Source organism: Juglans microcarpa x Juglans regia, chromosome 6S (genome assembly GCF_004785595.1).
Source record: "Juglans microcarpa x Juglans regia isolate MS1-56 chromosome 6S, Jm3101_v1.0, whole genome shotgun sequence".
Lineage (NCBI taxonomy): Eukaryota > Viridiplantae > Streptophyta > Magnoliopsida > Fagales > Juglandaceae > Juglans > Juglans microcarpa x Juglans regia.
The window spans coordinates 4,063,856-4,135,944 of NC_054605.1; the positions used below are offsets into that span (position 1 = coordinate 4,063,856).

Sequence of the window (72,089 nt, forward strand, 5' to 3'; positions counted from 1 at the left end):
TAGTCTAAAATCCTTCATTCTGGGGTGTGTGTATGATTCTCAAACATGTGTTCAATTTGAGAAAAGTTGGTGGAGGCTATTGGATGCATACCAACTTCATGATAATGCATGGCTGAGTGGGTTATATGCCAGTTTATTTGAACGATGTATTTTAGGCTGGGATGAGCACTACCCAACGGAGCGAAAGCATGAATGCTTTATTTGATGGGTTCATACATTCGGGTACCACACTTAAAGAATTTGTTGATCAATTCGACAATGCCCTTAGGAAAATAGTTGAGAATGAGCAATCTGCCAACTTTAACTCCTTCAATGCCATAATACATGTGTTTCAATTTGAAAAATAGAGAAGCAGTTCCAAAGTGTGTACATTGATGAGAAATTTAAGGAGGTGCAACGAGAAATAATGGGAATGACTTGCTATAACTACTAACTTATAAAAAATGAGGGTGCGATCTCAACCTATGAGGTATCTAACATTGTGCAGATTGAAAACTTCACCAAAGACGTAAAGGTTTGCGTTTATTTCAATATTGAGGAGGTCGAGCTGAAATGTACTTGTGCTTTTTTTTAGACTCGAGGCATTTTATGTAGGCATGCATTTTCTGTATTTAGAGCCCAATGTGGTGACACATCATTACCGTCTAAGTATATCTTAGACCGTTGGAGGAAGGACTTGACGCCAACTACACACTTATTAAGAGTAGTTATGATGATTTACATGCCAATCCGTATACACATAGGCATAATCATCTTATGAGTTTTTTTTCTTAGGTAGCAAAACTTATATCGAGAAATGAGGAACGTTACTCAAACATGGGGTCACTTACTCGATGTCAAAGATCAATGTACTGACTTAATGTATGAACCAAGGCCTTCAAAACAAATAGTTACCACTAATAGAAGTGCAGAAAAGGGTAAAAAAGTCATCAGTCCGAATGTTGTGAGAGGTAAAGGAAGGCTGCCGACACGGAGGAAAGTTTTCATTGTTGAAAAGTCTATAAAAAAGAAGAAAAAGAACACTAAGAAACAAAAGGTCTGAAGCTCTCTTTATAGTTTTTAATTTACTTTGTTACTAGTGTATAGATTTTGTTATATTGACACACTTTTAATTTCTACCGGCCCATCCAATTAAGTGGATCAAATGAAATACAAACAACCATTCCAACTCAAGTTAGCACAGTTTATACGGTATGATTTTCTATTATACTTTTCTTTGCTTCTATACTCTATACTAATAATATTTTTCCTTCAACTGTGCAGGAAGAATGGTCAACACCCACTGGTGCCTAGTGGAGTAGGTTCTATATTTTTTCCTTCAATTAGTAGAAAATGTTTCTTTTTCACAAGTTGGGCTGGATTTTGAGTTCATAAATTGAGTACAAAATTGCATGGATGACTACATGGATGAAACACCCATTGGTGCCTAGCGGAGATCGCCCTATATTCTTTCCATCACATGGATGGTTTTTGGTTGTCCCACTGGAATTTGTATTGAACAATAAAAAGCTTGTTATTTGATGTGTTTTTAGAACTGAAATTTGTATTGAACAATTATTTAAGCATGATGGGCTATGATGATATAGTTTTTGAAAGTTTGCTCTAACATGAGCATGTTGTTTTTTTTTTTTGCTTGCACGACTAGAGCAGCTTATGAACGTTGGTTTATTGGTGCTTTTGTTGGAGTTTAATATAACTTGAAACTTTAGGAAATAAACACTGCATGTATGCATGCTAAAAGCTTTGTGGCTTCAGAAAATAAAGGAAAAAATACCACAAAAAAATGAAAAGTTGAACTAGCAATAGAGTCATGAAAATATAATCACTTTCTACAAAAATGAAATGCAAAAGTACAATGATTATCTGAAATTGATGAGTCCTCAATCTGAAACTGATTAGTACAAAATACGCCTAATACAATACATTAATTAACACTTTTTACAGTGATGAGAATGATCATGAGTCCTCGGTCTATAACTGATTAGTACAAAATATGCCTAATACAATACATTAATTAGCACTTTCTACTTCTCTCTTCAAGACTTTATCATCCATTTTATCTAACTCTCTCTTCAAGACTTGCCTTTCAACTCAATAGGTAGCCCATGACAATCCCAGCTGAGTACAAAATTCACTTTGGAGTTTTGAAGGAGCTGCTTAAAGATAGAATAGAATGAGAAGAATGAACTGAAGTTTATTTTCTTAACATATATAGCTTCACAGGTTCATAAAAAATAAACGAAATTCACAAGCTTACTGTGTCAAATAATGGTTATTTTTCATTATTACTTAGAAGCTTGAAATGCTGTGATACTGGTATGAACAAACAAATAAAAAAAAAACATGAATTTGGATCATGTCAAATAAAGTTTAGCTTTGGCCCAATGGCAGCATATTCTTCCTTCATAAGAACACGGTGGAGTGTGAAATCAACTGCAAATTCCTTTGTGTTTATGCTAAAAACAATAAGTGGAAAGTACGACATATAAGGAGGGCAGAATGATAAGCTTCTCCCATGAAATTTTATATCCTCGAAAAGGATAAAGATCAACATCAAAAAGTTTTCATGCACTTTGCTACGCACCTCAATTATCAGGAACAAGATATATTAGCAACAATAATATATTATGCAGAAAACTAATCAAACATCAAATGGACCGTATATGGTCCCAATAAAACTAAAAATAGAAAAGACATTCATACTCACATTTAATAAACCAAACAAGACAAAATAAACTTGCAAGATACACGTCTCTTCTAAAGAATTCTATAAAATAAACCACATGATCGATTTGCAATATCAATTTCATCACGAACTTATTTATTTACACATCCCTACCAAATTCACATCTAGATAAAATTTAGCTTAAAGCTAATGTTTTCTCCTAATTTCTCCAAGGTCACTTGATTTTTTAGGAAAATGTTTGTCGAAATCACATGTATGTATACGTGTACACATACACACATAGAGATTAGGGAAAATTCTAGAATCAAATAGAGGAGTGAGAAATGAAAGGATTCAGCATACACACAAAAATGCATAAGGGGTTAAAGAATGGAATTATTAAAGTACCCAAATTAGGAGAGCTAGAGCTTTGATTTTGTGGGTGCAAAAATAGAGCAGATGTGGGTCTGATGCAAATGTTGCATCCATGGCTGAGAAGGATCTGATGGGTGAGAAATGTAGCTGATGTTCATGGGTAAGGATGGTTTTTTGAAAAAAATAACTTGTATGTTATATTCATAAATCAACAGAATTACAAAGTTTATCAATTTCCACAAGTTTCTTAATCTCTTGAGGATAGTCCTCAATCCACACTATCTCTTCATTTACATGTAAAGTACTTTTAGCAAGACTATGTGCAACACTATTGCATATTCTATTCACGTATCCAACCCCCAATGTCTTCTATTCTCCAAAACCACCTTCAATTCTTCTATCAGTTGGCCATGCCACTCCCATGAGCTTCAGCCTTGTTAACTGTTTGAATCACAGTTAAGGCATCTCTTTCCAACTGCACCATATCAAAATTTAATTCATTGCACAACTTCATAGCCCTTCAAAGAGCATAGATTTCTACCATAATAGGATCTGCAACATTTAGCTTAGGACAGCACAAAGTAACTAATACTTCACCACACCTATCCCTGATGATCACCCCAATCCCACCTCTGTTCTCATCAATCTTCAAAGCTGCATCCCAATTGACCTTGACTGTCTCCCCAACAAGTGGTTTCCAACGAGTAATCATATTGCCTCGAGTCCCAAACCTCTGGTCACTTCCCTGCTTGATCTGAGCTTGCTGGAAATCTAACAACATCTCTGTTGCTAGATTAAAAACTTCATTCGGACCCTCAAACTTGTTCTCAAAAACCACCCCATTCCTTCTTAGCCACACTCTTCTCAGAACCATAGCCATCACCTCCAATTGGTCTTGGCAAGCTTTGAGGTCCATTCTGCCAAGAGATCAAACATATCCTTCTCACAGCTGGACCACTTCTGCACTGGACTCCTCTCACAAGCCCACACATCACTAGCCCCACTGCAACTCCACAAAGCATGACAGACTGATTCCTCAGCCCTCTTGCAAACTGGGCATAAGGCTTCTCTTAGGACTTTCCTCCTCATCAAATTTCTTTTTGTTGGAAGGCAATTGGTAATGGCTTTCCAAACAAAAACTTTTGCAACCTCTAGAATATTCAACCTCCATAATTTCCTCCAAGCGTCCTCTACCTCTTCTGATGCCTCCCCTCTCCCTCTTCTTCTTTTTCTCATTTCAGCATGATAGGCAGATTTAACACTAAACAAACCATCCTTTAAATGAGTCCATATTTGCTTATTTAGGAGCCTAGCAATACTGACAGGTAATCTACAAATTACATTAGCTTCATCATCATTGAATACTTGCCTCACTAGCTCTTCATTCCACCCTTTATTCTCAATAATCATATCCTCCACTCTTGCCTTAGCATTTAGGATGTTCACAGGAGATTGAGTTTTAAAAGTTACCGCCTTAGGAATCTACCTATCTTCCCAAATTTTTATATTCTTGCCATCCCCTACTCTCCAAACCAAACCATCCTTTAGTAACTCCATAGAATCCCATAGGCTCCTCCAAACAACAGAAGGCTTAGACCCCAAAGAGGCTTGCAAGATCATAGAATTTCGAAAATATTTTTCCTTAAGAATTACTGCAGCCATAGATTGAGGATTTAACACCACCCTCCAACATTGCTTTTCAAGTAGAGCCCTCTTTAAAGCATCTAATTCTATGAAACCTAACCCTCTAACAGCTTTGACATTCCCATTTTTTCCCTACTCCTCTACTGGATTCTATTGTCCCTCTGCTTAAATTCGCCCTAGAACTTTGCTATTTGCGATGCTATCTCTTGACACAGCTTCAAAGGCAATTTAAAGACAGTAATGTAATACGTGGGAATAGTTTGGATGACTGTCTTTAGAAAAACTTCTTTACCTAAAGCTGACAAAAATTGATTTTTCCAGTTACTCAACTTTTTTCATACTCTATCTTTGATGTTATTGAGGGTAAGGATGGTTTGAAAACACAAGGTTGTGTTTTTTTTTTTCTTTTTTAACATAAGATTGTATTTTAAAAGAGGATAAATTAGATATTTGATATGTAAGGTGTGTCATTTCGTGTTGTAGGCTACGTTTGGGTAGTGAGAATACCTAAAAATTGTTGAGAATGTTTGTGAATAGTTATGAGTAGAGATTGGAGTGAGTTTGTGAGTCCCATTGAGAGTATTTTGAATTGTTTGGATGTGTGAAGTATGTTAAGTTGTTGACTTTTGGATAGATAGTTGAAAAATGTGTGGGTCTCATAAATATTATAGTGATTTTATAATATTAATAAATATTGTAGTGATTTTATTTTATTTTTATATATAATAATGATAAATATTATAATGATTTTATTTTTAATTTATATATAATAGTGATAAATATTATAATGATTTTATTTATATATATATAATAGTGATAAATATTATAGTAATTTTATTTTTTATTTATATATAATAGTGATAATATTATAGTGATTTTATTTTTTATTTATATATTATAGTGATTTTATTTTTTATTTATATATAATAGTAGTAAATATTATAGTGATTTTATTTTTTATTTATATTTAATAGTGATAAATATTATAGTGATTTTATTTTTTATTTATATATAATAGTGAAAAATATTATATATAATAGTGAAAAATATTATAATGATTTTATTTGTTATATTATATATTATAGTGATTTTATTTTTTATTTATATATAATAGTGATAAATATTATAGTAATTTTATTTTTTATTTATATTTAATAGTGATAAATATTATAGTGATTTTATTTTTTATTTATATATAATAGTGATAAATATTATAGTAATTTTTTAAAAGATTTTAATATAAAAATAATTTATTATATTTAATAACGTAAAATATTTTTAATAATATAAAAATACTTAAAAAGTGTCGAGGTATATTAAGTATAGCCTTATGTCGTGAGTTGTAGCATTTTTCTAAAAGTTAGTTCAAAGCCCTAGAAATCTAGAATCCGAAAATCGAAATCCGCATCAGGGCTGCCCGATCGTACCACCATGGGAAACACGGAGAAGCTCTTGAATCAGATAATGGAGCTTAAATTCACCGCCAAACTCTCCAACGCCAAGCTAAGAAGTGCGAGAAGGATGAGAAATCCGAGGAGCTTAAAATCAAGAAGGCCATGGAGAAGGGCAACATGGACGGCGCCAGAATCTACGCCGAGAACGCCATCCGCAAGCGCACCGAGCAGATGAACTACCTCCGCCTCGCCTCTCGCCTCGAAGCCGTGGTTGCTCGCCTTGACATCCAGGCCAAGATGACCACCATCAACAAGTCCATGGCCAACATCGTCAAATCCCTCGAGTCGACGCTCGCCACCGGCAATCTCCAGAAGATGTCCGAGACCATGGACCAGTTCGAGAAGCAGTTCGTCAACATGGAGGTCCAGGCCGAGTTCATGAAGAGCTCCATGGCCGGCTCTACCTCCCTCTCTACGCCGGAGGGAGAGGTCAACAGCCTTATGCAGCAGGTCGCCGATGATTACGGCCTTGAGGTCTCTGTGGCGCTGCCTCAGCCTGGAAACCGAGAAGGTCGACGAGGACGACCTCTCGAGGCGCCTCGCCGAGCTTAAGGCCAGAGGGTAATCGATCGAATTAACAATGAGGCTGCTTGTTGATGACTTCTTATTATGAGATTGTGATATGTGTATGATGCTTTGTACTTAATACATTATGTATATTTGACTGAATTCTGTCTTGGGATTATTGCTATTGTAGACTATGCGGTTATTTTTTTGGGTGTCGCTGCCTTTAATGTGGCTTTTGTGAATTTGGTTTTAAGTACGTAGGTGCATAGTCTGATTTCTTCACGTGGCCAATCAACGTGTTATTTGTTTAGATAGAGTGAATTGGGATCTGGGTTGTGTGTATATGTGTGTGTATTATGTCTTCTGAAGGCTATTGGTGTGGTGGAAGTTTGTATATCTGATTGAAGGGTAGTCTTTTCATTTTTGTTCAGCATCAATTATTAACTTCGACCCTTTTTTTTTTTCTACCATTGTGCCTCTAAAATTTATTAGTTAATATCTGAACACCTATAAAAAAATAAAAGTTAATATCTGAACTATGCGTGGGATTTGATATTTGCATTTAAATTTTATTCGGTTCTGATTTATATATTATGTTTCATGGTTTACTCTTTGAGATACCAAGCAGATGTGGATGTGGATAAGTCCTTTATGTTTTGGTTAGCTTTCAAGGATTTTAATTCATCATGGTTTCTTAACAGTCAGTTGCACATGCTGTTAGTGAATGCTGTGATTGTAATTGAAATGTTGTACTGCAACTAGAATAATGAGAGAAAACTTTTTTTGATAAGCAAAATAAAAGAGGGCATCAGAATAATGAGAGAAAACTGTGTCAAATTATGGATTTCCATTGGGTAAAGCCAGCCGCTGGATTAGGAAGATAACGGGTAATGCTAAAGTTGCAGGGCATGTGATGTGCAATACATTACATTGGTTTTTGGCGCTAATGGACATGAGAGTTGCTATAAATTACATGACTAAAGAGAGTAAAATAGCTTAAGTTTTCTGGAGGTAGAGGTGAAGAACTGAGTTCCATTGAATTATTGAATGATTTATCAGATATGGATGCATTCTCAGAAATTACTTGATGAGCTTGCTGTTGAGGTGTCTTGCTTGTAGAGCATACTCATGTGAAGCGCTCGAAAGAGTGCTGTCACATATCTAATGTATTTGAAGACCTGAAGGGGGAAGATGCATGTGCATGGAAGTGAGACGAAGTATGCAGCTTTTCTTAATAATTGTTATTTTTGTGCATTGAAGTTTCTGTAGCAAGGTAAGTGTCTTGCCTTCAGTTGCCTTCTACTATAAATTCAGCTAATCAGATCCGTTATGAAACTCTACATGGGTTTTACAAGATAGGATAATGTATGCAGTTTAAGAAATTTTAGTTTGTTTGCTTTGCAGGATTTGTTGGATTAAAGTACCTCTCATATAGTAACATAAGTGAGAGAGAGAGAGAGAGAGAGAGAGAGAGAGAGAGAGAGAGCTTGATCTTAAAAATGTAGTAGACAAACAAAATCGTGCACAGAGGTAAGAGAGTGTTGTGGTATTCGATGGCTTTTAAAAACAGACTGACATGGTAGTGCTATGCAGTCTGAAATGTGGCCTTAGGTGGCTTTGACATGGTAGTGCAGCCTGAAATGCAGTCTGTATAAGCTTGTAGTGGAATAGCTTGTGCGGCTAGCAGCTCATTTTCCCGAATTGCATACTGATTTGTTTCATGCTGTTGTACTCTTTTTTTTTTTTTTTCCTTCGATCAATTTTATGTTCAACTCTGTCGACCTTTCATTTGGACGAATTAAGATGATATCATTTTGTCCCTCTCATTTATAGTAATTTGATTTTTAGATTATGCTATTGATTTGTTATCTCTGTTTGTCCCTTCAATTTAACTTTTGTAATCAGTGTTGGCATTCTCTACTCTGAATTATGAGGATGCCATATTTTGTCATCCAGGATGATGTTGTGACACCCCATATGATAAGGATACGGGATATGTGGATCCCACATTGTATCATTAACTAGTCTTTTTGAAATATAGGTCATGTGGTTTGGGCTTTCTATTAGGATGCTACAACTTATATGGTGTAGCATGACCTATACTCTAAAATGACTAGTCAATGATACAATTGGAGTCTCATTGGAACGTTATAAAGAGCAAGAACTTCTCATTCCTCAGCAATGTGAGATCATATACACCACCTACCCTTATCCTTATCATATGGGGTGTCACAAATGTAGTCGTTGATAGGAGTCAGTTCCTTAGGCCATAGGTTGATGCTCTTGTCATACCTCACATGCTTGTATGCTAAGAGAGGAAATATTTGGGAAGCAATGAGCTTTAGCTCAAGTAAGAGAAGAAGAGTATAGGTTTTAGAACGTACAATAAAGAAAACTTCATTGAGTGAGCACTATGGAGAGCATTAGTTATGGAAAGTAACACAAATACATGGTTATGAGAGGTATTGCGCTAATCCTTTGCCCCAAGCACAGATGGGAACGGTAAAAGCTCTAATGGAGGAGATGAGTTATAACATAACCACAAAGTACTTTTTCCTTTCAAGTGGTTTGTAGTTTGCTACTACATGAGTGGTTTCAACTTTTCAAGTTGGGTCTTTTCATGAAGTTTTGAGTGAGCTCAATATTCTTTGTTCCAGTAAAATCTACTTAGGCTGCATTTTCCTTGAGAGCAGTTGATTAAAAGAGCAAGATCTAACATGCTTAAATATAAATTATAACGAAAAATTGCTCAAGAAGAGAGCTTCTGGAGAATCTTTCTCCTTTCCCTCTTTCAAATCTATATTTAGATTATCCTTCATCAAGACACAAGTTCCAAAGGCGTCTTCAGGTTGGTGAGCACTGATGTGTGGAATTACACAATCTGGTCTGGAAGGAAGGCAAAAGGAAAGCTTGAAGAGGTGTCCAGTTTTACCGTAAGTCCCTAATCCGCAACCCCCAAGATTCTTCAAAAGGCAACCTTGATTGGTAATGCGAGTTCGTCTTAAGTTCACAGAGATGGCCAACGGTAAGTATTAAGTGACAAAAACATAAGTTTTGCGTTAAAATATAGCCAATGCGAATAGACTACAACATAAACATAAATGACTTTTTGCAACGAAAATTATTTTTCTTTCCACTAATAGTCTTTTGGCAATGGTCAAACTTGTGTTTTTGCAAATAGTTACAATTGCAACGAAATCTTTTTCTTGGAAAATTATCATTGCAGTTAACATAGGATTACCAACGAAAGTACCTTCGTTGCAAAAGTAAAACAGCAAATACCAACGCTCTAGTGACCGTTGCAAATAAGAAAAAACTTAATCACCAACGATAATCCTTTCTTTGCAAAAAAAAAAAAAAAAAAAAAAAAAAAAAAAAAAAAAAAAAAAAAAAAAAAAACCATATGATTACCATCGAAAGTACCTTCCTTGCAAATAATCTCCTCATATTTATTGCCCAGAAAACCTTTTCGAGGGGACACTTTGTGTTTCTATTGGTGTTTTTTATCCACCCAAATTCAAGACCCATTAATGGGATGGTATTTCCTAATCTCTATTCAAGCAAACAAACGAAATTATTGTTAAAAAAAGCATTGTTGGTATTCTCACTCCTACAAGGATCAAAAGGGGACTCCGTGTTCTCATTCTTCGTATTCTCATTCCCAACCTCACAGATAGCAATTAGCTCAAAGACCAAGTATTGCCTCCAGTGAAGTCCTTCATCCATAAGGGTATAAATTACCTTGAATGTAAGCCAGTTTCAATTTTGGAGAGGCTACCCTAATTGCTTGTATGGACGTGTGGATGTATATTATCCATTTGAACTCGATTTCTCTCTTGAATGAAATTGATTCCTCTGTTGGAAATCTGTATTTTGTAAGATTTACATATTTTTTTAGAGTTATGATGAATGACCTACTTTTGATTGTTTACATTCATTCATGAATATGTAACGATGTACTCAATCCATGGTTGATGGAAACCAAGTTGGGCTTACTCTTAAAGATCATTTGGAAATTCCAGATGGGCCAATTACAAGATCAAGGGCCAAGAAAATTAAGGAAGCAATGCACGGATTGGTGCAATCCACTTGGGATTAAGCTAGCAAGAGCCCAACACTCAAGATGAGCTTGAAAGAAGGATAACCAGCTTTGATCCACTTGATTCAAGCTGTGGAAGACATGACTTAGAGATAGGGTCTATTGTTATTGAAGACTTCCAATTTGGTTAAATGATTTATTTTATTAGTTTAGAATAAGTGGGCTTGAAGATGCCTGGCCCACACGTCTTATTTTTAATGAACTAGGATTTTCAAGAAGGTCTTGTATTTTGGCCAATGGCTTATTTGGAAAGTTACTTTTTAGGAATTAGGGTTTCAAGAGGTACTGTAGCGTTACTGTAGCTGTACTGTAGCCGCGGGTACTATAGCGCGACATTGTTCATCAGGGCATTTTGGGTAAAAATGGGCTTTATTTTGGCTAGGGTTTTAATTAGGTTTAGTTTAAATACTCCTTGTAGCCTCATTTGAAGGTTAGACAATATTGAATTTTATTTGTGAGTTGAGTTTTCTCCTCTTGTTCTTGATTGAACTCTTGAACTTATCAAAGGTAAATCACAACCTTTGTAGCGTTTCTCCTTTGTAATCTAGGTTCTTGAGACGGGTTCTTCAACGGGTCTAGATTTTGATATAATATAGGTTCTTGAAACGAGTTTTCATCGGGTCTAGGTTTTCCATCCATTGACTTGAATTTGACTTTCTTGGGGAGTTTTCAAATTGATTGTGGGTTCATGGGATTTCATTCCCGCGGTTTCATATAAATGGTAGCCTACATATCAGAACTTCAATTTTATTGTGCATATTTATCTTATTTCTACATTCAACCCAAGGCTTGCTTAAGAATTTTAGACATGTGGGTAGATTGTTCAAGCAACCATTCATGCCTTCCAAGTGTTTGCTAGTTGGTATTATTTTCATTTATGTCACTTTTCAGTACCACATACCAATTTTGCCTTCTAAGTGTTTGTTAAATTGTGGAATGCAGAAGAAGACAATGACATGGATAGTCACTCACAAGAGTCATTGATCATAACTACACGATAGATATTTCATGGTGAGACTAATGATTTTGTCACGGTTACTCACAATAACAATGAGCAATCCTGTGAGGGTGGAGAATATGTTGGTGACATGGAACACATGTTACAACCTCACATATGACCCGGCATAAGGAGAATCTAGTGGATGATACTAGTGAAAGAATGGATTCAACCCATTTAATAATGTGAGCAAGCCTTACAACACTTGACCAGTTGTATTAGTACCTTATAATCTACCTCCCTAGTTATGTATGAAAGAACTGTACCTCATGTTGAAGTTGCTTATCCCTAGTCCAAAATCTCCTGGAAATGACATTGATGTGTATTTAAGACCCTTGGTTGATGAGTTAAGTGTGGTCACATATGATGCCTCACTTGACCAATCATTTCATTTACATTCAACTTTAACATGGACTATTAATGTAATGACCCGAAAAAAATTTGATAGATGAATTTTTTCAGAGTTTAGAAACATCGTGAAATCCCGAAAAGACTTCACAAATTGAGATCTCACTTAGGTCTTTGCTTGTTAGCTTAGTCAGATCCTGATCCACTATGGTGACAAAATAACCTTTCTTTTTAATTAAGGCACTTAGGAGTATAAGTTTGTGAAATGAATTGCACCATTAGACTCATAGGAATATTTAAAATTTTATGGTGTAATAAAAAGTTTCGAGTTTTTTGGTTGAATAGTATACTTGATTGCCTTTCTATTTAAGTAAGGTACATAGAAGTAGAATTTTACGAAATAGACACGTAAGATTATTTAAGATTTTATGATGTAATAAAACGTTGCAATTTTTTTGGGTAATTACCCCTTCGAAAGAGCGCCACGTGACAATTAGTTCAAACAACTGTCAAAAGGCCATATAGGATGTCCAAATATACTTAGGATCACTAGGAAACCTTTTAATTAGACCCATGGCACAATCCTAGCCATCCAATTGGAAACCCTAGGACACATGTGAAGGGGAGAACAAAGTGTGAAGAAATTGAGTGTGGTTCAAGCTTGTCATCATGCCTCTTCCACCAAACACCATTCCATCCAATTAAACACTATTTGGTCAACCAAAAGATGGTTTCAACCCTAATGAAACTCCAAACCATTGGAAGCCAACCAAAACCCTAAACGCCCTTGAGGAAACCGAAACCCCAAACTGGTTTCCAAATCCTAAACCACTCAGTTAGTAACTAAGTGTTTACTGACTTGGTTTAGTTACTTCCACATGAAATTAACCACTCAATTACACAATCTTACACCCCTAACTAGTCTCTTACATCTTGATAATTATATTTGATAAAGAAAAATTTCATTTAGACTTAACCCTAGCTGAAACCCTAACTAAACCCCAAACAAGATGCAATTCGGTTAGCCCACTTTGGTCCCACCAAAACCAACTCTTAGCCCAAGATTCTTGAGCAAACATTCCCCTCCTTACAAGGCCATATGATGGCTGTCCTCCCACCTCATGGCTAGCCCCAAATAGTGCCTTGATGGAAAGTCAAAAAGCCCAAAAAAGTCAATGCCGAGAATAATTTCTTCACTACAAGCCAATAAGGATTTGGCAAGCGGAACTGAAGCCTATTTAGTACATTTGGTACTTAAGGAGAAAGAGCCTAAGGAGGTACGAGGTATACCAGTAGTAAGGGAGTTCGCAGAAGTGTTCGGTGAATCTCCAAGACTACCACCTCCTAGGGAAGTTGACTTTTCAATCGAGTTGGAACCTAAGACAGTTTCGTTTAAGACTGCATAAATTGTTAACAAAGGGTTTCATATCACCTTGGGGAGCATTAGTGCTATTTGTTAACAAGAAGGATGTGACCCTTAGGATGTGTATCGATTATTGAGAATTGAATAAGGCATAAAGAATAGATACCCCTTCCCAAGGATAGAAAACATATTTAACCATTTGCAATTTGCAATTTGCTACGATATTCCCTAAGATTGATCCTAGGTTTGGTTATCACCAGTTGAGGATTAAGCAAGGCGACATACCAAAAATAGCGTTTCGGACAAGGTATGGCCATTTTGAGCTTACGGTGATGCCATTTGAGTTAGATAACGCCCCAGCAACATTCATAGATATTATGAACAGGGTGTTCCTATCATTCTTAGGTATGTTTGTGGTGGTATTCATATATGATATTCTAGTATATTCCAAGAATGCCAATGATCATGAGAAACACTTGAGAATGGTGCTAGGAAAGCTCAAGGAACAACAATTATTCGCTAAACTTGACAAATGTGAGTTTTAGCTAGGGGAAGCTAAATTTCTTGGTCACATGATAACCAAAGAAGGAACCACGGTAGACCCAAGCTAGATTGAAGCAGTGGTGGATTTGCAACGTCCTTCCACGGTACTTGAGGTCAGAAGTTTCTTAGGACTAGTTGGTTACTATAGGAGGTTCGTGAAAGGATTTTCTAAGTTATCGAGTTCTCTCGCAACATTGACTAGGAAGAACGCTAAGTTTGTTTGGATCGATAAGTGTGAGCAAAGTTTTGAGGAATTGAAAATAATGTTAACTACGGCCCCTATGTTAGCACTACTGGAGCCTCACAAGTCATTCAAGGTTTCTAGTAATGCATTGAAGTATGGACTAGGATGTTTCCTAATGCAAGAAGAAAGGGTAGTGGTATACGCATCTAGACAGTTGAAGGATCATTAGAAGAATTAGCCTACTCATGACATGGAGCTGGCAACGATTGTGTTTGCCTTGAAGATATGGCGACATTACCGGTTTGGTTAAGAGTACGAGGTGTATATAAACCACAAGAGTTTGAAGCACCTCTTCACACAGAAGAGTCTCAATATGAGATAGTGGAGATGGTTGGAGACCATAAGAGACTATCGGTGTGAAATCAAGTATCACCCGAAAAAAGCTAATTTAGTCGCCAACGCGCTAAGTTGAAAGTCAAGATCGAAGGGCGTGGAAGGGTTCCACGGATGCTGATTCGCTTCTGGGTGGAAATTTGTTTTTTACACCTTGTGCTAAGATGTGTCTGCTAGGCTTTCTACATAGTGTTGCTCGTCCTATTGAACTACCTGCACTCTGCAGACCACCGTTCTCTCATCTACCTTCTTTCCAAGGGAAGGCTCTCTTCTTTGTCTTCCATTTGATCTTGGAAAGTGGTTTGTCCCATTGTGCTGGCGCGGACACACTAGCCTCTAGAAGTCTTGTATCTACAAGCAAGCCACTAGGGTATGTATTCGTAGCTAAAACCCATATTGGAATCACTCCGCATACATCTCTTCCATGGCGATGAAATGTGGGGCAAACCTCCCTAGCTCCATGAACTTAGCAGCATATTGCTTGACCATCATGCTACCTTAGACCCAACTAGAAAATTCCTTTGACTTCTGCTGCCTTACAATAGTAAGGAAGTAACGGTCATCAAACTCCTTAAACATTTTCCCAGGTAATGGCTTCCATGGACCCCAGTTCCATGATCAACACTCACATCTCACCAACTGCTGCCTCCCCTTGAAAGTAGTAACTAGCATATATGATCCTCCGTGCATCCACATATTTCAAAGGTCCTTTCAATGTCCTTGATCCACTTTCCCTGCCTTCATCGGCCCTTCATTCCCGAAAAAACCCTCATAACGGTAGGTAAGAATCGCTTGTATGTAGAGCCCCTTTGTTCAACACGTGGATGGTTAACTTATTGTAATTATAGTTGTTGCTGGAAAAATTCCTATAGTCGTTGCATCTGTTTATCATATGGTTGATCACCCGGGACATGGCTTGGTTCCCATCGTTATGGGGAACTCTTGATCGCACCATATCGATCTCCTGCCAAATAAACTCATGACTATCACTCATACTTGACTCCAAACTTCCAAAATTCAAACTTACTCACTAGTAGATTGAGCCTATGATATTAAGGACTCAAGTCTAACATATTTATGATCATAACCTTAAGCGCTGGTACTGTATAAATGATTTATAGATTTATCCATAGTCGTAAAAGCTCTGATGCCAAGCTATGGCACCCCTGGCCCTAATTGTTGCTTGGCGAGGAACCGTGGTGCTCGAGATGCATGCCAAACAGGTTAGGGCTACTTCCCTCACATGAAGTTGGAACTCATGTTCTCGTATGCCAAGCACACATGTGTATCAAAGTCATAGTAGAAAACAATAAGGTATTATTAGTAAGAGACTAATGCAATTATGACTAGAGATCTGTAAATTACTCATCCATGCAAATGGCTTCATAACAAGCGTTGCCCAGGTTTGCACCAGACACTTTCGTGGCCAAGTATCCTCTAGCCTCCGCTAGCAGAAAGGCAACAACATTGACCTGAGAGCGTTACCATCTCGCCTGATCTTGTTGTCTCCCGACGATATCCCAGGAGACATTGCTCGATTTTTAAGTGCTCTTAATTAACCAGAGAAGCTCCACTAAGCCTCATTCTGATGTTATCCAAGATGCCTTTGAAAGATTTGAGCCTATCTTGACCCACCACAGATGGTAATCCTAAGTACTTTTCATAGGACATGGTTGTCTTCATACCAGCAATAGATAGGATGTATTCTTGAGTAGGTCTAGCTGTGTTCTTGCTAAAAATAATTGAGGTCTTCTCGAGGTTGAGCCTTCTCATAGGTTCTTAATAGGCTTATCAACCTACTCCACTCCACTGTTGTTGCCTTACAAAACAAGAGGCTATCATCTGCAAAGAAGAGATGAGAGACCCTTAACTGACCTCTTGCAACTGGAATCCAATGTAATAATCTATCTTCCTTAGCTTTGCATAGCAGATTGCTCAGAGCTTCCGCACACAATATGAAGAGGTAAGGTGACAATGGGTCACCTTGTCTTATGCCTTGAGTAGGGAGAAATTTTGTTTGAGGTTCACCATTCACAAGGAAGGCATAAGAAATAGTTTCAATGCACTTCATCACTAGTTCCACCCATTGATTGCAAAACCCCAATTTGTAAAGGACAGCTCTTAGAAAACTCCATTTCACTCTGTCATAGGCCTTGCTCATGTCTAATTTTAAAGCCCTGTAACCTTCTCTTCTTGCCAATTTACATTTCATAGTATGCAAAGCCTTAAAAGCCACAATTATATTATCAAATATTAGCCTATTGGGGACAAAAGCAGATTGAGAGGGTGAGATAATACAAGGGAGCACCTTCTTCAATCTATTAGCTATTACTTTAGAGATGAGTTTATAAAGTACATTATAGAGCCTGAATTTTGTCACTTTTGTAGGGGCTTTCTTCTTTGGGATGAGTGCAATGAATGTACTGTTAATGTCTCCCAGGCTGCCAATTGAGTTAAGAACATTCAACACAGCTTCACACACCTGGGGTCCCACGATTGGCCAGTGCTTTTGATAAAAGTTTGCAAGGAAACTGTCTAGTCTTGGTGAGCTTAGGCCATTCATGTGAAAGATAGCTTCTTCAACCTCTTGTTGGGAATAAGGTTTAGTTAGCATTTCATTATGTTTTACAGTCACTTGAGCCTCCAAGGATGCAATGCATTCTGTAGGTTTGTGGGGATTTCAGGAAGTGAACAATTCTGCAAAGTGAACTTGGAATAAATTACTAATTCCCTCTCTTGAGCTTATTTCTTGACCATGACTATCAACCAGTTTTTTAATGATGTTTGTTTTTCTCCTGTGTGATGCACACTGGTGAAAGTATTTCGTGTTTCTATCTCCCTCACTCAGCCATCTTTTCTTGGCCCTTTGCTTCCACTTGGTATTCTTAGCCTCAAGGATTCTGTCCAACCCTCTTTGCACCTGCTTTATCTCCTCAATTAATTGGCTTGTGTTCTTTTCCTGTAGTTTGGAGAGATGGGCCATTTACTTACTGATTTCTTGCTTTGAATTGCCAAAAGTCTGCTTGCTCCATTGTGACAGCTTTTGTTTACAGTCTTTAAGGCCCTCAGAAGTGAGTTGCATTTTCTTTCCAGCCAACTTGGGTATCCTCCAAGCTTCCTCCACCGTTTTAACACATTCATCCCTTAGAGACCAGCTAGCCTCAAATCTGAAAGGCTTTAGGTGTCTATTTGCAAGAGGTTGTTGTTGTTCCATAGTAATCCATATAGGATTGTGGTCTGAGTTAAGGGCAGGGAGAGTGAAAACTCTCGAGTCATTATATAGGTCTGACCAGGCAGTATTACAAAAGGCTCTATCAAGCCTTTCTTTAGTGAAGGCTCCCCCCTTGCGTACCATTGGACCAAGTAAATTTGCTTTTAGAGTAACCCATGTCACTGAGTCCACATCTGTTCACAGCTCCTCTAAAAGCCTCCATTTGATTATAAGGTCTCAGAGGCACTCCACATTTCTCCCCATAGCTCCATATCTCATTAAAATCACCTACACCCATCCTGTTGAGGCTGTTGGTGTCAAAGCTTGTAGCAGTTGAGAACCTTCTTGCCTCTTTGTTGTGTTTGGACTGCCATAGAACCCAGTTAGGTGCTAGGGGACACCCTCCTTCATTCCCTTAACTAACAGTGAGATACGGCATTGAGTATAGGACAATACTTCTGCCTTTACTCCTTTCCATAGGAATGCAAGGCCTCCACTAGAGAGCCCTTCGAGTTAACCACAAAACTATGCTCAAAGTTTAGTCTCCTTTTAACAGATTCCACCTTTAATCTTTTGCACTTTGTTTCCATTAAGAAAACAAAAGTTGGGGTCTTATTTTGCACCATGAGATGCAAATTATTCACTATCCGAGGGTTCCCAAACCCTCGTTAGTTCCAGCTTAAACAGCCCATTGCATAGGATGGGGCTATGCACCAGCCACCACCATATCATTTCTATTTGAAGAGTCATCAATCACCTCCTCATTTTTTGTTTTCTTAGTGACTTGTGTTGCTGCTTCATCAGTTGACTGAGCAACAACCCTCTTAGTGCCACTTAGACAGCATACACTACTTTCCCCTAGGCCTACTAACAGACTTTCAAAACTCTTATCCCTTGCTTTCCTCTTCCAACTAGCTTTCTTCTTAATTTTCTCCAGGGCTTGGACTTGGTCCGAGACAAAATGGGCCAAAGATGAGGCTTGGGCCCTCAGGTCACGGCTGCTCTTGAGGCCCAGGGTTAACTTTTGGTCCTTAGCTTTACAGGCTATGACTGGTGCATAACTAGGACAGTCTGACTTCTTCATGTCTTGCATAAGACAAGCCCCTACTACTTTAAAGGTCTCTTCAGACTTCTCCAAAATTGGCTCACTAACACTTTCCTCCATGACTGTCCCTCTTCATGGTGATGACAGACGCCTTCACCATATTTCTTTCTTGTATTTTCACTCTCCTTGACTGCTGGTGCTCGCATCCACACCCCATATTGCAACTTGCTACTGCCAAGAGAGCAGATAGAACATCCTTGTTGAGCATGCTTTATCACCTCACATTTAAAACAGAATTTATGCAAACACTCATACTTGACAGGAACCCAAGTCTTCATGCCTTCGAAGGTTAAAAACACACCTCTTTGGAGAACTTCTGAGATGTCCACTTCCACTCATATCCTCAAGAACTTCCCCAATCAATGCCCCCTGTCATCTGTCTAGATTGTTATTTACCCTTCCAATGCTTTCACCAATCTGGACTCCCACATCATGTGTCATGCTTGCAAAAGGCATGTTATCAGCCTGCACCCAGAACTCTTCTTTATGGAAAGGAACTTCATTGATGGATCTTGATGGACAACAAGGTGGACCAAGTCTTAAAGATATTTTGCAAGTTTCAGATAGGGCAATCACAAGATCGAGAGCTAAGAAGTGCAAGGAAGTAATGTAAGGATTGGTGCAATCCACTTGGGACGAGTCTAACAAGAACCGAATATTCAAGATGTGCTTGAGAGAAGGAGATCTAGTGATCATCGACGTGATACAAGCTATAGAAGAATGCAACATAAATTAGGGTCTATTATTATGTTTATGTGAATGAAGGCCTTGGACTTGTTTATTTTATTAAAGGGGCTTATTTTATTATTTATAGGAATTAGTCTAGAATAATTGGACTTGAGGATGCTTGGTCCACATATGTTTTATTTTGTTGAACTATGGTTTCAAGAAGTTACTTTAGTCGTAACACTATTCATTCAGGGGTATTTTCGGAAGAAAGAGCTTTATTTTGGCTAGAGTTTTAATTAGGTTTTGGTTTAAATACTCTTTATAGCCTCATTTTAATCAGTTTATGAAATTTGATGAATTTATTCATTGTGAATTGAGTTTATCTTCTCTTGTTTTTGAGTGAACTTTTGAACTTACCAAAGGCAAATCACAACCTTTGTGGCATTCCTCCTTATAATTGGTTCTTGAGACAGGTTCTTCAATGAGTCTAAATTTTCATATAATTTAGGTTCTTGAGACAGGTTCTTCAATGAGTCTAAATTTTCATATAATTTAGGTTCTTGAAACGAGTTCCTCATCGGGTCTAAATTTTCTATTGGCTTGATTTTGACTTTCTTGGGTGAGTTTTCAAATTGATTGTGGGTTCAAGGGATTCCATTCCTACGGGTTCATATTATTTGGTATTAAGAGCTCGGTTTCCAATCAGATCTGAATCTATCTTTTAATTATTGCATCTTTAAATTTAATTCTAGGGCTTCATTGTTCTAGGGTTGCAAAAAAAAAAAAAAAAAAGAACAAAAAAAGAAATAAAAGTTGGGCTACCAAAATTCTTAGGGTTTTTGGTTTGGTGGAAATTTGCATTACCTAGGGTTTCTTGCATCTCTAAGTTTGTCAATTGCTTAAAGTGTCGTTCCATTGATTCTCTTCTACTTCATTGTAAATCCTTGTGTTTGAATTCAATTGCTTGATTTTCACAATTGAATATTGTTGTTTGTGATTGAAATAGAGAAAAGAAGAAAAAAAAAAAAAGAAAGAAAGGAAAATAAAATAAAATAAAATAAAATTTGAAAAAAAAAATAGCATACTCAAAGGTTGCTACATAGTTACAACAAAGAGAAATAAAGAAATTTATTGATTGAGCCTTATCTTCGTAGAGGCTGAATACATCATTATAGTTAGTATCTTGTTTTATAATTACTCTTTCCTTTGTATAAATTTCTTGAATCTCGTGTCATTTTATTATTTTCTTGTTTCTTGAACCTAATTACTAGTTCGAATAAAACAAGATTGTATTGTCTTAATTTAGTTTAACTAGTTCTTAAAGAACTTGAGCAGGAAAACTCTTGAGGTAAAAGGTAAGAGAGTGTGAGACTATTATCGAGAAAAAGCCAATTAAGAGTGAAACACGAGTGGAGTGTCATTATTTGAGTATAAACACGTAAGGGAGTATGTGAGGTTTTTATCACAAACATTCTTTTTGTGCAGCACATTACGATGTCTCATAGTAGTGACTCTTCACCGAATGGGATGACAAATAACTCATTCTTTGTGCTGCAGGTCATGCAATAACAGTTTGAGCGGTTGAACTTGGTTTTGGGGGAAGTGAGGCATATGATGGATCATCAAGAAGCAGTGATTAGAAATCTCTGCAAAGTGGGAGAGATAGGAGGCGACGTGAGCCTAGTATTGAGAATGGGTATGAGAATTGAGAGTATGGTGAGGATGAGGAAGACCTAACATCTGAATTTGGATTGGGTAGACATAGAGGAGTTAGGCGTGAAAGAGGACTTAGGAAAAACCCATGGGGTCGAGATGGAGTAGATAGGAAACTTGAGAGCATCAAAATGAAACTACCATCATTCCAAGATAGAACTGACCCTGAAGTTTATTTAGAGTGAGAGAAAATAATAGAGTTGGTGTTTGATTGTCATAATTACTTTGAGGAGAAGAAGGTGAAGTTGGCAGTAATTGAGTTCACTGATTATACGATTATTTGGTGGTATTAATTAGTGACCAATAAGAAGAAGAATCTTGAGAGGCCTGTAGAAACATGGAGAGAGTTGAAAGCTATCATGAAGCGGGGATTTGTTCCTAGCCACTACTATAGAGACCTCTACCAAAAACTACAAAATCTTACACAGGGTTCTAGGAGTATAGAGAATTACCATAAGGAGATGGATTTGGCTATGATTCGGGCTAATGTAGTGGAGGATCAGGAGGCCACGATGGCTAGATTTTTAAGTGGGTTGAATAGGGAGATAGCCAATGTAGTTGAGTTGCAACATTATGTGGAGGTAGAGGACATGATGAACATGGCTATGAAGGTGGAGAGGCAACTAAAGAGAAAGGGTACATTAAGGTATACTTCGATTTCTAGCACTCCCTGGAAACTAAAGTGGGATAAAAATGATCAAGCTGTAACAAAGGGGAAGACCGAACCACCTAAGGGAAAAGATGAGGGAACTAGAACAAACCAAAGGTAGAATCACAACCTTCACGAAATAGAGTTATTAAATATTTTAAGTGTTTGGGTTCACGGCACATCGCATCTCAATGTCCAAATATGAGGGTGATGATTATGCGTGACAATGGAGAGGTGATGACTGAGAGTGGGGGTGATAGTGAGGAGATGCTCAGGTTGGTTGATACTAGTGATGATGATGGACAGGAGTACCCCGTGACAGAGGAATCTCTTGTTGCCAGACGTGCTCTCAATACACAAATCAAGGTGGATGATATGGAGCAGCAGAGAGAACATTTTCCATACTAGATGTAACATCAACAACAAGGTATGTAGTATAATCATTGATGGGGGCAGTTGTACTAATGTTGCTAGCACTTTTTTAATTGAGAAATTGAATTTACCTACCTTGAAATACTCTAGACCATACAAGTTGCAATGGTTGAATGATTGTGGGGATGTTAGGGTAAATAGGCAAGTGTTAGATTCTTTTTCAATTAAGAAATACATGGATAAAGTGCTTTTGTGATGTAGTGTCTATGTATGCTGGCCATATTTTGGTGGGAAGGCCGTGACAGTATGATAAGAAAGTGATTCATGATAGGTTCAAGAATAGGTATACTTTGGTAAAAGACAATAAGACCATTACTCTTATACCATTGACTCGAAGACAAGTGTATGAAGATCAAGTGAAATTGAAAAGAGAGAATGAGTTGAAAAACACTTGTGAGGCTGAGAGTTCAAAAAAAGAAGATGAAAAATAGAGTAAAAGAAAAAAAGAGAGTGAAAAGAAAAAAGAGTGTAAAAGAAAAAAAGAGGGTGAAAAGAGAAATGAGAGTGAAAAGAAAAGAGAGTGAAGAAAATGAGAGAAAAATAAAGAGAAAAGTGAGTTTTTATGCTAAGGCAAATTTTACTACCAACGAACTTGACAAACCATTGCTTAGTGTTGCTGTCTCTTTGTTACAGGGATATGAGGTCATGATTCCTAGTGGTGTGTTTAGTGGATTGCCACCTATTAGAGAGATAGAGCATTACATTGATTTTGTGCCGAGTGCGACAATTTCTACCCGACCTTTCTTTGACAAACATGAGTCATTGAAGTACATGAAAGGACAAGGTAAGTTGAATAGAATGCATGCCAGGTGGAGGAATTCATTGATACATATCCTCCTGTAATCAAATATACACAAAGTAAGGAAAATTTTGTGTTGATGCTTTAGCATGAATGTATGTCCTTGTCTTCATTTTAGATGCAAAATTATTAAGATTTGAATATGGTAAGAAATTGCATGCTAGTGATGATGACTTTGCTAGTGTGTATGGAGCTTGTGAGAAGGCATCATTCGGTAAGGGTTATAGACTAGATTTGTATTTGTTTAAAGAGAATAAACTTTGTGAGCCTACTAGTCTTATGCGTGAGATGCTAGTGCATGGATGTGGTTTGTTGGGTCATTATGGTGTAAAAAGGATTTTAAATGTGTTGTGTGACCATGGGTGGGAGTATTGCTTGCCATTCATTGAGTTTACATATAATTAGAGTGGTCATTTTGGTGCAAGGAAGACTTTAAATGTGTTTCATGAATGTTTGTGTGAGTATCATTTGCCATTCATTGACTTGTTGCATAAACGTTTGCAGGAGTATCACTTACCCTTATTAGAGTTTGCATATAATAGGACCATGTATACTACTATTTCTTATTCTTCTTTTGAAGTTGTTTATGGTTTTAATCCACTTACTCCTTTAGCTATGATGCTTTTGCTTGTTGATGACAGGAGTAACTTGGATGGACTTTTCCAAATTCTTGAAAAAATTAATGAAAATTCATACCAAGTGGATCTTCCAGGTAAGTATCATATTTTTGCTACTTTCAATGTTTCTGATATTTTTCCCTTTGATGCATGTGGAGATTCGAGGTCGAATCCTTTTAGGGAGAGGGGGAATGATAAACACCAAGGTGGACCAAGTCTTAAAGATCCTTTGCAAGTTTCAGAAGGGGCAATCACAAGATCGAGAGCTAAGAAGTGAAAAGAAGCAATGTAAGAATTGATGCAATCCACTTGGGACGAGTCTAGCAAGAACCGAATATTCAAGATGGGCTTGAAAGAAGGAGATCCAGTGATCATCCACGTGATACAAACTATGGAAGAGTGCAACATAAATTAGGGCCTATTATTATGTTTATATGATTGATGGCCTTGGACTTGTTTATTTCATTAAAGGGGCTTATTTTATTAATTATAGGAATTTTTTTTGAATAATTGGGCTTGAGGATGCTTGGCTCACATATTTTTTATTTTGTTGAACTAGGGTTTCAAGAAGTTACTGCAGCTGAGTTACTGTAGCTGCGGCACTATTCATTTAGGGATATTTTTGAAAGAAAGGGCTTTATTTTGGATAGAGTTCTAATTATGTTTTGGTTTAAATACTCTTTGTAGCCTCATTTTAATCGGTTTATGAAATTTGATGAATTTATTCATTATGAGTTGAGTTTATCTCCTCTTGTTCTTGAATGAACTTTTTGAACTTATCAAAGGCAAATCACAATCTTGTGGCATTCCTCTTTATAATTTAAGTTCTTGAGACAGGTTTTCCAATGGGTCTACATTTTCATATAATCTAGGTTCTTGAAACGAGTTCCTCAATGGGTCTAAATTTTCCATTGGCTTGATTTTGGCTTTTTTGGGTGAGTTTTCAAATTGATTGTAGGTTCAAGAGATTCCATTCCCACGGATTCATATCATATCTGTTACCTTCAAACACTTGAAGACACAACAACCATTTGTCAAAAGACCATAGTTTGCAATGTATAACATGCTAGAGATCCTTCTCTTGGTTAAACTCGATAAGATATTTGTTTGTTCCAACTTTTGAGAATTGAATCCAACTCTCACATATCCAAACTTTGGACATAGTAGTCTTGAAGGCTTCTCGATTAACTGGTCTTTCTGCTACGATCATGGCCAATAAATAGAACTTACCATGCTACATAGCTTTGGCAATGGAGTTGGTTGGCAAAATCACTACTCTTTTTTCCTTCTCAGTGAGACTAAGACCTTCCCACTATTTTGCTAAATCCTCCTCCATTGTAACATCGTCAAACCAGCTAAGCTAGTCTAAGGGACTCAACTCTTCCTAGAGAGAAAAAATCTCACCCAGTAGGAGAGGACATGAAAATCCGTTTGATAAACATGACATGTAGATACTTTCGGCCTGCATGCTTGTCTTTTTTGCATGACCCTACACTTAGTATCGTAAACTGGTTCTTTAAATTATAATAATATGCAAAGCTGATTCTTGGAAGCTTCTTTTTATGTAGCAGTTGTGATGATAATTAACTACATAGTATGTGCCATTCATCATGCCATGATGTCATGGTATATTATGATTTATCTTAGCCATATATGATATTTATACGTGAATCATGCATCTCATAATCAATGTTTATGTCATGGCAAGAATAATATAAGCCAAGAATAAGAATGATAAGATGTAAATGGGCATACAGATACATGATAACAATGCAATTATAGATGGATGTATAAGCCACACACCTGATAAGAGAATGAAAGTCAAATTTTCTAAATGATGAGCATAAGTATGAAAATTTCATGTTTTTAATAGTATTAAACATAAATCTTTTTTTAAGAAAACCTCATATTTCTTGAGTATACTTTTTGACCACTCAAGTCATCACCAGGCTTGGACAGAGGAATTTAATATTAATATTGATTCAGATTTAAGTTAGCCATTTATATTATTATTCTTCTAAATTGAAGTGCTGATTATGTTTTATTTTTAAGACTTGGTTTATATTTTTTCATAAAATAATGATATATTTTATTATTTTTTTTTAAGAAGAGGACGGTACCCTAATTTTATTAATTGTTCTCACTTATAGCGAAGGAATACCGTGGTAACATGCTGGACACTTGAGATTTACAAATATTCAATAAAACCATCTCATGCATCAAAACCAGTAAAATAAAAACCCCTATACAATAAACCATACAAATAAACCAAAAACCAATCTAAACATGCCTATTTTTTTTAAAACAGTTAAATTCTAATGCTTGGAAGACCAATCTCATCCAAGCGAATCATGGCTTTCATACGTGCAAGAAAATCTGCCAAACAATAGTTGATGCACAATGGTAAAATGAAGACCATTGAAAGCAAACATAAACTCATCCCAAAAATCCCATAGATACCAAGTCATGCACCTTTGATTTTTTAACCAACTAACCACAAATCTAGAATCACATTCGATCATAACATGTGAGAAACCCATCTCTTTGCAAACTCCAACCCCACTATTAAGGCTCATAGTTCTGCTTCATTGTTAGTACCATGCCCAAAATGAGTAGAAAAAGCATTTATAAAATTCCCTCCATGGTCTCGTAAAATACCCTCATCACCACAGTTACTGGATTACCACAATAGCTTCCATCCACATTTAGTTTGATCCATGCCCATATAGGTTTGTTCCAAAAAATGAGCCTCGGTCTTCTTTTTGGGTGATTAATAAAAAGCTCCTCGAGTGCTTTAAGAATGGCCTCATCATTGGAGGAAATAGACCATTTTTTAATCATAAGTTAAGAGAGTTTACACAGCCATACTTCCGCCGCCACCCACACTCCCATAGCTGATTCCTGCACCCCCACCATCCGAGCTTTGCATCTCCTTAGCTATAATCGCCAAGTGATGAGTGAAGGTAACATGCCAATTAAACTTCCACGATGACTTGATTTCTTTGTATAAGAAAACCACAACCTTACCGTCACCCACCATGTTGATCCCTCCAATCTAGGAACACCAATTGCAATTGAGGCCAAATCCCACACCTGAGACGCAATGTTTCCTGACCATAGCACGTGTTCCACCGACTCTTCTTCCCCTTCTAAACAACAATCACAGCATGATGCAATTGGAATGCCCAACGCTTGGACTCCGGCTAAATATGTCAAACAGGGCCATGTGGTGACTGCCGAACCCAGAAATACTGCTTCTGTTTCTGGAAAGATGTTCTTCGTGTGCTACCATATGTGGCTGACAATGTTTAAGTGAAAGTGAAAAATGGCGGCTCATCTTTCTGGTATGATAGGTGGCTGAAGAGTGGACCATTATGCAGTAATTCTGAGTTGAGAGGTGAGGGGCTCAAAATTAAAGATGTTTGGGTTGATGGATCCTAGGACGAAAATAAACATGTGGAGCTAGTTGGTCTGGAAAAGGCTGGGGAAATTATGCAAGAAATAGTTGCCGGCAATGAGGGAGAGAATATATTTTATTAATTATAAGTCTCTTACCTGGCTTCCATTACCAACGTCGCATGACATCCCTAGTCTACGGGAATGGGTGTTATACAAAGTGGCTTCAAGGAATCCAAAGAGATAAATCCAAACTGGTAATTATAGTTATCATTTAACTCTCAATATATGTTCCCATTATTATATTGCATGACGCATCGACGTTTATTGAAACACCAGATACCAATAAACTTTGGGAAGTGTCTCTCAAAGCTTGATCGTGTGGCACTTTATTCTGCAATTTTAAGATCGGATGCTGGCCATTTCTTACACATACGGAAATGGCTCGTAACAGCCATTTCTTACACATACAATACACAAGATGGATAGGAAATGGCTCGTAACAGCTGGTTTCACAATCCATTGATTTAAACAGCGCTTGCAAGAGGATAATCTGGCTGATTTTCCGGCATAGCGTCCTGGAAAGCTGGTATTTTATTGTATTCCTCGTTCAACCTTGATAAAAGAGGGAATTGAGTCTGCAGAATAAAATTTGAAAAATAGAACTGTCAGAAGATACAGATATACAAAAATATCCAACGCCAAAATTCCAGCTGGTAAATTAAGAAGTAGGACCATCTCAAGACCAGAAGCAAGATTGAACCAGGCAGAAGAACAATATACAAAGTTGGTAATAAAACAAAATGCAAATAACGCTAATATATGCAATGAAAACATAAAAGAACTTGGAAACATTTTACTTTTCTTTTGAGTGGCTTTTTCACGAGGAAGAGAATAATGTTACAAGTAAAATAAAATGGGGAGACTAAAGGAATCAACCAAAGCTACTTGTTTTAGAATTAAATACCAATTGGCTGACTTCCTATCGCCTGTTTCTAAGGTTAAAATGGTGGAAAGGATGGATTATTTACTTATTTTTGGAAGATAGGTATTCCATTTATTGCGATAAAATTATCCTTGAGTGCAGATTAGGAAATGTTTGAGGCCAGCATGTGGAGAGCTAAACTGAATGTGAATGGTAGTCGTAGCAATCCGAGTTTGTGTGGAGATGGTGGAGTGATAACAGATAAAAGGGGGAATTTTGTTGCAGACTTTTCGGCTCATTATGGGGTTGGCTGGGTTTAACACAATGGCAGAAGTGCAGGCTATATATGCGATGGCTGACAGTTGTGTTTAAAACTGTAACTATGGATGGTTGAGCTTGGATCTGATTCTCAAGTAGTTGTAAATTCGTTAAATGGAAAAGAGAACTATGAACTGGAATAACAAAAAAAAAAAAAAAAAAAATTGTGAACTAGAATTATATGGATGGAAGTTTGGGATGATTTAATGAAGCTGAAGTAGAGATTGTGTCGAATAAAGAATAGATAAATTTACAGGAGATTCCAAAAGATTTTGCCTCTTAACCATCCTGGTTTTGCAAAAGCTTGTGATCTCTCGGGTTTTGCAATGTGGTTTTTACTAACAACTTAAGTGAGTAGTAAAATGAGCTTTTGCTTTGTCAAACCAAAAAAAAGTAAGGCCATGACAAATCATCTTTAGAGATAAATCAAAAATAATTGCACGAATGTAACCAACACATGAATTATAGAACAAGCACTACCATGTCAACATTGAACCGTTTAATTGATCCATGCATCTGAGGCGCTAGAAACAGATCTGCCTGCAATATAATTGAAATATCCCAATCCATGAGCTAATTCACACTTGCTCTTGCTCTGTGGTATATATATTAGGAACTATGAAGTGAATTTTCCAGCATATTGTGTAAGGTGCAACTAAGACGTGGTGAATAATGTCGGCATTAGTTCATAGGCATATATGCCAAAAGCCTAGTGCTTAGAATTGAGTCAGGTACCTTCCTGTCTCACAATGCACGGTTTTGAAGAAAAGAAACAATGCTCAGATTGTTGTCCTAAAAATTGACGAATGTATAGAAATGTTGTGTTCTGCTGCTGGAAAGGTAGCAGATGGTCTTAATACTTAGGTCTCGTTTGGTTATAAGGGTGAGATGAGATGAGATGAAATAAAAGTTGAAAGTTGAATAAAATATTGTTAGAATATTATTTTTGTTTTAAGATTTGAAAAAAGTTGAATTGTTTATTATATTTTGTATGAAAGTTTGGGAAAGTTGTAATGATTATATGAGATGAGATGAGATGGTTTGGTTTGTGTAACCAAACCAGGCCTTGGAGTTGTATAACTATTACAAACCAGCAAACCAAAATCACTTTTTGGTTCTAGAAGATAGAGCAAATTCAGGATGGTTGACAACTTTATTAGCAAAGAAGCCCCCAACAAATATTGGACTTTTGGAAGTAAATTGAAAATCTTAGAGAAATGCATGTTTCTTACTCTTTCTCTGTGCAATAAGAGTTTATGATTGTGAGCTGTATGTAAGGAACCTAGCAAATTGAATGTACCATTGGCAACCCAAAGCCCATCCCTCCAGCCACCAGCACAAAAAAATAGAAACAGGCATTTTTATCTTAATGGCTATTATACATTAGTAGAACGTTCCAAAACCCTGAGTCTACAAATTACATTAACACAGTACAGCCTACACTATATGCAACCATACTGGCATGCAAACAGATGGAGCAGAAAGCCAAACCAGGAAAACTTCATCTCCAGTTGCATATCTTCCTGCATGGCCCTTTAGTAACTTTTCAAGTGCTGAAACAAGAGGAGATGATAATAAAATATGTCATTCAGGAGCAGAAATTAACTGTACATAAAAACTTCATTTATGATGGGCATTGCCAAGGGAGGAAACCAGCACTTTAGGAAGATATAATTCAAGAAAATAAAATTATACATTCAGCCTTTATTTCTTCACATTCATGAATCTTTTAGAAGTTTTGACAAAAAAAATTGAGACATGGTTTTTTGTGAAAGTGGGTGGAAAAATGAGAAATTGTTTGGATAAAAAATTTTTGAGATGTCTTTTTATTAGAGTTTGTGAAAGAAGGTAGGTAAATTTGAGAAGTTGTTTTGATAAGATTTTTGTGATACATGTTTCTTTGGGTTTTTCTGAAAGTTCTTTTTTGGCTTTTGAGTTTATTTTCAAAGAAATCTAGGCCAATGATTCAATGTTTTTTTTTTTTTTTTTTGAGAAATAGAAATTTTTAATTTAAAAGATGTTTAGATTGAAATTGAAATAAAAAAATGAAAAATTTTGGAAAAATGATGCAACCAAACATCGCCTTAGTATATATTATTTCCAATGTATAGAGAGTTTTACTAGTATGAAGCTACATTATTTTTTTTATTTTAACTGGCACCAGGTGACAGAACAAAATCCCAACTAATCCTGACTAATTCCAGGGGTGCACAGGCTCTCGATAAAGAGATTCCCACAAGTTCACCTCAGGTAATTTAATGGAAAGTTCCCGCAAGCTACATTATCTACTACCCTATTAGATTATTATTCGTATAAAAATACATCATCCAATCTCCAATTGTATTATAATTATATGATAATTAAACAATATATTTAATTAAGTTAGTAATTTTTATTCAAAATTAATTGCCTTTCAATTTTCAAAATGCATTTCTTTTGGTTCTATAAACTTGCATCATTTTTTACTGCAGTCACTAAGGAATTTTAATGAGAGAAAATTGAACATGAGAATGAGTTTTTGAGACATGACTAACCTCAGTACTTGATAATATTGCTGGAAAAAAATGGGTTCACAATGGACGGACTTCTCAGCTTGTTTTCTTGATTTTTTCGTAGTAAATTGATTATAATGAATCTAAAATATTTTATATCTTTAAAATTTTAAACAAAATTAGAAAATTTCAGAATAAAACAGTCATAAACAATTATATATAAAATCTTGAACTAGTTCCACACATTGCAAGGATGTGCCACTAGTTTCAAATCAAGTCTATTGACAATAGACCTTGTTGATGCTGTTGATCTTGTGGAATGCTGACCATGGTGATACTTTGGAACATATACTGATAATCAAAATCAAATTTAAATGTCAATTGGCATATTTCCTGAATTGCAACACTATTATCAGATATCAATATCTTGCTCAAATTCTGCACACACTTTATCAATATAAAGGCGTGAAAGAATGGTCTTGTCATCACAGCTTATTGTGATCATAATGCTTGGACTATCATCCATGGCTGAAACCATTACCATGTTCAACAACTCTAGTTCCATAACTTGAAGGAACCCAGCCTCCAGATAAGCAAGATCGACATGGTAGAATATATTTTTTTTTTTAATTGTTTGCTATCTTTTGTATGTAAGGTGTACAGAGAGGTTAATCAAATTGCTGTTTTTTTTTTCTTTGCAATATCACGTGCTAGAGGATCCAGACAGGAATTCTTTTGCGTACAGAATGTTCCTAAGAAGTTTAGAGAGCGCTTGGTAGTGGATAAGGCTGGTTTACAAGTCTTGAGGTGTAAATGATTTTTCCTGTATAGTGATGAAGAACTGTATATTCTTTTGTGTCGTTTTCTCTAGTTACATACTGAGTTTTAGCTCCCACCCTAAGTGAGCTGTGAAAAGATAAAAGCTCATGTCTTGGGCAAGAAATAAATTTCTGCTTTCATGGGTCAGAGTGACATCTCAAATTTAAATTCAAGGTATCATGTATAAATAGGTATTCGAAACTTGCAATCTTTCAACACTTGGCAAATGGCTATAGAGATACCACAGTGAACCGGCGCCCCCAGGGGGGGGGGGGTGGTAATCTTTCATCGAACTGAAGTGCGGTGAGGCATGGGGAGGTTGGTGTTCGAATGAGGTGAGTGGGCCTTATGGATTGTGCCTATGGAAGCACATAAGAAGAGATTGGGACACAAATTCAAGAAATATCCAATTTAAGGTAGGTGATGGATCCAAAATTAAATTTTGGCACAATGTATGGTGTGCTGATGGGGACTCAAGGAAACTTATACACAATTTTATGGTATAGCAAGCATGAAAGAAGCCTCAATTGGGAACCTCTTAATCCTAGCCAATGGTACTCCCCAATGGAATATTACATCCCTTAGAGATGTACAAAATTGGGAAATTGACACTTTTTCAGAGTTTTATGACCTCGAGTACTCTACCTAAGGGTGGCAATATGTGATACAACCTGTGAACCCAATACGAATACGATACGAAATTAGTAGGCTTGGGTCGGGTTTCAAGTCAAAACGGATTGACTTATTAAGACACGATTAATAAACGAATCAATAACGAGTTAACTCGCTTAACCCAAAATCAACCCGTAATAACCCGTTTAAATTTTATTTCAAAATTACAATTTTACTATTGTTGAGTTGTAGTATTGTATTTCAAGTAACAGATTATAAGTTCTCTGTACGAAGCCCTAACCCATGTGTGTACAGTGAGTTGAGAGAAACCCTAACCCTCCTTTCCCGCTGCCCCCCCATGCACCATCAATCGGAGAGGGACACCGTAGTCACAGACGAGGCCGATGGGCCCCGACGTCCTCGCTAAGGGCCGTCGACATTGGTTTCCTCACCGGCGAACTCTTTCTGTGTTCTTCCTTGCCAGCATCGGTCGTCGTGCACTTTGAATCCATCACAGATCTGATCGACTGACCCAGACAACTCCGTTGTGGGGTCTCCGACATCGGTCCTTCTCCGGTGATTGGGATTTTTCTGCTATTCTTCCGTTACCTCCTCTGGCAAACTGTGAGCTGAGCCTTTCCACTAGCCATTGCTACAAACTTTCGACGGACTCCAGCGACCACTTTGTGGGCCTCCGACGTCAATTCCTCCAACGACTGGTAGTTTTCTCCGTTAACTCAAGGATTTTTTGCAAGAAATCCGTTAACTCAGGGCCCCTTTCAAATCTGTGTTTTTTTTTTTTTTTTTTTACCTTAAGAGGATGAAGCGAGAACAATAGGGAGCAGTGGGAACAGATTTGCAGTGGGTTTTTGACAATGACAACGAAGCGCAATGCAGTTTCGTCCTAGTTGGAAGGTGAGAGGTGGTTGAAAGTTGAATAAAAAACATTCATTTTTAAGAAAGAGGGAGGAAATATCTTTCGTATTTTTTAACGTAGCAAAAGGATAGCTAAGTTCATGTATCTAGGGGGGACGACAGCTTTGTGGGTGGCTAAGGGAATTGAGGATTGTTAAGAACTTAAATGCCATGAAGGTTTCTTCATAGAGCTAAGGATGGGTAATGGAGATTTTAGCATTCAACATCATGTTAATGCAAGGGGCAGTTTTCTGCAGCTCTCAGAATTTCGAAATGGAAGGAGGAAATGTTTGTTGGTGATTCTGGGGGGCGCAAATGGCATTGGATGGAAAGGTTTTCTGCAGTCCATTCTAAGTGTCACTGAATCCAAAGCCACTACTAGAAGTGGGGAGTTTGTTGATGGAAAAACAATGGGAAGGCCTTCCTCAATCATAGGTCTTCGTACGCAAAGGTGTTGAGGCCACTGGCGGTTATTCAAGCCGAGATCAGCTCAGCGGTAGAAAGAAAGGGCAATGCACTTGTAGGAGACAAAAGACCTAAGGTGACATTGGAAGAGTTGGAGGGAGTCTTGTGGGATGTCAAATCTCAATTGAAGGGAGTTATGGATTATGTAAGAGATCTAATGATTAAAGTGGATAAGGGGTTGTACGTACAAGTGTGCTAGCAAGTGTGCCAGATAGTGTGCAGGCAAAGGGTGTGTCAACGATAGGGTCGTTGGACGCTGCCATCTTTGTTCATGCCAGTGTCACTATGCCTTCTGAGGGAGCTGTAGGGTCTCAAGCACCAGTTGCAAATGAAGTTGGTCCTTTTGTCCAGGGTTCATTTGTAGTTGAAGACGGGGGTCCCTCCAAGGTCTCGAGTATTTTGGAAGAAACAGTCGAGCCTCTTTTAGAAGATGTAAACGGGGAAACAGAAGGTAGTGCTTCCCCTCTTGAGGAAGCAGTAGGGTCAAACAAAATGGCACAACAAGGATCGTCGAAGGGTGGAGCAAATACACACAATGTTGATGGAGGGGAGGAATCTGTAATGGTAACAGATGGAGGGGACAACAACCATTTAGATGTCGAGCAACCATTTGGCGGGAAGGAAATTATCGATTTGTCATTGGTGCCTCATGTGGGGAAGGTTTAGAATTGTCGTTGGTGCCTCGTGTGGGGAAGGTTTAGAGTCGGGAGTGCAGCTGGGTACTGTGGCTGGGGATAATGTTGTTCCCCTGGTTTCTCTTTCTCCGATTAACGATATAGCGGGTTCAACATCGGATTGGATTCTGAATAAAGATAGTAGGTTTCTACAAACCCTGGGACTTTCATATGGAGAACGGGGAGAATATGAAGACCAATTTAAAACACTACTCACTGCAATCGACGCGAGCCACGCGCTTGAAACCAAATCTAAGTTTAAGAAAAGCAGGGAGTTAAAGAATCTTTCATGGGCAATTAACAACGATGCTAAGGGAGGTAGCTCAAGTCGAGGGAAGGCTAAAGGGGGGCTTTGTGATGTTCGGGTTGAGGATTAATTTTACGGAATCTAGGGGATAGGGTTAGGGAGGTGTAATGATAGTTTTCCAATTCGGTTTGGTGTATTTTGGGTAGGTTTTCATGGACTTTTAGGTCATTATGGGCTTTCTTGTATGGGCTAGGTGTGTTTCTTGTATACGTCCAGTGTACTTGGTTACTCCTATTGATATATATATAATATTATTACTTATAAAAAAAAAGTACTGTATCTCTCAATATGTTATTTTTTTATTGTTAGAATTGTAATTCTTGACCTATGCTCATATTTGTTATTGTAGAGTTTGTAATATTGGTTTTATTATAGGTTAAAATTTGAAAAATATAGATATTTTTTTTGTTAAAAGGTAGTCATATAATTTTGTTTAGATATTGTGGCTACTAATAAATATAAATTTTAACTTTTATGTAAAATGATGTTAACCAGGTCAAATGGGTTATGCATTTACATGAAATGGGTTGAAATAAGTCGTGTCGTTAACCTATTTATAATTAATTATTAAAAGGGTCAAAATGAGTGACGACACAACCTGTTATTTAAATGGGTCGGGTTATGGTTAAAAAGTTTGGCACGTTTAGCTAAACGGGTCGGGTTTACATATATAGTTGAATACCCATGACTTAACACACACGACTGGCAAACACGAATTGCCACCCCAAGCTCCACCTGTTTGTTGGAGTGAGTCGAAGACAAGATTTTTGTGTTCCCCTCTAAGAAAGGGAAGTTTCTTTCTACCAAGCCATGACAATGCACAATACAAATCCATTCCCATGGAATAGTATTTGGAAGACAAAGGCCCTAAAGGCAACATTTTTTATATGGACGGCTTCCTTGGGGAAGATGCTCACACTAGACAACTTAAGCAAACGTTGAAGTATAGTCATGAATTGGTGTTATACATGCAAAAAGAGCGGAGAGTTTGTCGACCATCTACTATTTCATTGTGAGATTGCCATGACATTGTGAAATGAAGTCTTTGCTCAGACGGGATTAGCTTGGGTGACACTGAGAAGGGTAATTGACCTCCTAGCTTCTTAGAGAGGCACTCGGGAAACTCTCAAATTGCACCAATATAAAGGATGGTTTCAAAATGTTTATGGTGGTGTATTTGGAGGGAGAGGAATGCAAGAAGTTTTAAGATTAAGAGCTATCAATGGATGAGCTTAGAAATTTCCTTTTCAATACTTTACTCCATTGGTCGATTGTAATTGATTTTCATGGCATGACTTTTTATGTATTTCTTGTATCACTAAACTAGCACACTTACATGTTGCTCTTGTATATGTCCCATATACTAGGGCTTTGCCTATTCTTATGATCAATAAAGTCTTGTTTAACAATAAAACAATGCATTAATAGGTATTTCCTTAATCTTATATCTATCTCTAACTCTCCTCTGCCTCTCTCTTTGAGGTTTCAGGGAAGTAGGAAGAAGAATTAGGTTCAATGGCAGCCTAATGAAAACTTACCTGCAAAGCCTTTTGTAATATGATGCTTAGCCCAGGAAAGGTCCTCACCAGGACCAACTTTCTCCTCAATGTATTTCTGCAAATGGGAAAAGCAACAGCACAAAAATATTGTAACACTCTATGCTCCAACAATCTCAGGAAAATACCACTATAAATTTAACAAATAAATGCATAGCCACAAAATTCATAGTTGGATACGTACCAGTGTAGCTAAATTTTGAAAAGGCTGTATGCTTGAGGAAACAATATTGGCAGCCTATATATCAGGTGACAAAGGCAGCCCATCAGTGTATGAATCAGAAAAGTAATTCCAAAGACATCAGAATATTAAGAATAATATATATGACAAAAAAAAAAAAAATGTGCCCAATTACATCACTGGAGAGGGATTTATATCTATAGTCTGATATTTATTATCTACCATGTTAAAAAGTAAGAAACGGCATTCCATCACGAAGATCCAACTATGTGAAGATGTGTCAATTATGTATTCGGGAACCCATACACATGAAAATCTACTTAAGACTAATCATACTAGACATGATATCCTCGTCAAGTTGTACCCAGGTTTGATAGTATATGCTGTCCATATGCTTTGTTAATATAAAATAGAGAGCAGGTATCCGCATGAGTTCATCAAGTGAGACGGATAGGGAAGGAAACAGTCAGGATTTCAATTTTGTGATCCAGCAGCAGCTCTAGAGATCGTTTTAGGTGCAATCACATGTATTAACTACGTGGAAGATCAGGTTTATGATCCTATCAAAAGATCATTCAGTCAGTAACCAAATTGAGGCATACACGTACTTCATAGATCCTCTTTGTTTTAGGTGCACACCCCAATGTTTTGAATACCATACCGGAGACCGTTTCGGTCGAGGCATTGAAATGAGACATTTTGGTACCGGTACCGTTTCAGAATAGTCTATATATGAGTAAATTATATATAAATATATATATAAATTATAAATAGTCTGGTCTAAATTGGGGGTCAAAAAATGAGCTTGCAATTTGAAGAAATAAAAAAAAGAAAAGAAAAGTAAAGGCCGAAATATCGGCCGGTACGGGCCGAAACGGCCAAAATTCTGACTGGTACGAAACTACCCTTCTTTGTACCGGCTACACTATAGAAACAAAATATTTCAGCCATACCGGCCAGTACGGTACGAAATTTAAAACATTGGCACACCCGCCAAGTCTATGCCTCAATAGCATGCCTGTACTTGATAGATCCTCTTTGGTGGGAGTATTAAGTTTTTAGATCTGAAAGCAAAAAACCTAGAGCTCTTTTTTGTTTTTATTAGTGCTCTTATACATTGAAAATCTGCTAAATGACTTTTTTCTCAGTAAGCTCAGGTGAAAAGCTGAAAAATATAATCTAACAAATAGGACCAATAAAAGCATCTGGCTGTCAATGATAAAATGTATGTCCAAGGTTTTTCCATAAATCTTTACAAACTTAAAGCACTGTTAAGTGTCCACAGCCAACCCATAAGGTGTTTCCTATCTGAAGGTTCTGCACCAATTCCCCATTTCACATGGGTGACAATCTTATCATACAGGACAGGTGTAGCCTTCAGCTTAGTGAGCATAGATATAATAGGGGGATGCCAAAGAAAGCATTCTTTATTATTTCGAAAAAGAAGTAAATAGGAGCAAAAAAGGACATCGCCATTTTGTTTCCGAAATGTCTCAAAAGAGTTGCTATTCCCAGGCAATTGAAACTCTCGAGTATCTCTCGTAGAGAAGATTTAAATTTTAACTACTGATTTTAACATTACTATTTTTTCCTTTTTTTTTGTTCCAGATAACGCCATGGGCCATGAATGCGATCTCCAACATGCCCCATTCATTGAGACATAAGCTTTTCTTCATCCATTTGTCAATACTCTTTCATTTATGATTTAAAACACTTACCAACTTTCTATGAAATTTATGTGTGGTGCTATGAAACCCACTTCTAGCACCTTTCTTATTCATGACATGATTATAAGTCCCTAGGAATCGCCTGTGCACCCCCGGGATTAGTCGGGGAAGTTGTTCTCAGGCACCCGGTGCCAATAAAAAATAAATCTATGAATCACTATTAAATGTGAGGACCCAAGTCACTTCAGGTAAAAGGTATTCAGAATTGTTATTTACAACCAATATTGTAACATACGGGCCAAATTTAGGGCTTCAAATTAGTATTATTATTTTTTATTTAGTTATTTTATTAAATATACTATCAGATAAAGTAAAATAGTGATTCCTTCCCTATCAAAGTCTTCGTAAAGTCATCCATTAGGTTCCATATTTAAATAGGTTCCTAGTTTGAAACTAAACTCCAAACTCAAACTCTTCAAAATCCTCTCAGTATTCGTATCCTCGTAGGAATAATTTCCTAAGTGAAGCCAACTTCAAACACTAGCATATCTCCTAAGGACTCACACCACTCCCCTCCCCATCATCTATAAAATCTCATGAAGCCCTCTGAATTAAACACACAAAAATACCTGGAGGAAGAACTCACTTTTGCATAAGCTTGATACTCTACCCAGCCACCGCCGACCACCCTAGGACGTCGGAGCACCACCCACGGTGCAAGAAACTGCTGGTCATCCTAGTCCCGTTGCACCCACTCCCTCAGGTAAGCCACTGCTGTCGCACTCACCCTTCCTCCCTCTCGGTGATTTAAGTTTTCAATTCCATCTCTCTCTAAAACTCCTCTCTCTCACTCTCTCGGTGTCACACCACCATAGGGACCTCCCAGCCACCAAGAGCCGCCGTCGTCTCACCCTCCTTCTCTTGGTGAGCATCGCACAACCACTCCCCTTATTCTTAAGTCCAGTCCCTCTGTTACGCGATGAGAGCCTTTCCCCCGTAAGCCTATATTTTCATTTATATCCAGTCTTCCCAAAACACCCATGCCCATTAGAATATTTCCCCAAAATACCCTTAAAACCTTTGATGCTTACAGGCTTCCGTAAATCCTCTTGAAGAAACCTTGTTCTTTTAAAGTGGACTGTTTTCCCCTATTGGCCTTGGGCCTTCCTATATTTTAATACAAGTATTAAGTTATTTTTTTAAAGGATATGTTATGGGTTTTGAATAATATTAATATGTAGTAATCTTTAATTGAATATGTATTAAATCTATGGTATGATTGTAAGTAATTAGAACGCTAGACACGTTCACTAAGGAATTAGTAATATCTAGTACCTCGTATAGGTAGCATGCTACAAAGTGGGAATCAGGAAGCAGCGCTAAGAGGTAAATAGTATGATCATATAAATGCATGCGTACTATGAATATTATTGTTATGTATGAAAATATGATGTGCTTATGATGGTTATCTACGCTAAGCTAAAAGACAAGTCAAGGTTAGATTCCTTTCACGATCTTTGATGAAATATGAGATTATGCTTGAATGAATGAGTTTGTTGTTCGATGGATTGAATGTTACTAAAATCACATGGAAGTCATGAGATGTTCAAGTAGTAATTTAAGTCAAGTATAGCCAGATTATGCATGCCATGCTCATGTAATACTTAGATTATGTATACCATGTTCATGTAGTACTTGGATCATGTATGCCATGTTCATGTAGTACTTAGATCATGTATGCCATGGAATGTCATAAAATGTTCAGATCATGTTATGCTATGCCATGTACAAGAAAATGCCATGTTATGCTATGCCATGTACAAGAATATGTCATGTTATGTTATGTCATGAACAAGAGTATGTCATGTTAGAAAAGTTCATGAAACCTAATAAAGTCTCATTCATTAAGAAAGATAAGAAGTTTTAAGGTAACACAGACCCAAGCGTGTTCATCACAAGTTATGCTAAAACGGTGCCATGGACTCAAGTGTTAAGTGAAACATGGACTCAAGAGTGTTTCACTCCATATCACTTTTTAACAATAGCATTTAATGTAAGATGTAGAGCTCGGGGAGCATGGGATGATCTTAGATTTTTCATCGTATAAAGAATTATACTTCACACTATTGAAATCTATTAGTTTGAGCACAAGGAATTTGATAAAAAAAAATATGTGATAACACAAAATATGCTGATAAAAATTATTATCAACAAACAAGATGCAATATTACCTGGTAATTGATGCCTATTTTCTGAAGATCTTGAGGCAACAATGGATGCTGAGGATATTTCTCTTCTAAATACTGTAAACATAACAAATTACAACAAGAATAGTTGGAGGAAAGATGTAAACGTGCAGACAGAAGGTAAAGAAATTGTGAAATCCTGGTAATGATATACCATTATGATGGCGAAAGAGTCGGAAACTATGATTTCCCCATCCACGAGCACTGGCACGTAGCCAATAGGATTGAGCTCTGTAAACTCTATACAGCGAAAGAGAGAATGATTTCAAGTGCGTTATTCTCTTTTTCTTATTCTTTCGTTATGATAAACATTGAAATTATAGAATACGTGCAGAGCAATAGCGCTCACGCTGACGATTGACAAAATAGAATACATGCATAAGATTTGGATCCTAGAAGAACAAAAAGAGAAGCCAAAATCACCTGGACTGAATTGCTCTCCCTTCAACAAGTCAACTGCTTTATACTCGTATTTCAACCCTTCAATTTATTATGTAAATTGAAACAAAAAATGGATAAATAAGAGTTCATATGATCAAGAAACTATTAGAATTAGGTTGGGAAGCAAAGTTCATTCATTACCTTTCAAATTGAGGGCAGTACGGACACGGTAGGAGCAAGAGCTCCTATGGTACGAATACAGTTTCAGTTGATTCTTATCACCACTTCCACTCGCCTGATCAAAACCGAAACTAGAGCTCATTTTCTCGCTCTTCTCTCGAAAGGGTTACAAACACGCAAAATAACTACAGAAAGTGAAAAAAAAAAAAAAAAAAAGACACATAGATTTTGATGGCGCATACCATCATCACCCAATCGATGTAGCTGAGAAGTCCGATCGATCGATCAACGGCTGAATCTTGAAAAGTCAGACTTGGTTTCGCCCAAATAGCACAACAGAACCGGCCTTGACTCACCGTGACTGGTGTCGGTGAGGATTAAGCGGTTGGAAAACACTATTCCCACAGAAAATATTCACCGAAATTTTTTTAATTTTTTTACTTATAGTATTTTTAAATGAATATGTGATTTTTTTTTTTTTTTTTAAAAATATTTAAATAGTTTAAAAAAATAGTGAAAGAAAATATAAAAAATATTAAAAAAAGATTTGTAGTGTTTGGTACAAGATTTCAGTAGAAATCCTTTGTGGACGTAGGAATGTCCTAAGCGGTTACATATAGGGCTGTGCAGAAAATGTTTAGATCTGATCCGTCTGTGAGACCCTTTTCCATCCGACTCGAGAAAAGGGGTTGAAGTTACTTGCGGGTTGAACCCGCTGAAACCGACTACACCGTTCTAACTCCTCACTCCTTTGCAAGTCTGCATGTCCCATTAAAAAACAGAGCAAAACAAAAGATGAACTCCCTGTCAACAACGTAAGCCCCCAGAAAATCATAAAAAAAAAAAAAAAAAAAACCCCTATGATCAGTTCAAGACCCACTACATAATTACAAAGTCGAATTCAAGTGATTTTTTGCCTCTGGATTGCATGCAGCTAAATAAATGCCGTCACAAGTGGTCGAAATTTAATCCATAGAGATCTCGTTGTTGGTAGCGGTATTTATCTGCGAGAGAAACTTGTTGATCTTGTTCTTGTTGTCTTCGTCGTCTCCGTCTCTGTCTCTGTCATTATCTTTGACTTCGTTGAACACAGGCTTAGTAGCAGTAGATTGGAAACCTAGAGGTTGAGGAGGCATGGGCTTCGAGGTTTCAGAGAGTACCTCCTTGATGGTTTCTTCCTCAGCTGAAGGAAGGGGTGCTCTACTCTCATTTGCATCAGATCTCAGTCTTGGTGGTTGAGTTCCCACCAAAGAATGCTGCTGCTTTAGTAAATCAGATGACTTTGCGGTGCTTACACAGCAACCCATTGAAGATTTTTTGACAAACAATTGTTCGGGACAGCACCACCACCTAAGTCATCACTGGTTTGAGCTCAAGAATGGGACAGACAAATTTAACCCAGAAGTTGCAAATAGAAAGGACGACGTTGTCTACCCGATTCGTCGTCATCGAGGGCAAGGGCGTTTTGTTCTGATTTGGGTTTGTTTTGCTCTGCAGCTGATTTGCACTTTTACCTCTTCCAATCTCGGGTCGGGGTCGGTCCATATCGGTTTGTTTCCTTTTAAATACGGGTCGGGTCGAGTCGGACCAAAACAGAAACCGAGTTGGTCTACTTACATATATGAGATTCAAATATGCTTTGCTACTTATCATTCCAACACACTACACACCACATATTTATTTATTTTTTTTATTTTTTTAAATTTTTTTTAGTTATATTCTTCTTAAACTTATCGAATTCTTCTATTCATCATTCACATACCACATATTTGATAAGAAAAAAAAAAAATATGGTGTGGTATATGGGATGATAAATAGAGTTTTTCATATGTAAATAGTAGTGAAATAATTTCAAATAGTTTGAGTTAGAATTTTTATGAAGTTTTGAGAAATGAGAAAAAAAAATTGAATTAAAAAATTATGAAGTTAAAAAAGTGTTAGAATATAATTTTCATTTTGAAATTTTAAAAAAATTGAATTGTTTTTGTGTTTTATTTAAATTTGAGAAAGTTGTAATGATTAAGTAATAATTAAATAAAAAAGTTAAAAATTTGAAAATTTGAAATTAGTGTTTGGTTGTTGAAAAGAGATGGGATGAGATGGTTTCAAAAGTTTGTGAAACCAAACCAATTTTAAGATTAAATAACTGCGTAGCCATCCATTTTTTAGAAGAAAAATACTCTAACCATAAAGAGATTACATAAAAGTAATCTCACAAATTGAATGGTTTGATATGGTTCACCAGATTGTAAAGTTACTTTGATTGCAAAATAGATTTAACGGATTATATGAAACTACATCAATTTGTAAGATTATATTTTGTATAATTTTTTTGTGGCTATAACACTTCTTGATGAAGGAAAAACCACCCATTCTTCACTTTCTAATGGGTCCAAAATTGACACATGATGAATATCTACACGTTCCGAAAATTTTATAAAAAAAGTCACTGCATAAAATGAATAAAAAATGGAAGAAAAGACACTCTCTCAATAATTTCTCTAGAGATGATAAAATGGCTAATTTAAGCATGGGAGTGTCTCTTATCCTTCGGGACCCAGTGAAATCCAATGACGATTTCTTATACTGCAAAAGGAGTTTAAATCACTACGAGAAAATAAGAGCATCATTAGATCATATTGTCGGCATTCCACCCTTGACCGAAAAAAACGTAAACAGTTTGTCTCTGTCAGTGGGATCAATTTAGCGCTCTCCAAATAAAAGCCCATCAAAGCTTAGTTCTACACAAGGAAGACGTCTAGCAAAACTATGCCAAAACAACCATGAAGATAAATTTTGAAGTAACTCATTGCACACCCATGCACATTGCATGGAAGGGTGAGAACTATGCTCTCCCAAGCACAAGCATGACAAGCACTCAGCTCGTCTACGCTTGGAATATCTCAACTGAGTAATGAACAAGCATAGCGGGGAGCAATGAAGCTCCCTCAAGGCAAAATGCTTAGCTAGCTCTTTGCTCACTCGCCACACTATCCATGTCACAAGCGAGCAATGAAGCTCATCACGAGCAATAATGTACCCTCACAAACAAGAAATGAAATTTGTCGTGAACAATGAGCATAGCAAAATCATCGCAGGTGAGCACTAAGTTCACCTTGAGCAATCATTGTAGGCGAGTAATGAAGATCTCCCCATCATCCAGGTGAAAAGCCTGAAACCTTAGATTTCTTCAGCAAACCAATGACTACAATGCTCACCCCAAGCTTCCCATAAGGAAGAGCATGGGCAAATTTTGTGCTTGCCCTCGAGGTCCCCCCATCAGTCCGATTGAACAATATTGATAGAGAGATGTGGAACACACATTGACAGATCTAAATCCTTGTGCGAAAAATGCACTCAAATTTAGTTGACTTGGGTTCAACTCTCTCATTCATTCGATACTACTCTATTACTTAAATATGAGAAAGATTGACTGATATTAATATTGGCTTTTGATAACTAATTGCTTTCGTTGATTTTAAGAATTATTTCATGAAATTTTTATTGAAGAGTAACATGGACTGAGTGGTCCCACAAATTAAGCCTAAGAAATTTGAAGCATTTCAATGTTGGTTACAAAGAAATCGTGCCACATGACATAGTAAGGTTCGCCACTTTTGCCTTCCCACTTTATCCACAAGGTATATACCAATGATCCATGCTCCAATGGAAGGTTTTTTAACAAATAGCAGAAGATTTGGAACCCATGCAAACCCAAATTTTTACTTGCACCTTAGGGGTGAAAAAAAAGGCCAGTGAACCGATAAATCGGACCGGACTGGATCGAACCGGTGGGCTGGTTCATATATATATTTTAATTTTTTATATTGTATAAAATATTTTGATATTATATATAATTTTTGTATATAATGTATATAATTATATATAAAATAATTTTGTATTAGATGATAAATTACTAATTAATATAATATTAAATTTTAAAATCCTACATAAATAACTACATATTATTACTATAGTTTATTGTATTAATAGCTAATACTGTATCACTATATATTATAATATACTATAATATATCACTATATTATTATATACTATAATATATATACTATATTATATATACTATATAACATACTGGAAAAACCAAACTAACTCAATCTAAAATGTGCTTCTAAGTGTAGAAGTGTCAAGTTATATCAAGGATAAGTCCAGGATCGTATTCCACAGGGACAAAGGACTATCAAAGCATTTGTGAAATTTAATTGAAATGTATGATGATGCATGAGAAGTGTGAAAAAGTAAAATGAAATATAAAATTATTTCTTTTTTGTATTTTTCTTTATGTATGTATAAACAATGAGCAAAATGGAAATTAATATATTCACAAAGAAAGATTTAATGAAAATGGAATATATGATTGTGCTTTAAGGATCTCAGTTTTGTAAATTTTAGAGAGATGGATTAAACCATGCAAGAAATAGTTGCTGAAAATTTGGTATTCTAAATGATGAAAACTGTAATTCTAATTCCTACAAGAAACAAACAGAAATTCTAATTTAAAGCTGAAAATAAAATTCCAAAGAAATGATTTAACAAACACTTGAGTTGGGTATGAGACTCTCTTTGTTTCGGTTTCTAGAATATTTCCTCGATTAACAATCCAGTCAAAGCATTGATAAACGGAAGATAAAAAGTTATGGTCAAGTTTTGCAATATATTTCCTAAGGGATTCACAACTTTACTAACCAAACACACTTTAACAATCAACTGAGAGAAGTCTTGATAATTTTCAAGCATTTGTTGTGCCTTACGTCAACAAACAAATCAAGAGTAAGAGCCGCACTCTATTTTCAATTCAAATCTAACTAGCAACAAGTGAAATCGCTATTCATCAACAAAATATTGCATTAAACTTGAACCCAAAACAAATCAAGTCTCATTCCACAACCCAAGCTTTAGAAATTAGCTACACATAGTATTTCTAAAAGCAAAAATTAATCTAAATAAAGTCATTACAAAAACTGAGAGCAAAAGAAATCCAATTGGGTTAAACCCTAGAATGCAAAAATTAGCTTTTTCAAGAAAACGCCCTCGCCAAAATGACCAAGAAAAGTAAAGATCGAAATCATAAAACTCAATTGTCTGAAAAGAACTCAAAATAAAAACAGCAGAAATTGATCCTAATGTGCTGAAGAAGAGACCAGAAAAATAAAAGTAAACTTAGCCAATGTTATCCCAAAAAAAAAAACGAAAAAGAGAGGAGAACAAAAAAAAAACTGCAAAAAAAACCCCAAACGTAAAACTAGAAAAATAAAAATGAGAAGAAGCTTTCACGGTTTTTCCTTTTCCTTTTATATCTCTCCTTCATCATTTGTGCGTCCTACTCCCAAATCTCCATTGCTGTTGGTAGGTGTGCTCATTTGATTCACTCCACTTCACTCGCACACGTCCCACTTCATCAGCGCAGCAGCTCCATTTCACTCCAGCTGCAAAATGCGTTCCTCTCCTACCGCATGTTCACTCCCAAAGCACAGCCATCAGACCACGTGATAATCCTTTAGGCCTTAGTTTAATCTTCAATCTTCAAGTCTAGAGTCCCTCACGGACTTCACTCTCCAAACTCTCCAATGGGCCAAGATTGTACGTGGGCCTCCTTGAGACCATTTATCATAAGCTAAAAAGCCGCCTGAACAATTGCAACATGCAAATGAGTATTATCTTTTTAAAATATTAAAATAATCATTTCACATGCCAAAACCCAATTAACTCATATTATCTTATTAATACTCTTATATTAATAACTAAAACTCATTTAACCCAAGATATTAAGAGTATCAATAAAGCATAATTGACCATTTATCACAAACCAAACTAGTCCAGAATCGATAAAATTGGAAGTATTGGTTTAAAGAATGTAATTGGTGTAGTATCAGTTTTTTAAATCTCAAAACCAGTATATACTAGCTCAATTATAAAATATGTTCAAATTCAGACTAAATCGGACTGGTTACACCCCTAATGCACCTATTCTCAAGATCTTCCGCATGATCGAGCTATAATAGTAGTTGCACAGAAATCCTATTTGGCGAGGAAAATGTTCCAACTTTAATATGTTGATTCAGTATGCACCAATCTAGTTTTGTGAGGAAAGGGAACTAAGACAATGCATTGCAGCAGAACTAACAGAACAAAAATGAGAGGAAATACCTGCCATGTTGACATAACTGGGAGGTTGTGAGGGATCAGGTTGTGGAGAAATGCCTAGAGGTGAATCTGATTTAATTTGAAGTTGGAGAACATTGAGAAGCTGTTGAAGTTGCTCTTGAGAAAAAACTTGACCAGAATTGGAAACTGTATTTGCCTCTAGGAAAGTAGACACTTGATTAGCAAAGTATCGGTGAGAACCAGATTTAGAATCACTAGGATTCTTCTTCTTTGCAAGCCAGCCTGAGGGATAACCATGAAGTTCAAAACACTTGTCTCAAATGTGACCTTTGCGGTTACAACGTGTGCAATGAGGAGGTTCCCTCTGACCAGTAGAATTAAAATTTTTCCTTGGTACAACAACAACAATTGGTTCAGAAGACTTGTGAATTTGAGAGGCTGACATTGCAATATTGTCTTGATTCAGAGAAGAAGTGCGAGAGAATCCAGGTTGTCGCTCTTCTTGAATGATTAAGGAATAAATTTCATCCAATGAAGGGAATGGCTCTATAAGGAGAATGTTACCTCTGGTAGTGAGATAATTCTCATTCAGTCCCATGAGAAAAAGCATTGTAAGGTTTCTCTTCATGAGTAGCGATGGAATCAAGAACTTTACAATTGCAGGGAGCACACTTTCCACATGTACTGACAGGACTAGGCGAAAATTGATACCATTCATTCCACAAAGATTCAAGATGAGTGAAATAATCACTCACAGATGATTGATCCTAAGTGATTTTGTTAGGAGCTTGTTGTATTTTGAAAATTCGAGCTTCGTTACTCTGTTGAAATCGATGTTTCAACAAATTCCATATTTTCTCAGCAGTTTCGATGTACAAAATTACTTGTGCAATTTTTGGAGTCATTGAGGCACAGATCCAAGAAGAAACCATTAGATTGCAATGAAACCAAGCATTGTAGTTAGGGTTATCTATTTTTGGAGGTCGAAGATTGCTGTCAATGAAGCCGATCCTATTCGGAGAGCCAATTTCCATAAGCATAGCACGACTCCAAGAATAACAATTCGTGCTGTTAAGCTTTGGAGAGACGATTGGAGTACTGGAAACATCTACCGGAGTAATCACAAATTGACTATCAACAGTACTTGGCGAAGGAGATGAACTCGACATACTGTAAGATCAAAAAGAAAGCAGAGTGCAAAGGCAAGCGAAAGGGATGTTTCTTATGATACCACGTAGAAACCCTAGAATAGGAAAAGTATTTGGGAAAATATTCCCCTTGCTCGTAAACTCTTATTTCACAAATGAGAATGAACAATGCATAATTACAATGAGAAATTGATTTATATACATGTTCAAAATAGTTATAAGCTAACTAACTTAACTAAGGGACAAAAAGGTAACTTTTGCTAGCTAAGCTTATTAGCTCTAATAAGCTCGATGGATAGTTCCTGGATTGGCCAAAAAGGTCCTAAGACTGAAAATGCAATAGGACGGAAAAAATGTCGAATACTATAGAATAGAAAAAGATTCTATCAGAATTTGAAGACAAGATGGATAAAGGTCCCAAGTAAAAAATTAAGGTCCTAACTCTAAGTCAGAAACTGAAGATAGGATGGAAAAATGTATTATTGAATTATTCCTGAATCGTCTATTCAAATTAAATTTATGGATTGTGCAATTTACTCATTGACAGGAAAAAAAAATGAAAAATCTAACTAATAGAACAAACACAATCAAAACTAAAATAGAAATTAAAGTTAAGTAGTCTTCTTCACAATATACATATGTATACAAGAAATTACCAAACTCTAGTCGAAAAGGCAAAAATAATATCAAAAAGCAAAATACTTCTCATAATTTTTTTGATTATACATAATTATATAAAAAATTATATAATTTAATATTAATATTATATAATTGAATTTACTGAGTCGGAAATTGAAGGTCCTAACCGCAGGTATTCTTTCCAAAATTTGACTCATCAACTTTATTTTGAAGCTCAGGATAACCTCACCTACATTGTAGTACGACGGTGATCACCCCCGCCAGCCACCTCTGACCCCGTTTAGAACTTAGATTCAAATTAATTCAATTCAGTCTAATTTTAAGTTAAATCTAATGCCAAAATACTCAACTCTTAAATTACTAAACTCATTTTAAGTCAAAATATTTTTATACGTGAGACTTACAACCTTTTTCAACTCAACATCTCTTTACATTGTGACCACAACATTTTTCAACTTCTTATAAATATATATAAACTCATTTTAATGTTTAAATACATTTAAATTCATCTTCGACGGACTTCACAAAACTCACTTCACCATCTCAACTTACTACTATTTATAAAGAATTCTACTCATCTCAATTCAACTCAACAACCAATCGGCCTTAGTCTCTGCCTTCTTGAGGTTGGATCTGTCAATCCTACGCCAAGTTAATTTTAGATGTGTGAAGGGGAAAAATGCCCATAACCCATAAATTGGGCCTAGCCCATCAAGACATTACTAGAGACAAAAGGGGAACAAGAAAAAAGATAAAGGAGACAAGAGGGAGACAAGAGGGATGTGAGGGCTATAAAATATCAGAGGGTCAGGGGAAGAAGGCAAGTGTTCACGCAAGGGAGATCTACCAACTCATGGCAAACTGGCATGTACAATAAAGAGTTAGGCAAACATATAAAAGATGATGAGCAGACGGATCAAAAAAGGGAAAAAAGGACGATGAACATACGAATCAAAAAAGAGATCGATGGAGACAACATAAAAAGGGTCAGCAGCCTCTTTGGGAAGACAACGTCTCCTATAGGAAGAGCTCCAACCTTCTCTATATAGTGAGATATAAGGATCTATGAGTGAGTGTAAACCCATACATTACAGAGGAGACTTCCCTCCCGAAACCCCCGTGGACATAGGCATGTTGCCAAACTACATAAATATTTGTGTCCATCTCTTTTTACTTTTCCTGCACTTATTTTTCATTCACCGTCATGGACGTGTGAATCGCCACCGTACAGTCACACCTGAACACTACCAGAGGCTCCAAATAATTCACATCAAAGCATTGTTGGCGTAAATTTACCCAGGCCTGCGAAGCACGACATCAACAATGGTGCCATCTGTGGGATCTATGTTGTCCCATAACCCGCGTGTCCTTCGTATGTCAGCAACAACACGCTCTCAAAGCTTGTGATGTGAAGAAGAACAAATTGAAGCAATGGAAGGAAGAGCTGATGAACAGTCCACGATAACACATAAGAAGAATGCAATAAAGGTGGAAGAATGATGATTTTTCGATGCACTGAATAAATTTCCAATAATGAAGGAAGCAACCTCCATATAAGTACTCCATGTTTCATTACTTTTACTTTTTATTAAGCTTGTTTAAAAACCGGGCGAGTAAGCTCTGCGTCGGCCAGATAACGCAGCACTTACAGCCCGAGTGCTGAGCCACTTACTTTCCAGGCTCGGGGACATGATTTATGCAGAGGCACATACATATCTGGACAGTAAATGAAAGCCTAGACGCACAGTGCCCATCAAAGCACTGTGTTATACGTATCATACATGGCACTGTGCACTGCCACGTATGAACAATATATGCATGGCACGTACAGTGCCATGCATGGAGAATCAGTGAGTGCACGTCCTGTGCACCTGAGCGGTACCCAACGCTGCCGTGTGCACTGGCCACTGGAAATTTATGCCACAACCATGGTGGTCATCGAAACCAAAGGCAGTGCACGACGCCACCATGAGATATCACCCCGCAAAGACCGAGAGGCACACGGCTAAGCCCACCTAACCTTTCAGTGGCCACTACCAAGGCCATCGGAAGTTTTTGTCTTTGACCGGCTCACCACCATCACCAGGAGTCGAATGGGTGCTCTGTACAGAATACGTCCGCATGCAACTCCACTGTGCACTGTGTGAGTGGACGGGGCACAGCCTCCCATGCACCTAGAGCTCCCGGCGCCACACCGCGGGCCCAGTCACCAACCAGCGGTAGCCACCTGGGCCCCCAATGGTCTCTGACTCTAGTGCTCTCATGCGCACCACGCCATGCGCATGAAGAGCAGGCTGAATCCTATCTACAACACAGCAGAAAGGGGGGGGGGGCAGCGCCCACCATGTGGTTCGCCGGACCCGTCTATCTTTACTGGAGCGTCATCGGTAGCTCCTCATCCCTAGGAAGTGGCCCCACCAAAAATAGCCACATACGCAGCCTTGTGTGCAGAGGAAAACAAAGGAAGCCTAGTCCTGGAGACTCCTTGCCGACCTGCTACCAACCACCAAGCAACTCGTCGATGCGGTCTTCTGCTGGTAAGGTGGTTCCCAAATGCCCAGACCAACCAACGACAACTATCTCCCCGTTGGCTTGGAAACACAGCACGGTAACCAAAAATGCATGAACCACTCAGCTCGGAAACATAGCTTGGTAAACTACAAAGAGTAGAAAATCCTCAGCTCGGTAAAATACATGCATGGATACAACAAAATGCACGCACTACTTAGCTTGGAAACTCAGCACGGTAAACTACAAAAATAGGAAATCCTCAGCTAGGTAAAATACATGCACGTGAAGCACCTACTCAGATCCTCCAGCTCGGAAACAACACGCACATAATTCCTCAGCTCGGCAACGACATGCATCGGTCCCTCAGAAACTCACTTGCACATGAAACACCTACTCGGACTTTCCTCTGCTAGGAAACCATTGTACATGAAGCACCTACTCGAAATCCATCACATAGCAACATCTGCCATGTATGGGAAACCCATGACGGACCAGACCAGTCACACAAACAAAATTGATAAAATTGCACAAATTTGCATGAGAATTTACTGTTATGCTCGGATCGGTTTTTCTACTTGGCTCGGTTTTTCTACTCGGCTCAGTTCTGCTGCTTTGCTCGGCTCTACTCTACTATGCTATTTTGCTCTGCATTGTTGCGTAGGCAAGCATGGACTCTCCCTGACTAAAACTCCCAGTTTGTTACTCTCAAAACTCATGTGAATTCTGCTTCTACTAACAAAGTTATTTTTTGGGGCTCGAAATAGCAAAACACCGATAATACGAGCCATCTAGGCACCGCTCGATACCCAATACAGCTTCATTAGAATGAACTGCCAAGAGCGAAAGGTCAAGAACTGCCTGACCTACCAGAAACAAGCATTGGTGAGGGAGTAGGGTTTTCGGGCTCTGCCAACCTATAATTACCAATCAGAATGCATTGGTGAGGGAGTAAGGCTTTCGGGCTCTAACAACCTATAAGTGCCAATCAGAATGCATTGGTGAGGTAGCAGGGCCTTCGGGCTTTGCTAATCTATAAGTGCCAATCGAAACGCATTGGTGTGGGAGTAGGACCCTCGGACTCTGTCAACCTATAAGTGTCAATTGGAATGCATTGATGAGGGAGCAGGGTCTTTGGGGTCTGCCAGCCTATAAGTGCCAGTTGGAACGCAATGGTGAGGGAGCAGGGCCCTTGGGCTCTGCCAACCTATAAGAGCCAGTTGGAGAACAGATAAAGCAATGGAAGAAGCAATAAAAATGAGAGACAACAAAGAAAAAAGAAACCATATAGCCAGGTATGCGAAATTATTTTATCATACAGTCTAGCCTTTGCAGGGTACAAGCCCAGTCACTTCATCTGCCACAAAGGAAATAAAAGGAAACAAAAGGAAAAGTAGCAAAATAAAAGAGAAGTACAGTTCGGTGAAGCACCATATGCATGGACTCCTCACAGTCCGAAGTCCCTCAGCAAGCTCTCCCTAGAAGGCACTCCCAACGGTTTATCTTTCTCAAAACTTATGTGAATTTCATTTTACTAACGTAATTAGTTTTTGTGGTGCGAAAATCAATGAAATCTCCATAAAAGAAACCTCCATTAACAGAATCTCCATTAACAGAATCTCCATCAACGAAATATACATCAACGAAATCTCCATAAACGGAATCTCCATCAGTGGAATCTCTATCAACAAAACTGAGTACCTAAACTCTCGCAAGTTCCGCACTCTCATCATATGCGGTCGCGAATATCTCCGCGCTCGCTCTTTACGCGGTCGAATACATCTCCCGCTCCATTCAAGCTTCGCGCTTTATGCAGTCGAGTACATCTTCCGCTCCATTCGAGTTTCGTACTCGTGCTTTATACGGTTGAGTGCATCTCCCGCACCATTCGAGCTCCATGCTTGCGCTTTATGCGGTCGAGTACTCCTCCCGCACCATTCGAGCTCTGCGCTAGCGCTCGCGTTTTACGCGGTCGAGTACATCTTTTGCCATATTCAAGCTCCGTGCTTGCAGCATACGCTTACTCATTAATGCTGGATATCAGTTCACAAACTCGTTTGCCTTCAACATGCCTACCCAGGCCAGAAATCCTCATAAAGGTTCTCTCAACATCAAAACTTTTATAATTTTCAGCCAGCAAGTGTGCTAAAAATTAGCGAGGTTCTGTGAAGGGGAAAAATGCCCATAGTCCATAAATTGGGTCCAACCCATCAAGACATCACTAAAGACAAAATGGGAACAAGAAAAGAGATAAAGGAGACAAGAGGGAGACAAGAGGGATATGAGGGCTATAAAATGTCAAGAGGGTCAGGGGAAGAAGGCAAAGTGTTCACGCAAGGGAGATCTGCCAACTCATGGCAAGCTAACATGTACAGTAAATAGTTAAGCAAACATGTAAAAGACGATGAACAGATGGATAAAAAAGGGAAAAAAAGATGATCAACAGATGGATAAAAAAAAAAGATCGATAGAGACAACATAAAAAGGGTTAGCAGCCTCTCGAGGAAGACAGCGTCTCCAATAGGAAGAGATCCAACATTCTCTATATAGTGAGATATGAGGATCTATGAGTGACTGTAAACACATATATTACAGCGGAGACTTCTTTCCCCAAACTCCCATGGACGTAGGCACGTTGTCGAACCACGTAAATATTAGTGTTCATCTCCTTTTACTTTTCCTGCTCTTATTTTCTATTCACTGTCATGGACGTACGAATGGCCACCGTACAGCTGCACTTGAATACTGCCAGGGGCTCCAAATAATTCACATCGAAGCACTGTCGGCATAGATTTGCCCAGACCCACGAAACACGACATCAACATGGTGCTAGGAAAGGCTAGATTTGCTGAAAATATAGTGCCTTTGCTTTCTTGACATCGGACTTTAGAAAAAAATTTCCAATTGCCATAAATGACGATGATGATTTTTTCAGTCGCCAGTGTTTATGGTGGAAAACGGGAATCCCAATCAACAAGCGAACTAATTCCATTTTGTGACGGCTGTTTCTCTAGGTGGTGGTAGCCATCCCAAGTCACAAACAGGATGGTGGGCAGGATTTATCTTAAGTAGAATTAGTATTAATGGTAATGAGATTAAATGAAAATTTTGTGAATAATAGTAAGATGATTTATGAATAGATAGTATGAATTAAGTATTTATTATATTTTAAAAAATGAGAGAAAAAAATTGAAGAAAAATATTATAAAATTAATATGTTGCTAGAATATAATTTTTTAGTCTTATTTTTGTTTTGAAATTGGAAAATTTTTAATTATTTTTTATTTTTTATTTAAAAATTTAGAAAAGTTGTAATAATTAATATGAAAGTATTTGTAGTGAATAATGTTTAGGGATAAAATAAGATGGAAATTGTTTCTAACTAGCACCCAAGACTTTTAGAATTTTTAAGGTTTTAGATTTTTCATTTTCATAATCTTAATCCAGTATAGTTTTGCTTATATAAAAATGATAGAATAATGAGGTGTCCACTTAGGAAGGGTGTAAAATCTAGGTTTTATACCAAGTCCTCATAGCAAGCATTTTTGTTTTTAATTAGACTTTTAAAAAATATGTACTTACGAAATACTCAAATGACACTTGACATTTTTATAGATGACTAATTTGGAGGAAAATTCTTTCCTAGTTTCAATAATATATATATATATATATATATATATATATATAACCTAAGTAACTTAAATTTTATAAACTTAAGAAAATAATTATTAATATGAACTCATAGAAATTAATAAGATTTTAAGTACTAAAATTTATTTGATTTTGAAAACTAATAAGTTAATCTAGCAGCTCGTGAATGAAGTCACATTAAAGAGTCTAATTTGGCAAGGTGATGTTAATTTCTGGTATGATAATTGGCTAGGAGATGGCGCTATCTTTGAGACACAAGAGGTGAGAGGGAACCCACGACTTAGAGTGGCTGATGTATGGACATTGAACGGGTGGGATATTGGCAGATTATAGGACTTGGTTTCGGCATATTGTGTGCAAAAAAAAGTTCAATGGAAAGGATCATTAAAGTCTAGAAAAGATATTCGCATTTGGCAGCCTAACGTAGATGGGATCTTTACCACTAAATCAGCAGATCATGGGAATATTTGTTCATGGTGTAAGTGGCTATGACAAAAATATGTTCCATAAAAAATGTCTTTTGTATGTTGGCGAGCTCGGAGAGAAGCTTTACCAGTAGATGAGAGGTTTAGTAAGCTTGGCATTTTGATGGCTTCAAAATATAATTGTTGTATTGCTGCTCAACAAGAAACCATGGATCATGTGTTGTGTAATGGTGAATTAGCTTCTAAAGTTTGGAAATATTTTGCTAATGTGTTGGGAGTTAGATTGACTCATTTCAACACATTGCAAGGTATTATGAATTTTTGGTGGTTAAGGGGGGTCTGCATCTACCCAGCTTGCACTTTAGAGAGGTATTTTGCCTATAGTGATCACTTGGGCCTTATGGAGAAATTGGTGTGTACCTAGAATGGAGGATTTGAAGTCAGATTGTTATGATGTTATTCGGGTGGTTAAAGGTTCTCTTGTAGATATATTTTCCCTACAGCAAAAATTTAGAAAGAGTCATGTTAATGATGAGAAAATTCTGAAGGAGTTAAATTGCTCTGTGGCTCCGTTGATTAACAAAATTCCTAAAATGGTGGCTTGGAAAAAAACAAATAGAGAAGTTTTTAAACTCAATGTGGATGGTTACTCCATGGGAAACCCTGGCAAAGCAGGAGGGGGAATAATAATTCAGGATGTAGGGGTAACTCCATTACTGGTTTTACAAAGTATTACGAGGTTGCTACAAACACTTTGGCGGAAGGATGTGCTTTACTTGATGGGTTACGCTTAGTTAAACATCTAGGACTCACTAATATTTTGATAGAATTTGATTCCAAAGTAGTAGTGCAATGGATCTGAAATGGAGCTTGTAAGTTTTGGTATATGTGGGATTTTTGAGAAGAAATACAAAGTTTGCTAAGGATGTTAAGATGCTCTATCATTCATATTTATGGAGAAACTAACATGGTGGCAGATTTTCTAGCCAAGGAGGGTGAGAAGAATTTTAATCGGATTATCATGGGTGCTAATTTTGAATCTAGTAAAATTCGAGGCCTTTTACATATGGATCATTGGGAATTACCTTATTTACCTTTATAATTCATTGTATTTTTTTAGTGGTTATTGGTTTTTTGGTTTCATCAAAAGGGATGTTTTTCTTTGTTTCTTTTGTAACCCCCTCGTGCTTTTTGTTTTATTACGGTATTCATTTGCCTTAAGTGAGGGTTCTTAATAAACTTAGGGAGGGGCTACTCTTGCACATATGGTCACCAACTCTTTAAAAAAAAAAAAAGAATGAAGTCACATTTGTTTAAAAACATAAAGAAGTTTATCATGAACATACTCTATAACATCGTAATCTTCTCTATAGCTTTCCAAGCTGTATTTCACTATTTCCCATGTATTATTTACGTTTTTTGTTATTTACTTTGTTTTTGATTAATAATAAAAAAGAAATAGTCTCTTGGACATTTTGTTCAAAAAGTGAAAGTTTTCTCCTCCTATAGAGGGTGGGGTTAGAAATCTTTGATTTAGGCAAAGTGTGATCTCTTAGACGGTTTGTCTGTAGAGAGATTTAGAAGTTAAGACCATACTAGTCACAGAGGAATTTGTATTACTGGTGAAGTCCCAACTGTGAGTAGTTGGCTTGTAATTTGAATTTTTTTCTATATGTATCAGTCACAGCTATAACTTCACTTTTATGAATGAATGCAGTCTATTTTCCATATAAAAGAAATCGTTCTAAAATTAAAATTAAAGGCTCCAATTTCTTATAGTCCAATGAAGAATTGTGCTTGGCCACCTTTCCTCCATCCTCCCAAGACTTTAAGCAGACAGAAACAATAAAATTGTAGCCAACAATAACATATCAATAATTCACAATACACTTGCAATTTTACCATAAGTAATATTATTTTTAAATTTAAACTCATCAAATTTTAAAAAATGTAAAAAACCTACTATTTTATTAGATAGTTGTCAATTAATTATGAAATAGTGGTTAGTTTATCCGAAAAGCATATATCCAACTTTTTTGGGGACTAGTATACATCCACGCATTCAGCCTAGGAGATCAGAGCAACCACAATTGTTTCTGTGGTAGCTATGTAGGCTCGTACGTGGGAGGTATACACACAATCGACAACATTAAAAATTTAAAGGATTTTTGTGGTCTTTATGTTCCCAGGTGAATCATATATGGGCGCCTTTCTTCTGGAATTTTGTCATTTACCTCATTATTGGCGCAGTCCAATGACTAAAAAATACGACCAAGTTATTTACCAAAGGATATGCAAAGCGAGAATCACATACAAACTGTGTGCACCTTTGTACTCTCTAATCCTGACAATGAAGATAGGATTTCGTTCTCTCTCACTTGTACCACAACTGAATGATATCATTGTCCACAAGTAAATTAATCTTTTTATGCTTTTATTTTTCATATACTGTTGATGTGTGTTTTGTAGCCGTCAATCAACGACGGTGGCGAGAGGGGTTCGTGTCATTACTTGCATAAAAAATCTGCAAGTGTATAAAATGGTAATAAATAGTAAAATATTTTTAAAGAAAACGAATATCGAACCTATAGAGGTTAATTATACTATTAAATATTAAAATTTACTAAATTAATTACTATTTAGAAAATTAAAATTTAAGAAATAGATTATCTATATTAAACTGAAAAAAAGAGCATTAAAATTTAGATTTTTAAAGATAATAAAAATATATCTAGAGCATTTGATTTCACTTAGCAAATCTCACACAATTTATTCTTCCTTGTTATAGAATTCTAATTATTCTAATTTGATGATAAAAATCCTTTAACTATTCAATATTTTCTCTCGAACAATACTAAAAATATCTTCAATTAATAACTCCATATCTCTATGTGAATTTAACTAATTGAAGATTCATTAAGTTTGTTGAATTTTTCTTGAAAATCACACTAATCACGGTAAAGTGTTTCTACTTTCGCTCAACTAATGATGCTTAATCCTAGAGATTTACACCTCTCGGTCTTAATGCGATTCAATAGGTTGAAAAATAATTAGGTAGAAAATTGCAAACATTAAGAATAAAGAATAAACACCCAATCATGAAAATATTAAAAATAAAATAACTTAGAATATAAATTGTGTGTTCAATGCTAGACTATATCAAAACTTTAGAAAATAAATTTAGTTCATAATGAAACTGAAAAAAAAAAAAATTAAAATTAGTGTTTTTCATTGGAGTCGATTGATGAAGCATGCGGCTCTTGTCTCTGCTCCCCAGATCCGCCTCCTTAAAAGAAACTTAAAGAATAAATTATGGAATATTGGAATCTAAAACTCAGGCTCTCCCCCTTAATTTTGTGATAATGATATGTTTATATAGGGTAGAAAAGAAACCCTAATGTCTTCATGATTTTTTACTAAAAAATTGCCTAACTTTTAGGATTAATTTTGGAAACTTCGTATATATTCCCAGAGTCAGAATTTAGAAATCCTTACTAAAGATAAAGTTGTAGCCCTTTAAGTCAACTTTCCAACCCATCTAGAATCGTATCTATCGGATATGTGAGTAGAAAGTTATAATCGAAACACTCAAGCATATCCAGGCTATCTCCCAGTGTATTCCGAACTGAGACTTCTTGTGGATTTTTTCTGTGATTTCTTTCTCTTTTTCTTGATCAAAATTAATTTCAAGCCCTTTGCTAGTAGCTTCTCATGATGTCGTTTAGGTTAGTCTTTCAAGTTAGTTGTTTAGACTAGTCGCCCAATTTAACTGCCCAGAGCCTTGTCGACAAGCCTTCTCACCCAGGAGGTAAAATATATCGCTCATCGCCTAACTCTTAACACCAATTCTAGTCGCCACTGAGTCTCCTCGCCTAAATCTCCTCGGCTCTCTTCAGATCTCGTTACCTCTCGTCGGTTTGGATTTGTAGTCTATTCTTTTGTACCAAAATGCCCTCAATTCGTACTAAATTTTCTTATTCATTCAAATCCAAGAAAATAAAGAAAAATATGTAGAAATAAAATAAAATCAATAGTATTGAAGGAAAAATGATATTTTTATAAATAAAAGAGTAATAAAAATCACATAAAAATCACACTTATCAGTCACCTCTGAGAAATATCCATTCTAGTTACCCAAATCAGGTTAGTTGCGGAGAAATATCCATTTTAGTTGCCCCATCAATTCTTGTCATGCCAGCGGCGGGAATTAAATGTTGCTTTTTTATTATTTCTCCAAATTGCCCCTATCTTTGGTATTGGCCGTTTTTGCATTGAAGCTTGCGCAACCAACTGTACAGTCCCTTTAAATGCTTGGTCCAAACTGTTGACTCTCCACCTTTTTCTGTGTTACCGTTCCTTCTTCCTCCTTCAGTTGACCCTCCCTCCTTTGATCAGCACTCAAGACAATGGCCTCCAAAATTGCTTCTCGCATCTCATCCTGCGAATCGCACCCCAAGGCTCCACTCCAGTGTTTGTAGAATGTTCCCTGTGATGCTTTGTAGTATTTTGGGGGATACCACTGGTCGACATCCATTTCCTGGGTAGACATTGAGGTCGTGTGTAGCTCGTTTGGGATATCCGACCATATTAGCCTAGAGAGACTAGGGTCCAGGCAAGGGGTTGTGGACTTGGAGGGATTTTCCGAGAAAGTGGCTATGTACTCCATTATGTTCTCCAAAGGGTTTTGACTCCCATTTTGCTGTCCTGTATCAGACGTTCTGGATTTCCTCGGGTTGGCTTCGGCACAGCTCCACCCCAACACCTGGAGGATACTGAAGTCCACTTGCGTGGTGTGGGGTATTGTGTTACGTGACGGGGATGAGGAATATTCAAATTTGGCCCTAGGAAACTAGATCCAGCACCTCGAGGGAAACATGTGTAGCTTTAAGTCCCGCCCCAAGTTTTGGATCGCCCATATAGAGCCCCAGTACAACTGTGTCAAAGACTGGTCGAAGAAGTTCCTTTTCGTGTTGTGGCAGGATTGGGAATTTCCTCCTTGGGAGGCAATCTGTCAGAAGTTTCCCGTTTGAGTAGTTTGGGGGTTCCTCCCTAATGACAGGATTTCATGATAAACTTATCTGCCTGGGAGCGGGCTCACATTGGGCAGGTCTATGCTTGGGTAGAGGCACACCCAGATGAAGTATGGAACGAGGCTTTGCTAACCAGGGCAAATGTCGAGTAGTTCGTGGTTATGTTAGACCGATCAGGGGTAGTGGACCACAATTGCTTGAGGTAGTCTTTCGATTCTCTGGGTGAGAAAAGGTCTCGTAGCCTAGGGGGAAGAGAAGAAAGGAATAAAAGTCGCTCTGGGTTTGCACGAGACCCATTAGCTCCCAGCAGCAACTTTAGGAGTGTGAGGCGGGTGCCTTGCGCCCCTCCCATCGTCCCTACTAGGGCATCGACCTCATCACAGCCTCGTAGGGGTGCCGAGGAGAGGGCGGAGGCGCATCACTACCTGCCTTTGCCAGATAGCATTCGAGTTCTCATGGAGCAAGCAAATGCTGACTTCGAGGTGGCTATGGGGGTCGGTCACTTGTCTTTAGACCTACGGACCACTCCCCCCATCATCAGGTTCCTGCTTCTACCTAGCCATGGCAGCAGATGGTGTGCGCTAGGAGCTTGACATGTCCTTCTTCGCAACTTTTCTGGATCCTATACCTGCGGGTTCAATCGTCGTAGGTTATACTTTTGATGGTGTACAAGAGATGCTGTCGGCGGTAAGGCCCATGGGCAATGGCTACCCCTCCAGTTCCATCGACTACTGCTTGGGTCGTATGCCTACCTTATGCATGACAGCGGAGGACTCACCTAGAAGGGACCGATCGGTTGAGGTCCCGAGTGGAGAGGAATTTTCTTTTCCTCCCCCTTGCTCTAGTGATGTGTTAGAGGAAAGGTTAGCCTTGGGGGTGTAAAAAAGGAGGCTCCTATCGGGAGTCGTGATAGTGGTGGGACGTCGAGATCCCCGAGTGTTGAGGCCCAAGTCGAAGGCATGGTGGAGCATCCAGCCAAGGATGCGGCCGATCCAATAGTTGTGGTATCTCTGGTCGCGAGTGAGCCTGATGCCGAGGAGGGCGTAGGTTCCCCCCAGGCTCCCCTTTCCTGACCCAACTGGGCGGGCTAGTTGGACTAACGCGGACCCTACGAAGGGAAAGGGTGGGCAGTGCAAGGGTGCCTGGATCTATCCCTAGGATGAGTTGGGGTGTACCGGTCTAGTTTGGCCCTGTTTTGGATATATTTTAGAACTGAACTGGTATACACTGATTTTGAGATTTGAAGAACTGATATTGAACTGGTTACACCCCTAAACCGCTACTTCAAGTTTTACCAGTTCTGGTCCAATTTTTTCGGTATATTATATATATATATATACTATATATAATATGCTATATATATTATAATATAAAATATAGTGATAATATATAGTTATTTATAGAGGATTTTAAAATTTAATGTTATTTTAATTAGTAATTAGCATACAATATAAGATTATTTTACGTATAATTATATATATTGGATATAAAAATTATATATAATATAAAAAATATTTTGTAGAATATAAAAATTAAATATATATATATATATATGAATCGGTTTGGTCCAATGTTAGAAAAATGAAAACTGGTTCGGTCCGGTTCACGGGTCTTGTTTTTCACCCCTAAAGAGGAGTGCTGCCCAGGCTGAAGCTGTTTAGGAGACAACCGGCCGACTAAGAGGAATCTTGTCCTCAGTATGCCTTTTTCCTTTGTGATATCTGTTGTCTAATGTGCTTTGTCCCTCCCCTTCTCATAATTTTCTGCTCATGTGTACCAAGGATTTGATCACCTTGTGGCTTGGATTGTGGATGGGTAGGCCGACTTAGAGTAGGAGAGTGCTTGCCTCTATGACTAGGTCAATTACCTCGAGGAAAAACTGGTTGGAAGGGACAAGGAAACAAGCCGCTGCCAAAGTGAAGCCCAGGGACTCAGGGAGGAGCGCGACATCGTTTGGGCAAGGCTATCCCATCAGGAAGCTGAGGGAGCACTGTGAAGGCTATGACAAGGTTTGCTCGAGGGATCAAACAGTCCCTTCAGAATTTGGAAGAGCAGCGCACTCGAGGCCAAGAGGAGCTGGAGCGGCTCGAGAGAGAGGTCGTCAGGAAAATGGTTCTTGGGCGAAGAATATTAGGTTTCTTAGATCTAAGTAGGGTCTGGCCTAAAACGAGATTGTTATTCGCCACGCACTTACTTGATGGCTGAGCTCGCTGCTTTGCAGGGCGATGCGGATTTCCCCACAACTGGCGACAATAAGGGTGATTCACAATAGGACTTTGGGTCATGGTTACCGGAAGGGCATGGAAAGGATGTGGCACTTTGTTCTTGAGAATCCTAGGGTCATTCTTTTGAAGCTTGATCTGAGGTCCTTGAAGCCTGACGGCTCCTTGCTCCAAATCCTCGACTCTCTAGGCCATGACTTTACCCGATGCCTTTCTTGCTTCGAATCCCCATCCCTGATTATCTACGAAAATGTGTACATAGTTCTTGTTCTTTGCTTCTTAAGAACTTTGTATCTTGTACTTTATAATGCTAGTGAATGTATGTGATACATTCTTCCTTGTATACCATGTGGTGCCGTTTTTTCTCTTTCACCTTCCTTTCTCTTTCTTTTTTCGCCTCCCAGTACTTGGGGCTATGTACTCTGTAACTCTTGGGTTGCATAATAAACACATGTCTTGGCATTTCTCAAATCTACAATTGTTGGCTTGCACATTTCCCATGGGTTGTCACATTAGGCGCAAGGTATTCCCTCCCTTGACCACCGAGGAATAAACGCACAGTATCGGCCTAAGGAGCCAGGCAGGATATGAAACCAACCGTGTTGGGTGGCGTTTAGTTGCCGAGGTGCAAACGCGGAGCATTAGCCTAAGGAACTAGGCGAGATCTGTAATTGACCGTGCTGAGGTGCGAGAGCTTAGCATCGGCCTAAGAAACTAGATGGGATCTGAAATCGACCACATTGGGTGGCGACGAGGGATTGGGGCACTTAGGAGAAGTGTTCCCTCCCTTGACCGCTGAGGTTCAAGTGCAGAGCATCGACCTAAATAACTAGGCGGGATTTGAAATCGACTGCGTTGAATGGCGAGGAGGGATGCAGAGAAGGGCTTAAGTGTGAATGAGTCTTGTGACATGTAGTGAAGTGTAAACGAACAAAATTCTTTCATAAAAATAATCAATCTAGGGGGTGTATTCCCCTTTCAAATAATTCTTATACATAATGTCTTTTGAGGTGCTCTGCATTCGATGAGCATGACAACTCCTTCCCCTCGGAGTCTTTAAGCCAATATGTTCTAGGTCTCCAAGAGGCTATAACCATGTATGGCCTTTCCCACCTCGGTCCGAGCTTTCCTTCTTCCTAGGAAATCACTCCAATTTCCCTCAACACCAGGTCTCCTACTTTGAACGACTGGAGTTTGACCTTTCGGTTGAAGTATTACTCTGCACTTCTTCTGCCAGCCACTATTTTCACCTCAATTTCGTCTCTTCTTTCTTCCACCAAGTTCAGGTCCTCACATAGGCCTTCTTCATTTGCTCTTTCTTTGAAATGTTGAACTCGAACAGTCGGCATGCCAATCTAGTGATAGAGAGTTGACTTTCTACATAGCCCCATTTGGGAATAGCGTCTCCCACCTCTTATATCACGGCTCCCATGGCTGGGACCTCCACCACCCTGGTGAATGTCTCCAATGGTAGTTCAGCATCATCCATGCCTGAAGCGTCCCGATCTAGCCGATAGCTTTGAGATAGAAACATCGTGTGTCAGACGCTTACTGAAAGGATAGGAAAGGACGACGGAACGGTGACTTGATTGAGATCGACAATGGCAACAACTTCAAGAGATTAGGGCCTTCGGTGCTTGTAAACCAAGAGACACGCAGAGCCAGAGCATGGGCTTGTTGTGAGAATGGTTATGTTTTGAAATTGTAGAGGGAGGGGTGATATATATAGACGAAAGGGAATTGTTCGACGTGTTCAAATCGAAGCCGATCACTGACTTCCAAAGGATAAAACTCGGTCAGTGGCTAAGGTTCTAATAACTGGAAGAGTTCTATACAAAGATTGGTAGTTTACTTCAAGAGGGACTGGGTTAATGGATTAGGATTTGAAACTTAGTAAAAATTAAACTGATAATTTAAATTAGGAAAATTCCAATCAGAAATTTGACTACGTTTTTCAATTAATAATAATAATACTATTCCAAACTTAAAATATTTAATAATTAAATAATAACTAGATTAAAATTAAATTATTTTATTGTCTTAGTTTCATTTATGTATATATTTATTTATTATTATTTCTTGATCCGTATGTTACAGAAGATGACTCTTTCTTCTGTTTTGGGCTTGTTGTGCGATTTTATGCATCAACACTCTTCCCTTTGAAGTCAAATTTTAAGAGTTTTACTCAAACATTTATAGGAAAAATTAACAAGAATATGATGTGTAGAGCAAAGAACGTAATTTAATTAAATAAAATCAAAAAAATCAAAAGTTATTATTCTTTTATCAAAAGGATCTTAATTACAATTTTTTATGACCTTAATGAGTGTGAACTCCGTGATATAAAAGAATAAAATAATGTTCTTTCGTGTGCAGTTGAATAAAAAAATGTCTTATTAAAAACTCGGATAATAATATAAAGTAAATTTGTTTGTTATTTTAGTTTTTATTGTACGTTTTGATTTGTCTTTGCAGGTAACATGTGGCCAGAAGTCTTGGGCGCTCCCATTGTGTAATGGTCAAGAAAAATAATTAGTTCAAATGTACTTATCAGGTATTAAGGACTATTGATCTAATATTTAAACTGAAGAATAGCATGGATTAAACTAGTTTCCAAAATTTTTTTTAGGACCAATGAAACTTCACAAAGACTAGAAGCTCCAAAGAATGATTAGAGAAACTTAAGAGCTTAATTGACCTAATTAGATGATACTGTTTCTTAGTTAGAATTTTTATAAACTTTTGGGGTAAAAGTTTTTTCTTGGTAACGTGCTGCCAAGTGGACTAATGAACATGTGACACGTGGCATGTAGGTGTGTCAAGTCACCATAAGGAAACCAAGAGTGTTTACCTCCCAAACACATGCTAGTGGATCCCACACAATGCCTAGAGCTCGGCCATACAAGCCACTTCCTTTTCGCCTTTTGGACTACACCCCACCTTTTTGCCATCAAGCATACACTTGTCACTAACCATGGTACATTTGTTAAATTCACTTAAGAAAGGAGGGAGAGTTGGGCGACATCTCCAACACGGAGCCCCTTAGGTCGACACTTTCATCTTCCTCAATCTATTATAAAAGAATATGAAGTAGAGCAACTCTGATTACATTCCCTTTTCTTTAGAAACTAGCTTAGATCACATGTGCTTTATTTCCTTAGGAAGCAAAGTGCTCGACATCTAGGCGAACACCACGGGAGCAAAAGTGTTCGCCACCTTGGAAAGCACCAAGGGAGGCAAAGTGTTAGTCACCTCAATGCACATCGTGAAAAAGCATGATGTTGGCCACTTCCGCGAGCATCATGGATAGGGAAAGAACATGTCCTCAATGTGAGCACAATGGAGAGCAAATGTGTTCACTAGGCAAGTACTAGGGGAGGCAATGTGCTCACCACCTTGGCGAGCAACATGAAGAGGAAAGTGCTCACCCTTGGGCAAGCAACATGGAAAGTACCAAGGGAAGCAAGTACTCGCCACCCAGGCTAGCATCATAGGAGGCAAAATACTTATGCCCCAAGTGGACACCATAGGAAACAAACTGCTCGTCACCTAGTGCGACCACAAGAGCAAAAGTGCTCGTCACTTCTACAAACATCATGGATGAATCAAAGTGCTCGTCAACTCGGTGAGCACTGTGAAGGCTCACTACCTCAGCTTGTGGAGAGAGAATGTATTTGCCCTTGAGGCTAGAACCATGGAGAGGAAAAGTACTTGCTAACCAGGAGAGAATCAAGGGAGGAAAAGTGCTAGCCAACTCAGCAAGTAACGTGGAAAGGAAATGTGCTTGCCTAGTGTTCAGTAGGGGCACGAACATTTCGCCACCCATGGTGCTCGTCACACATGCCTGGGTGCAAGCACCGCTCCATGGGAACCAGAAGTACTCACCACTCCAAGCGAGCACTACTTGAGAAAAAGTGCTCAGATCCCAAGCGAGCACCACGCGAGTTTAATTGCTTGCCACCTCGGCAAGCAACGTGGAAAGCCAAAGTGCACGCCCCTTAGGTAAGCACCACGAGAGTTAAAGTCCTATCACATTGGCGAGCAATGTGGAAAGGGGAAGTGCTCGCCCTCTAGGCAAGCACCACGGGAGGCAAAGTGCTCATGTACTACTAGAGGTAAAGTGTTGGTAGCCAAGGTGAACCAGGGGAAGCAAAGTGATCCCCACCTAGGTGAGCATCGTTGGAACAAAATTGCTCATCACCTCAGTGAGCACCTGAGGCGAGCACTATGAAGTGTGGGGGTGAGTCCTATGGAGAGTAAAAGTACTTGCAACCTTCGTGAGCACTAGCGGAAGCAAAGTGCTCGCCCCCAGGTGAGCACCACGGGAGTTAAAGTGCTTGTCACCTCGATGAGCAATATGGAAAGGAAAAGTGCTTATACCCTAGGCAAGCACCATAGAGAACAAAAGTGCTCGCCACCTAGAGAGCACTATTGGTCAAGTTGGACACACGGCAGCGTTGCAATCTATCCTTTGATCGATTTGGATACACAACAGTGACGTGGTCCATCTTTGGGTAGATGTGGACCTTCGGCGGTGCCGTAGGGCTATTCGTGGATTGATATAAATTGACAGTGCTCCCGTTGTCATACATCTTTGCACTGCAGGATACTCTGTGCCGGCTTGCTTATAAATTACTGCCATCACAACCTCTCACCCTTAGTGCCTCAACCACTTTTTCATGATGCAACATTACTAAACTCATCTACTATTAATTGTGCTGACTATGGGTTATTAGTTCACATATTTGGGCGATGCATTCAGGGAGCGATAAGGAAGAGGAAATATGCAGTTACATTTTTTCTATGGGAGGAAGACAACAAAAAGAACGAAGAAGACAACCATTTGAGAGTGCTCTCAATATGAATGAAAGTGACTTGATAGTAGACAACCCTTTCAAAGAAAAAAAAAATCTTCTTCTAGACCCTGTCCTAATTTAAAACTCAATTAAGATGACAAAGGACGGAAGAAAAAAAAAATAGCTTCAATAATACTTCTACTCTTCTCATAACTAACCAATATTATATCTAGTTAGTTGATTATTCTACCAAAAAAAAAAAAAATCTCTAAATTTATATATTTACGGAGAGATCTCTCATTTACTAAAGATTATAATTTGAAAGTAATTTACACACTAATAAATTATTGTGATGAACCTTGTTAGGGACTAAATTGACTAGGTCAAACCCTTTGGAAACCTATCACTAGGGGAAGAGATAAGGCAAAGAAATAAGGCAAGAAATAGATAAGATAGGAAAGAGATAATGCAAAGAAGTTGGATCAGACTCCTAAAAAGGAAAATGCTTCACAAGACTTAGACTTCTAAAATGAAAAGTCTTCACAAGACTTAGACTCCTAAAAGAAAAAAAGCTTCACAAGGTAAATTAAGCTCTATCACTCCAAGGAAATAACCTCTATGAGGAGCAACTCCTCCACAAATCTAACAGGCTCTCTCCAGGAACTCTCCACCAATTCTCCAGAGGGACTCTCCTGAGACTAAATTCTCCCATTGTATTGAGTGATATGTGAGGTTATGAGATATTATAAAACCATCATCTGATATAGTGCATTTTGCCCCCAACAACCCATGAACGTAGGCTTTTATGCCAAACCACGTAAATTCTTGTGTCTCCATTTATTTATTTTATTTGCTTATTTATTATGTGATGACCCGAGTTTGTCTAAGCATTGTCCATAGAATTCATTCTTGGTTGCCATGGCATTTTAAGAGTCTTAGTTACTATGGAAGGCCTTGGAGTCTTTGATTTAGTGATTTGAGCCCAAGAGGGGAGTGACCCTAGATTGCCTTGTAATTTTCGGCTATATTTAGAAACCTAGGCCCAATGGCTTTAGATATAGAGCCCAAACCTTAGTCACTAGTGCCATGTGTCATGCATGTGTTGCATTATGAATCTGGTCTTGATAGTAGGCTAAGGGGGAGAGAGAAGTGTAGGGAAACACCAAAAGGTGGCTTGCACACCTACCTTAGAGGATTTGTCACTTGTAAACATGCTAGAAACCTTCTAGAAGAATTAAGGGATAAAGGAACCTAGGAAGACTAAAGGATTTTTGGCCAACCCATTTCCCACACGCCTAGATCCTTGTTTTGACCTTATTTCGAGTTCCAAAGTAGATTTCTTGGAAATGGAAGCCTAGGGAAGAGGAAGAGGAAGGAAGTTTCTCTAGAAAAGATGCATGAGAAACCGAAAGGGGCACATGAAATTTCAGATTTTTGTCAGAATTTCCCAAGTGTCAAGCATGCGTTAAGCTTCTAGAAGATTAGATGAAGGGAATCTTGTATCAAAGGACAAATAGGGTATAACATTTGGAAGCTGAACAAAGCATGCGCCATTTCTCAAAACTTCAAACATGTCATTTGAATCAATAAGCAACATTTGAGCATAGCATGCACGTATAAGATATAAAACATAGCATGTGACAAGTAACAATTCTGTAATCCAATTTAAATAAAAAAAAAATGCAAAATTTACACATGACATAAATACATTATCTAGGAGTAAGTTAGAGGCTAACTTACAAAACTTCAAAAATATTATCTCCCGATGATCAAACAAGCGTGCAAACCTTCCCAGCGTAGCGTTCTTGGTTTCCTCTCTAAACTTGTATGAAAAGAGTGTTTGGTTGGAAGGAAAACAATATTTGTTTTTCTCCTAGAGGGGAGAGATAGAGAGGAAAATAGAGAAGGAAATCTGAAAATTGGCAAAATGACCTATGATCTTCCTCTAGCATGTGTATAGGCTCTAGCCATTCAATGCCCCTTTATAAATGTTTTTTATTCCTCCACTTATTCTCTCTCCTATCTTCTAGAAAAGTGAAAAGTCTTCAAAATCTCCTGAATGGGCGTCAAGTGTCTTCTTTCTTCTAACCCTAGCCGAAAATCTCTTCTTCTTCCCTTCATCATTGCCTTTTCTTGAGAACCTAAGCGTCTCCCTTGCATGGAAGACATGTGGTGCCTCCTTTGGGGTGACTGAAACTCCATGCCTCCTTTCATCCATTTTTTTTTTCTAGATACAATGAACCTAAGGGAATGTCAATGCATGGTTGCCAAATGGCATGAGGTGGGCATGTGGCTCTTGTCATACCTAGAATCTCTCTTGTCTTCTTCCATCTATAGATTCTTCTAGAAGCCATCATGAGTGGCGTGTGGCTCTTCACCTTCCTCATCGTTACTTCTTCTAGAAACCTTAAAGCCATACACATATGTGACAATTGGCCATGTGAAAATTGGCTTCCATGGGTTGGGCATGTACTCTAGTAAACCAAGCCCTAATCCCTTCTTCTCTCATGTAACTTCTTCTCGACTTCTTGCATGCTTGCCAAGTGGTTCATCACCTTGTGAACCAAATCTCCCATCCCTATGCATAAAATGATTACATTTTAGGGAAGCTCAAGGCTCTTCCATCCAAGTGGCGCCTCTCATTTAATCCAAACCGTAAACCCTTAAAGGGCTGAAATGACTAAGTGTTAGGCTTCTTCCTTGGGCTTGGGCGCTTATTGCATCAACAGAACATGGCCTAAGTCAATCTTACACCCTAACATTCTCCAATCAATAGGATTAAATCAGAACATAAGATAAATATGAGTAAGGACCTAGCTTAGACCGGGTTATCACATTTGTTGTTTATTATTTAATAACATATGGAAGAAAATACATTGAGTTGTAATATTGGCACTAGGGGTGGTGGGGGTCGTGGTGACTCTTCTTCTATTCTAGTAGATGTGGAGGAGAATGAGAGTCTTCCCACACCTTTTTCCTCAAGAACCCTAGCCATTCCCTCCGACCTTTAGCCAAAAATTGAAAAGAAAATGTAGCAATCAATCAGTGATATGGGAATACTTTATTAAAGTGGAGTCTATTAATCATGATAAATGAAAATCTTAGTGCAATTCTTGCACTAAGCTATTCAATTGCCACTATAAGAATGGTATTTCATCCATTATGCACCACCTCAACAATGTGTGTGAAACTTCTTAATTATAAAAGAACCAAAAAAAAAAAAAAAGAAAAATCAAATCTTGAGCTTTAAGAGGGATGTAGAGGGAAGAGTGTTTAGTCCACAAGGGCTTATCAAGTATGATTCAGAAAAACTTAAGATATCAACTACTAAAGTTTTTTATTAGGCTAATGGAGCACAATGGGTTTATAGAGTATGTGTCAAATTTGGTGTCTATATTTGCATTACAATCTTGAACCACCTGATGGAGAGATTGTGTTAACTTTTACAATGACAAAAGGATAAAGTTCAAAAAGTTGTTGAATGGTCAAAGGATTTGATTTACCATCAACAGTTGGACATCAATGCAAAATATAAAGTACATGTGCATTACCACACATTTCATTGATTGTAATTGGAGATTCTATAAAGTGAAGGCTATGATATTTTAGCTGAAAAGAGGTACAAAGATCATGAGTTGGTGGATAGGATAAAGACTAAGGTAAAACGTCTTTTAAGGCACTTGATTGAGCAATATGATACATTTTGTGTTGTTAATGGAAGAGTTCTGATGTGCTCAAGGAATGCAAACTACTACTTCTACAAACATTGGTAATGAGCCCGTACCGGTCTTTCATAGATTTGATCTCGTGTTATTAGACAAAGTCCTTGAGGAGAAGGATTTTATAGAGTTTAGATAGGAGTTGGATCAGTACTTATCAAAGGGGTGTGCAACAAAACCACCAAATTTTGATATTTTAGACTGGTGGAAGACTAATGCAGTCAACTTTCCTGTCCTAGCTGAGGTGCACCCAATGTGTTAGCCACCTCCATTTCCACCGTTGCCTCGGAGTCCTCATTTGATAGTAGAAGATGCATCTTGGATTCTTTTAAGAGTTTATTGTCTCCAAAGACTATTAAAGCCCTCAGTTGAAATTTTGTTTCTATTATCAGTTATTTATTTAACTCAGTTTCTTCATACTTATTTTTTACATGATCATCCACCTTTATTTTCAACGTAACTCAAACGCTTATCTGCATTGAACTTGGTTGATAGAGTTGTGAGTGGGCCATACTTATTCGTAAGGCATAATATTTATATTATTTGGGATAACGAATAAAAATATAAGATTGCAGTACTTCTTAAAACGTTTTGCTTTTTGACTGTCTCTGCTTCATTGTATAGGAAACAAAAAATTAATGGTTCCCTCAAAACAATAAAAAAACTTGAAACATGTATTCAAAATCTGACTCTGATGATGACTTTTGTGGTGTACATGGAGGTAATAAAAATACATCTTGTCATCACAAAGTATGCTTTTTGTTGTTATATTATACTTGTGACTTAGGGATTGATCTTTTTGGCTGTCATATCGTATTTTTTCAATGGGTAATGCAATTCAATTGTTGTAATTAGGGCTGGTTGGCATGCCCCTCAACCAGGCCTATCCGCTCAATCTGCCCATCCACCCTAGGTGTGGATACAAGT

The 72,089-nt window shown here is 37.7% G+C and overlaps 2 protein-coding genes across 5 annotated transcripts; one reads left to right on the forward strand and one right to left on the reverse strand.

The window, feature by feature from the left end:
• The first annotated feature begins 6,115 nt into the window (after positions 1-6,115).
• On the forward strand, positions 6,116-6,703 carry LOC121237732 (ESCRT-related protein CHMP1B-like). Its single transcript, XM_041134591.1, is given in 3 exon segments — positions 6,116-6,170; positions 6,173-6,641; positions 6,643-6,703. Coding segments are annotated over 3 exon segments (585 nt in total).
• Positions 6,704-27,407: 20,704 nt separating this feature from the next.
• LOC121236719 (glutathione S-transferase zeta class-like) lies at positions 27,408-41,315 on the reverse strand. Of its 4 annotated transcripts, XR_005934793.1 has the most exons (11): positions 41,144-41,315; positions 40,923-41,016; positions 40,764-40,820; positions 40,495-40,580; positions 40,326-40,397; positions 36,431-36,484; positions 36,229-36,304; positions 29,898-29,959; positions 28,887-28,946; positions 27,622-27,801; positions 27,408-27,586 (listed from the first exon to the last, which is right to left on the reverse strand). XR_005934793.1 is itself a non-coding variant. In XM_041133148.1 (10 exons), the coding sequence occupies exons 1-10, from the start codon at positions 41,147-41,149 to the stop codon at positions 27,691-27,693; spliced, it is 678 nt and encodes a 225-aa protein (XP_040989082.1). In that variant the 5' UTR covers positions 41,150-41,315; the 3' UTR covers positions 27,408-27,690. The 4 variants fall into 4 exon arrangements, 2 of the variants coding, with proteins under 2 accessions (XP_040989082.1, XP_040989083.1); XR_005934794.1 differs by lacking the exon at positions 28,887-28,946 and having other exon boundaries at positions 41,144-41,305; XM_041133148.1 differs by having other exon boundaries at positions 27,408-27,801.
• Positions 41,316-72,089: the final 30,774 nt, after the last annotated feature.

What these genes read in the sequence shown, in the direction of transcription:
- LOC121236719 (XM_041133148.1), bottom strand. An exon ending in TACTGCCCTCAATTTGAAAG is followed by an intron (nt 40,821 to 40,922) that starts GTAATGAATGAA and finishes AATAAATTGAAG; the next exon opens with GGTTGAAATACGAGTATAAA. An exon ending in TTCAAAATTTAGCTACACTG is followed by an intron (nt 36,305 to 36,430) that starts GTACGTATCCAA and finishes TCCCATTTGCAG; the next exon opens with AAATACATTGAGGAGAAAGT.